The sequence below is a fragment of the Diadema antillarum genome, unplaced genomic scaffold (assembly GCF_040938485.1).
Source record: "Diadema antillarum isolate AM-2024a unplaced genomic scaffold, OU_Dant_1.0 seq00000398_RagTag, whole genome shotgun sequence".
Classification (NCBI taxonomy): domain Eukaryota; kingdom Metazoa; phylum Echinodermata; class Echinoidea; order Diadematoida; family Diadematidae; genus Diadema; species Diadema antillarum.
This window is the reverse complement of record NW_027271389.1, coordinates 61,655-133,743: the sequence shown is the minus strand read 5'-3', so window position 1 is coordinate 133,743 and position 72,089 is coordinate 61,655. Positions and strand designations below refer to the sequence as shown.

Sequence of the window (72,089 nt, the reverse complement as noted above, 5' to 3'; positions counted from 1 at the left end):
TTTTTAAGTTCCTCGATTGATTCAATAGGATGATAGGCACTCACTCGGTTCCAAAGCGACAAAATGCATACGCTTGCCAGACGTAACATTCTATGAATTCATGTTCAAATAAAAAAATAAAACTGCATAGACGCAGGTGACCAGGATCACCCGCCAAATATCACTTGGGGAAGCGCCCGTCTTATTGTTTAGTAGTGTACGCATCGTACGAAACTTTTTTTTTTTCATCATTATAATTACCAAATACTACGTTCTCATGAACATTTCTGTTTTTCTGCCGGGTGGGTATGCTGGCAAACACTATTTATAAGGATTATACATGCATAATTATTATGTCAAAGATGGTATACCTTTTAGTGAATGTGATAACCAGAACGTCTGGTAAAGACGTTTTAGTTTTTGCTGATGCTCTCCATGAATAAGATCGCATGCTGAATTTGTAATATTGCAAATACCAAATGAAAATGAACGAAGTAACCTTACTTGCTTACCGGGCGGGCAGTGGCACTACCACTGAGCTGAAGCCACATCATGACGATGACTATGAACAAAAGCCCAAAGCCTCACTTCTCCTTTACTCTCTCTTGGTCTTATTAAACATCCATCAGCCACCATTTACTTGGGACTAAACGTCATGCACTGTGTCGGTGCCATTAACACTGGCTGCAGTGGCATGCAGCAGCTGTAAACAAATGTCTGACAGCTTTGCTCTCACTTTCATTCTGTCCATCAAGCAAATCAGTTTTACATCTACTACAGTCATGGAAATGGTAGGACTTTTAGAGGCGCATATAGGTCTATGAGGTAGAAAACAATGAAAAGAAGAAAAAATAAAACATAGAAGCTTTGATTTTCTATCTTGCTTAACATCTTCGTGTCATTGGTCTCATTATTGTACCAGAATGTCCTCATTCTATTTATTCACCACGGTTACATTGCTTTTATTTTTTATTTAATCATTGACCTTCCGAAGCTTAATTTGATCATGGAAAATTTTGCGAATGAATGAAAGTACTCACTACAGCAATGCATGAATTACATCTACATGACATTATCCATCTGTACATTTCCATAACTTCGTGCAGAATACTGTGAAATAGATCAAAATTGTTTGAAAACTTCATGGATTCACACTACAAAAACAAGAGTAAACGTAGAGCATGACTGTGACAGGTGTGATACCAGATTTTCATATTTTTGAAGCATAAAGTGTATGTATCCAACGTTGAAGTTTCACAATGATTATGGTTACATCACTGGCTCCAATTTTGCATTGCCCGATATGCTTAGCCAATTCTCCGTGAACTTTCCTTTCAAAGACATTTGGCCTGTTTCCTACCATTTTGCAAAGTTATTCCGCTCGATTTGGTAAAACAGCCTATTTCTATATAGACCGCTGAGCTTACACGGATAGAATGTTTATTTGACAGAAGGACATATCTGCAGATACACCTTCCTGCCACGTCAATCAATTGGCAATATATATGAAATGATTGTTTCGGCAGAAGAGCATATCTGCAAAATTCACCTTTCTGCCAAATTAATCAAACCACGTGAAAACTGAATTTTCTAATTGGACAATAAATCAAATAAAATCGAATCAAATTAAATCAAATCAATTTGCAATGTACGAGTAAGCCTAAGTGTTTAGGCAAGAGGGAGTATATATGTATACAGCATTGATAAATATCATGCGTCATCTTTCTTATTAGACAGAAAGGTCTCTCTACATTGTGCCGGTCTATACTCTGTTTGATGACGAATGTGTTTTTACCACCTGCAGCAGCTTGTACTTGCGTGCATCGCTTAAAATAATACACTGTCCATCAAGCGATTCATGCAACGCACGTACTCAGTGCTGGTAAATTTTTATGCGTTATTTTCCATGTCTGTAGAAACGCCATTCTGCCGAAACACTCACTTGCTTATTGCCAATAAATTATTTGGTAGAAAGGCGTACCCCGTTCTGTAGTAAGGCCTTCCTGCCTAAAACGGTCTATTGCCAATTACTAGTACGAATAGATAATGTGGAGAGAGGTATAGGGAAGTAATTATTCTGTAGATTCTGGAGAAATTCCTATCTGCTTGTTATAATATTAGGGTGTATAACACTCATTTCATCGATAGGTAAATTATCATTCCAATGTGTAAAATAAATTCTCTAAAAAAATCAACGATAAGCCATGAAAGACTAAAAAAAAAAAGAATTTAAATTCATAATAGGCAACTAAAAGAGGACTCAGTGGTACTTTGAGGACATGAAGGAAGTGATTAAAATTGGAAAGTAGAATCGCTGTTGTTGACAAGTTAGCTTTTCTGTCTGTTTGTAAGCTATATTTGAACCAAACTATACTCCGACTACCCTCAAGGATTCAATATTGCTTTGATTTCATTTCAAGATGGGAATTTGATGATTAATGCTGTCGATAAGCTCAGAGAAATAAATGAAAAACTCATGTATAGTGCGAACCGTTAACATAAGCTCAACATAGCATGACATAGCCTTGAACGATTGTAAAGCATAAGTTTTATTGACATGTTATTTTCGACAAAAAAGGCACGATAAACATGTTCCCTCCTCTGAAATAGCAATAGCAGTTGTCTAGATCGTCTTCACACAATCCTTTGAAAAAGGATTAAATAAGGATAATGATCATTAAAATGGCAAAGGTTTTGCAGCTCACACAGCTGAAAGTTCTGTTTATTTCCCCGTCAATCAAAGACGACTTTCCGATCTTCGACACATTATATTCACATTTTCTGACGTAAAGAAGTGAATGATTGTGAACCGAAATAGTCATAGCGTCACTAAGTCATGGTAGACAGTCAACGTCCAGTTCAGTGAAATGATAAATCAGTATTCTTGAATTTTGAAGGGCACATTCATGAAACTTCGGTGCATGGAGATTTTCGCGCCTTACCTGATTCTACGTAGAATGATGGATAAGTCTTGTCCACAAGCAATACAGTGGCTAACATGATTAGCAGATCCATTATCTGGTATACAACATGTGATACGTTGAATCCCTTCATGTTGCTATGGAGATGAGGGTGAAAACTCAACCAAGTATATAAGCCCAGTGATACTGAAATTTGAGATGGTAAGTCTCGGTCAAGGTAGCACTGTTAATACAAAGGCAGTCTAGTTGTATATACAGGTATCCGCGGTTCAGACAGGAGAACACAACGGCTCTTGTCATGTTCGTGACAAGGAAAACTTACCCGTAAGTGTTTTGACGGCTATATAAATGTTTCATGGTAGTTTTACTCTCACTTCCAAGCTGTATATCATACATTGCATCCTAACATCTATTCTCAGACAGATGGTATTGTAGCTTACCAGAATAAAGTAAGGCAGAGCAAAGCAAAACAAAACAAACTGGAGAGATGGATGTATAGCGTGCAATTATTGATTGATTGATTTAGCGTGCAAAAACAGACATAAGAATATGCTAGCATCTTGTGTCTTTGTGTGTTGTACTTCTACCAACATTTCTATCTTCTTCAAACATCACCACACTTTTCTTGACCTTATCAATCTTTGATGATGGGATAATACCTTTTGGCTTATCAAGATCGCATGAAGGCATTTACATGGTTGTTGTAAGAGAAGAAAATTAAATTCACACGTTTAATATTGTATTTGCAAATTTCCATGTCTTGTGTAGTGATCCTGAATTATCACCTACACACATTTCATACAGAGATCTTCGAAAAGGGTCTTCAGACATGTCAAATTTAGAATTAAAAAAATCCCCCCCAAAAAAAAAGGAGAAGAAGAAAGTTTATATCTCCCGCTGAGTTCTTAACTGAAGTGAAGTTGAAGTTTATTATCTATATTTACATGTTTACATGCATAATACATTACAAAAGACACATGCATGAATACACGATAAAAGATATCAGAAAATAGCATGAATTCTAATAAAGTCCGATACCTGTCTAATACAATGGTTCTAAAAAGGTAAGAGGTATAGTACAATATTACCTCTACAAAACGTATAGTTTGCAAGTACATGAAACATAAACATACACATAATATTTACAACTACAGAATGTACATTATTTACATCATAAAACAGTTGAAAACTTTATGTGGTATACATCTCCTACTATATTACAGTATGAATGGATATGTGGGTCTAAAGTAGGGATCTAAATATAATGAGCAAGGAATATTAAATGTATATTACTAGGTTTAACGCATTTATATATCATCATGACGTGACTGCACTCATAACGTTTGTTTAGTGTCACTCATTTCAGACTTTTGAACAAATCAGCCGACGGTGTGTCACGTGTTTAGCTCGTGCGCCCTCTCTTGACAACTTTTGCAGCTTGGTTGCATGGGGTTGAAATCTTTTCGACCAAAGAACAGGGGCCCGTTGCATAAAACTTACCATTGAATTTCAATGGTAACTACCGTCAAAATTAGGCGTCACAGCCAATCAGCATCAAGGATTGTAAAATTTACCGCTAATTTGAAGACTTACCGCTAGAAAGGAGCGGTAAGTCCAGCGGTAAGGGTTTTATGCAACAGGGCCCAGAACAGTTATCAAATCATGGTAACACTAGACTTGAAGGATTGCTGGGGCAAAAACCTTTCAATCTCTTTATCATGCAAACACTTTCCTCGGTTTACATTTGCAATTTGTTAAGATCACTTCGGGTTTTTTTTTTTTTTTTAATCTACCAAAGCTCCTAAACTCAATTCTTTTTAATCAAACTACATGTACCATTTAATGAGGTAATTAAAGTTTCACTTTCCCAAGATTAGTACGGGAACCAATAATCATGACACAAGTTGTGTCGGTGTTAAAGGATTGGACAATTTTCCTTGATCCACCCCATTACTTTGAGTGCAGCGGTTAATTTTTCTTCCAACACTTTTGCATCATTAGCACTAACAGTGAGGGTCGAATCGTCAGCGAACATATTCATGATACTTTCTGGAGTAAAGTAAGGGAGACTTCACATTTTATATTGAAAATAAAAGGGGTCCAAGAATTTACCCTTGTGGCATACCTAATTTGATAGTGAGGGGATGATACTTAACCTTGGCTCCTTTGAATTTTTGAACCTTTTCCCCTCTGGGTTACTTGCTGTTAATCACTTAAATATGATTTGAACCAATGGACAGTCGTCTTATTGCACGGATACACGATAATTTACATAAAAAGTAGTACATGATCTACACTATCAAAGGCCTTCCGATTTATAAGGCCACTCCGGAAATTAATTTTGATTTGCTAATTTCATAATTTCATACTCACGAGTGGTAAGATTGAATTGGGCAGTAGTTGTTAATGAACGAAGGAATATCACCAGCTCTAAATATTGGCATTACCCGAGCCTTTTTCCATTCAAGTGAACAACTCACGGGGACAGAAATTTTTTGATAATATCACAAAGAGATTCTGCATTAACATTTTTTGCCATCTTTAAAAATTTGCAGCTGGTGTGATCTTCTCCGGATGTTTTTTTTTTTTCTGTGCCAAGATGTTCACGCTGTTTCAATACAAAATCTCTTGCTATGACATTTAAGTTAAATTGAGAATGAGTTGGACCAATGTCTTTGTCCTCATCAATTATCCTCTCAGGAGTATTCCTCTGCAGATATTTCGTAATAGTAGCATTAGAAATGGAAAAAAAAAGTTTGTTGAATGCTTCAGCAATATTAGCGTTGTCCGGTACTTTTTCACCATCAGCCTTTATGGTATTGGGAGAAATAGGTGATGACTTAGGCATAAAGTTATCTCAAGTTCCTATACACTTTTATTGTTGTTCCGACATAACATCAGTGTAATGTTGTTTTTCCTCATTCTCATGACATGAGTAACTTTGTTGTTTAGATACCTATAGGTATTCTAAAGCTCATCACTATGATTAATTTTAGCAGCTTTGAGAACTTATCACTTTCCGTCATGAGCTTAACAACCTCATCAGATATCCATGGACACGCTTGTTTTCTTAACAGCTTTTTGCGGAAAGGTATATGTACTTGTTGATTTCATTGTTGATTAGAGTTAACCACATATCCAACACATCATCAACGTCTATATTAGTCCATGGGCCAGGCCAGATATTGGTACCATCTGAGGTGGCAAAACCTTTTTGGTGTCATTTTGTTTGTCGGGCATAGAATATGCTTATCAAGCTATGATAGCATTTCCAAATGAGTAGCTTAGTCATAATAAATGAATTTTTAACCAATTTGGTCTCGTTGTTATATCCCTATACTTCTGAATCGAAACTAACCGCTATACAAAGAAGAGCACTGTCTTCTGTATGTTCCATAGAGCTGTAAGATGCAGCTCTGTGGTATAGGGCTCACACCTGTAAATAAAATGGACTGTCCCAGACCCCTTCACAAATTCGTACCAAAGATACCAAAATAAATGAAGAAAAAAATTAATTAAAAATTAATGATGTAGTTTGGCAAAAACCTGAATAGCTGTAGATATTGAGTATGAATTCCTCTACAAACTGCATTTTGGTTGGAAGATGAAAGCTTTTCTGATGGAATTTGAGGGAACTATATTTCATTGGGTACGTGTACGGAAAATAGGTGATTTTTTGAGTGACAAGAACTCGTAGTCTGGCTTTGCGGACCCCTGGACAGAATTAGAGCAGAACAACCCACCCTGGCAATCTGATGGATGAAAGGTAATATCTCACTTATTCAGGTTAGTGAAGATGAAACACCTTATTTCTCCCAGCTATTTTACAGAATTTTTTGAAATTTGAATTTTAACACACGTCTCTATGGGGAATTATTTACCCGTGTGAGCCCTATAGAGAATGCACGCAATACATGCAAGTCTATGGGAAGTATTCATCCCATACAAGCTCTGCTGGTTTATGTTGATCTTGTATTGTGTCAGATCTCTCTTCCTCCCTCCCCCTTCTCCTCCCTGCTCCCCCCTCCCTCTACCTCTCTCCTCTACTCCCCCCCCCCCAACTCTATCTTGCTACAATTTCTTTTCTTAATATTATGTTCTTGTGGTACTAGATCTTAGTAAATAGCAGTCATCAGTATCACACAACTTTGAATGACTTCTTGTATTGTGTATCTTGTATTGTGTCAGATCTCTTCCTCCCTCCCCCTTCTGCTCCCTACCCCCCTCCCTCTACCTCTCTCCTCTACCCCCCCCTCCCACTCTTCCTTGCTACAATTTCTTTTCTTAATATCATGTTCTTGTGGTACTAGATCTTAGTAAATAGCAGTCATCAGTATCACACAACTGAATGACTGTGTTAATCTTGTATTGTGTATCTTGTATTGTGTCAGATCTCTTCCTCCCTCCCCTTCCCCTCCCTACCCCCTCTCTCTACCTCTCTCCTCTACTCCCCCCCCCCCCTCCTCAACTCTGCCTTGCCGCTATTTCTTTTCTTAATATTATGTTCTTGTCACTAGATCTTAGTACATAGCAGTCAGTCATCAGTATCACACAACTTTGAATGACTGTGTTATTTTAATGTATTTCTTTGTTTTGGCTACCACTGAAACAGCTCAAAATACATAAAGTTAGTCTGTTTGACAAAACAAAGTCTTATCAAGTACTTTGTAGGCTATAAGGTGATGATGACACACCCACAATCAAGGATTACTGCCTGGATCTATGTATTCATCTTATGAAGAACTGATCAAAACTGCAAAATTTATTTTAAAAAAACCCTAAAGGGCATGATTTTCTAAAAGTGTCCCTTTGAGAAGCTTTATAATCCTTGAAAGTGTAATTTCTCATATGATGTAGGGGCAAATATCATAAAAAACACATTTATGATGTTTAAAAGTCAAATAAGAAATATGACCTCCACTATAGGGCTCACACCTGTAAATAAAATGGACTGTCCCAGACCCCTTCACAAATTCGTACCAAAGATACCAAAATAAATGAAGAAAAAAATTAATTAAAAATTAATGATGTAGTTTGGCAAAAACCTGAATAGCTGTAGATATTGAGTATGAATTCCTCTACAAACTGCATTTTGGTTGGAAGATGAAAGCTTTTCTGATGGAATTTGAGGGAACTATATTTCATTGGGTACGTGTACGGAAAATAGGTGATTTTTTGAGTGACAAGAACTCGTAGTCTGGCTTTGCGGACCCCTGGACAGAATTAGAGCAGAACAACCCACCCTGGCAATCTGATGGATGAAAGGTAATATCTCACTTATTCAGGTTAGTGAAGATGAAACACCTTATTTCTCCCAGCTATTTTACAGAATTTTTTGAAATTTGAATTTTAACACACGTCTCTATGGGGAATTATTTACCCGTGTGAGCCCTATAGAGAATGCACGCAATACATGCAAGTCTATGGGAAGTATTCATCCCATACAAGCTCTGCTGGTTTATGTTGATCTTGTATTGTGTCAGATCTCTCTTCCTCCCTCCCCCTTCTCCTCCCTGCTCCCCCCTCCCTCTACCTCTCTCCTCTACTCCCCCCCCCCCCCAACTCTATCTTGCTACAATTTCTTTTCTTAATATTATGTTCTTGTGGTACTAGATCTTAGTAAATAGCAGTCATCAGTATCACACAACTTTGAATGACTTCTTGTATTGTGTATCTTGTATTGTGTCAGATCTCTTCCTCCCTCCCCCTTCTGCTCCCTACCCCCCTCCCTCTACCTCTCTCCTCTACCCCCCCCCCCCCTCCCACTCTTCCTTGCTACAATTTCTTTTCTTAATATCATGTTCTTGTGGTACTAGATCTTAGTAAATAGCAGTCATCAGTATCACACAACTGAATGACTGTGTTAATCTTGTATTGTGTATCTTGTATTGTGTCAGATCTCTTCCTCCCTCCCCTTCCCCTCCCTACCCCCTCTCTCTACCTCTCTCCTCTACTCCCCCCCCCTCCTCAACTCTGCCTTGCCGCTATTTCTTTTCTTAATATTATGTTCTTGTCACTAGATCTTAGTACATAGCAGTCAGTCATCAGTATCACACAACTTTGAATGACTGTGTTATTTTAATGTATTTCTTTGTTTTGGCTACCACTGAAACAGCTCAAAATACATAAAGTTAGTCTGTTTGACAAAACAAAGTCTTATCAAGTACTTTGTAGGCTATAAGGTGATGATGACACACCCACAATCAAGGATTACTGCCTGGATCTATGTATTCATCTTATGAAGAACTGATCAAAACTGCAAGATTTATTTTAAAAAAACCCTAAAGGGCATGATTTTCTAAAAGTGTCCCTTTGAGAAGCTTTATAATCCTTGAAAGTGTAATTTCTCATATGATGTAGGGGCAAATATCATAAAAAACACATTTATGATGTTTAAAAGTCAAATAAGAAATATGACCTCCACTATAGGGCTCACACCTGTAAATAAAATGGACTGTCCCAGACCCCTTCACAAATTCGTACCAAAGATACCAAAATAAATGAAGAAAAAAATTAATTAAAAATTAATGATGTAGTTTGGCAAAAACCTGAATAGCTGTAGATATTGAGTATGAATTCCTCTACAAACTGCATTTTGGTTGGAAGATGAAAGCTTTTCTGATGGAATTTGAGGGAACTATATTTCATTGGGTACGTGTACGGAAAATAGGTGATTTTTTGAGTGACAAGAACTCGTAGTCTGGCTTTGCGGACCCCTGGACAGAATTAGAGCAGAACAACCCACCCTGGCAATCTGATGGATGAAAGGTAATATCTCACTTATTCAGGTTAGTGAAGATGAAACACCTTATTTCTCCCAGCTATTTTACAGAATTTTTTGAAATTTGAATTTTAACACACGTCTCTATGGGGAATTATTTACCCGTGTGAGCCCTATAGAGAATGCACGCAATACATGCAAGTCTATGGGAAGTATTCATCCCATACAAGCTCTGCTGGTTTATGTTGATCTTGTATTGTGTCAGATCTCTCTTCCTCCCTCCCCCTTCTCCTCCCTACTCCCCCCCCCCTCCCTCTACCTCTCTCCTCTACTCCCCCCCCTCCCCAACTCTATCTTGCTACAATTTCTTTTCTTAATATTATGTTCTTGTGGTACTAGATCTTAGTAAATAGCAGTCATCAGTATCACACAACTTTGAATGACTTCTTGTATTGTGTATCTTGTATTGTGTCAGATATCTTCCTCCCTCCCCCTTCTGCTCCCTACCCCCTCCCTCTACCTCTCTCCTCTACCCCCCCCTCCCACTCTTCCTTGCTACAATTTCTTTTCTTAATATCATGTTCTTGTGGTACTAGATCTTAGTAAATAGCAGTCATCAGTATCACACAACTGAATGACTGTGTTAATCTTGTATTGTGTATCTTGTATTGTGTCAGATCTCTTCCTCCCTCCCCTTCCCCTCCCTACCCCCCTCTCTCTACCTCTCTCCTCTACTCCCCCCCCCCTCCTCAACTCTGCCTTGCTGCTATTTCTTTTCTTAATATTATGTTCTTGTCACTAGATCTTAGTACATAGCAGTCAGTCATCAGTATCACACAACTTTGAATGACTGTGTTATTTTAATGTATTTCTTTGTTTTGGCTACCACTGAAACAGCTCAAAATACATAAAGTTAGTCTGTTTGACAAAACAAAGTCTTATCAAGTACTTTGTAGGCTATAAGGTGATGATGACACACCCACAATCAAGGATAACTGCCTGGATCTATGTATTCATCTTATGAAGAACTGATCAAAACTGCAAGATTTATTTTAAAAAAACCCTAAAGGGCATGATTTTCTAAAAGTGTCCCTTTGAGAAGCTTTATAATCCTTGAAAGTGTAATTTCTCATATGATGTAGGGGCAAATATCATAAAAAACACATTTATGATGTTTAAAAGTCAAATAAGAAATATGACCTCCACTATAGGGCTCACACCTGTAAATAAAATGGACTGTCCCAGACCCCTTCACAAATTCGTACCAAAGATACCAAAATAAATGAAGAAAAAATTAATTAAAAATCAATGATGTAGTTTGGCAAAAACCTGAATAGCTGTAGATATTGAGTATGAATTCCTCTACAAACTGCATTTTGGTTGGAAGATGAAAGCTTTTCTGATGGAATTTGAGGGAACTATATTTCATTGGGTACGTGTACGGAAAATAGGTGATTTTTTGAGTGACAAGAACTCGTAGTCTGGCTTTGCGGACCCCTGGACAGAATTAGAGCAGAACAACCCACCCTGGCAATCTGATGGATGAAAGGTAATATCTCACTTATTCAGGTTAGTGAAGATGAAACACCTTATTTCTCCCAGCTATTTTACAGAATTTTTTGAAATTTGAATTTTAACACACGTCTCTATGGGGAATTATTTACCCGTGTGAGCCCTATAATGTTCACGGGTGTTCTGTTGTAAACGCGGTGCGCTTAGTCTTTATTCAAGGCAGCGAAGGGAATATCCAAAGGTTATGATGTCCACAGCGCTTAGTCTTTATTCTAGACGGCGAAGGGAATATCCAAAGCGTATGATACAGTGTATATCCTTTTATCTAAAAACAACAACAAAAAAAAACAATTCCTCGTGAATTTTACCGTATTTTTCAATTATTTATCATTTTCCGGCGAAAATGCTACGATGAAAACGCTACTACCACGCCAATATCGCTTTATTTCCATCCAACAATATAAGATAATGCAAAAACAATGTACGGGTACACCACGATGAACAGAGTGATTTTTGTTTAAAACTGATGTATTTGTTGATAGGGTAGTATAAAAACAGTACAGATAATCCCTTTTATGAGGAACGTTAGATATGATAACGGTACACTGGTCTAGATAAAGACTAAGCGCACCGCGTGACAGCTGTGGATATCATAACCCTTTGGATATTCCCTTCGCTGCCTTGAATAAAGACTAAGCGCACCGCGTTTACAATAGAACACCTTTGGACATACGGAGTGCTCTTCTTTGTATAGCGGTTAGTTTCGATTCAGAAGTATAGGGATATAAAAACGAGACCAAATTGGTTAAAAAATCATTTATTATGACTAAGCTACTCATTTGGAAATGCTATCATAGCTTGATAAGCATATCTATGCCCAACAAACAAAATGACACCAAAAAGGTTGTGCCACGTAAGGTGGTACCAACAACCCATTTTTCGGGTCTTGGCCCATGGACTATATTTATTATGACCCCGGCAAGGACCTCTTATCAAATCACTGTAAAATTCCTCCTCATTAAACATTTGAATGAGTTAAATTCTGCATATTCATGACCTTCTATAGGTCTTTAAGCTGAAGTCCCGAATTGCATACACCAAAATAATCACTTATTCGCGATTCACTTCCCAAAGTTCTATGATACTGAAATCAATTGCATTAGAAGAGTAATTGTGTACTTCTTGTGGCAGTATCAATTAACTTACTCAGCTCGTACATGTCTATATAAGACATAAATTCTTAGGCTTTTGCCTCATGTTAATGTGGCATACAACTACAACTGAAATCACCTCATACAATGTATAATACAACTCATATATTCCGAGAGAGCAGAATCCAAATTCCTGTCTAGTTCGTCGAAGAAATCAACGTGAGAATTTGGAGGTCTGTAAAATTCCCCAATCAAGGATGGAAGGCTTATTTGGATAATGCAATTCAAACCAAAGATATTCTGAAGTACATGTAGATGAATTCAAATCGTCTCTTAATGAGTTATTCTGTAATCGAATCTTTTTGAAAATTAATACAGTCACACTACCACCATGTATTGTTCAATCATTACGTAATAGAACATAATCATCGATATGCAGTTCAGAATTATCACTCATGGAATCACAAAATGCCTCATTCAAACGAATAACGTCAAGTGATGTATTTCTCAGAAGCGATTCGAAGTTTATCAGTTTTCGCAATTAAGCTACGAATATTCAAATGAGCAAATTCTAAACCTCTCTTTTTGAGCGGAGCAACCGAACAATTTATCAAAATATTAATGATATCACCATTTTTTTTCAATTCATGTGGTTATTCATGAAGAGTATTGTGTGCTTTGCCAATGGTTAACTTTATCATTGTGATATGAATTTCGGTACCAACTTTCAAAGCGCTGTTAGAAATTGGTTATGATTTCGACTTCGATACGCTAGAACCCGCACAATGTTCATCAGAGTTAGAGCGAGAGGTTAACAACATGTTGCCGTCACGAATCGTAGATGCTCGTGCAATCCCTGTTAAGCTTTTGTCAGTGGAAGCCATCGGTGGGTGGGGTCGATTTCAGCCTCTTGGTGGAATCATCTTAAAATCCTGTGTGGATCCCGTGGCTTCAGCCAATGTCAGCATACGATCTCTGTTGAGTAGATGCAGTGGGTTGCTCTATGGTTCGCTTGATGAAATTTCGCATATTCGAAGCAAGATCGAACACCTAGCTCTAACTGTCTTATTGATGTAGACCCCATCTTGTTCAAGGTGTCTGTCACCGATGTTGTTGTCAATGAAACTCCTGCGCTGTTCATTGGCAGCTAATTTTAGGCGATCTTTAACCCCATCGACTCGGCACCTCAGATGAACTGATTCCCACCTGCGATATGCACAACAATAGACAAGGCAACTTCACACCCGTTAGTTGAATCACGTCCAGTAAGGATATCATGATTGTCATCTGCGGTCGATTTCTGTACTTTCATCATCTTCCGACATAATTATGTTGTTTGACCCGACATGCAGAATGACGTCTCCTTTCGTCTTTACACCCTCGGTAACCTTCTTAGCGGAGATATCTGCCACCTTCGCCCCTGGGTGTGGATGTCAGATCATATTGTGCCTTCGGCTCAGAAGGCGGCCATTGATGTACTTTATTATAGAGTCCCCTTCGATGTCAACATCTGGTAGATCGGTGAAGAGGCGCTGTCTATTGTCCTCCGTGCACTCTCTAATCTGGTCGCTTGATACTTCCAATGTAGAGGTAGATGCTCGGGAAGCACAGATTCCTGACAAGTGAAAAACGTTTTGATGATGTGACTGATAACTTTATTGCCGCAGTCTAAAAACTGGAAGCGTAGTCAAATTCTTTGCAAATATGCCAATTAGTTTTTATTGGACTGTAAACTTTTAGTTTCTGTTGGTTTGGTTACTTCCTTATGGTCCAATGGGTTTTAATAGAGTGTGACGTTTAAGTGGACATCGTTGGTCCTGTCGGTATCTCATGGCATAGATGTTGATGGGGTCAGTTTCAACATTTTGCCTATAAAGATTTCAATTGGTCCAGTTGGTTTTGATGATATCAAGTCTGATGGTGTCCATTGAATCATTAAGTGCCAATCAGGTATTGCTATTAGTACATCAAACTCCAATAAAAACCACTCCAAATTATCCACAAAATAAATGGTAATGGCGTTCTAATAGTCTCTAATGGATTGCTGACCTGAAAAAAAAAAATACCTGAACTGATTGAAGGTGATATAGACTTTTAAAAGAGGTAGGAATAGCAAGAACACAGGACATTGGGGTAAGGAAAGTACTCTCCCTACCCCCCCCCCCCCGACAAACACATACACACACACACACACACACACACACACACACACACACGTACTACGAGCATTGCGTGACAACGTCAAGTGCATGCACACATGAGCTGCATTACTGACGGGTCCCCAGACTTCCCCACCACTCGTGACGTGAGTCGGGGTGTGAACTACACCTCCTTGGTGCCTGAAGCACGTGAACGCTTTCGGTTCTGGGTGTTGATGAAGGCTCCTAAATCCATGATCTGTTCAAGCAAGTTCAAGAACAGGAGTTCCAACTGGCTATGATTATTCAAGTAACCGTATGTTTGCTAGGGATGCACAAAGACATTCACATGTGCAACGCATCTGTGACTGAACTGGTGATCGGCGTAGAATCGATGCCGCCATCTTTCTGAGCAATCTGAGGATTCATTTTGAAATTAGATACGATGTCTATTTTGCTCGTTTATTCATTAAGTGACATGAAATTTCACCTAATAATGAAACATATAAAGTATAGAGGCCCTGCAAATGTGTGATTTTACCGCATCAGCCAATCCTCATTCTTCTCACCCATGTTAATCAGAATAGATGTGAAATGCTTATTTCTTGTTTTGTTTTGTTTGTTTTGTACAGGGATATTTATCTAAAGAGAAATGTGATGGGATTCGGGTGCGTGGTCTGCTATACCCTATCAAAAGATATCAAACCTTCATCAAATTGTTTAAGCCTTAGTCATGGAAGCAGAAATTATTTGAATATCATGAGGAGAGGCTTTTCCTAGCAACAAGGTTATTGTTATAGGTCCTATTCCTCTGCCTGTCTGGTGTACTGTAAACTGACATACGATGAATACAGTGTGTGTGAATGAGACTGGCATGTTCTTAACCGTCTTGTACAGGAGATATCGCATGGTAGTTTTTTAATTAAAAATAAACCAAACAGTCTTCCCTTATGGACTTTATCATTGCAAATATTGTGATGATAATGGTAATCTATCAGCTCATTGACAATACTCTACAGGCCTCTTTGTTTAGAGACAGACATTATGGCCTACAAAGCACCACGTTTCGAGCAGTATATAAATCAAAAATGCAATAATGCGATTTTCTCCATACATTATTCTTTATGCAATAATTATCAATGACAACAGACAACCGTCTTTTCCGGCGGGACTATAGTATCCTCATATACATGACCATTACATGGACAACGCTATTAATAAAATATGTGAAAATTTCACAAAATTGTATTTGTCATAAAAATTACAGATTTCATCGACTTGTTATGCTGACAAAATATAGTCCTATTACTTCCCCTGTTTTCTGAAAGAGATAAATCATTACACTGCTCTTTCATTGTGCTGGAAAGGTGAAAATATGTTGAATTTTCTTTATATTTCTTAATACCTTTGGTTACAATGACATCATGAATTGTAGTAGTCTCCTTATCCAGCGATGACAGCAGCTTAAAAGTTCCCTATGTATGTACAATTGGCTAGTATCTTCTGTTAGCTTTGTCACGCAGGGTCACCAAAACAAGTCAATAATTACTGTAACATCCATTTACTATTTAAACTGCATGCAACTTAAGGGGATAAATAGTTTCCATAGTTGTACCTGCGAAATGTACAATCATGCCTGCAACAAGAATAAATTATTCGCACTGAAACCTTGAATGGACACGTGGTTTTCTTAACAAAGCTAAAACCGCTATTCAACACTTCAATCTATTTTTAAATCAAGGACTACTTAAGTGAATATTGAAGCATATCATATTTCATACTACTTCATTGACAATGATTAATTGTCTTATAAAAACACATAGACCAGCTTTTGAAAACAAACTTTTTTTTTTTTTTGTCAGGGACTCGGTTCCCAAAGAATGGAAGAACCAGGCTCATTCAATACTTAGTTCTGACTTCTGGTATGAGTTTAAACATTCAGTATCTTTATCCTTGGCGTTTTTTTTCTATTCTAACGACTCTTAAAGGACAAATTTACCACTTGCAGATGAAGCAAAAACCCAGCATTAGCGCTTCAAAATAGTTCTAAAAATGAGTTAGGGATAGAAACAACTAATGTAAAAATTTGAACCAGTATATTCTATGCTAAGTATGTTAAATATTCAAAATGTGAACAATAGTTATCGTAAAGATATTTCCAGACTTACCAGTCTACAGTTATGGTTTTATGAGAAAAATAGTGATATCTCCTTATATTTTAGACTTTATTGAAAAAAAACCCAAACAAATATATGGTAGGATGTTTTGTGATACAAGTACAACTGACCCACACATATGCATCAAAAGTGATATCTTGAACATTTTTTTTTTAATATCACTGCTCCCAAAGGTAAAGAGGACCTTTAACCTCGAGTGTATACGTATCATCTATTTGTTCACGATGTGTTTGGTATGATTTATGTGCATTGTGTTTATTCATATTGTGACTTCTCACATTTCGTACGATACGTTTGAATGAAGATATCTCGCTCTCACTTCCAATCGGAATCATTGTGATTGATTTCGAATGAATATATTTGTGGATGATATTTGCTGCTTGACCTTCACAATTAATACGAATGTTGAACCCATTTGACTGTTCATCTTCAGAGACTGTCACGGCTTCTAATGACATAAAAATACGGGCATCATACATTAATTAAACAGTACATCATCACTTTATTGAGTTATTAGCTACATAGGCGTTGGCGTTCCATGCCAAAGACCCGGGTTCGATTCCCGGCGGAGACCAACATTTCAACTCTTGTACTTTTCCGAAAAGGAGGAACAGTGAGAGGAAGAATGATATCAAAGCTACGCACCGATTTCTCCTTCCTTTCTCATCTTTCTCTCTCTCTCTCTCTCTCTCTCTCTCTCTCTCACACACACACACACACACACATTACACACATATATACCAAACTACAAAACAAAGCATTGAAAGAAATAACGCCATAGAAATAACAACATTGTAGCACATTACATTTCGTGTACAATATCATACTATAACTGTGATTAACATGATGAATGTAATTTGCTATACATCATATTAATACTCCATGCATCTGACAGCATTAGATTCAAATGATGCCAATTGTCTCCATTTATTGCGTATCTACTCTCACTTTCATATCAATGGATGGAATTGATCTAGCATGTCTAGAGAGATCTGAACGAGTGACTAAGTGCTATGCGATGTTTACCAAAGTCTAGATGTTTTCTTCAAGGCAAGCGCTCTTTACAAGCCTTGCAAAACCACTCATGAAGAGCAATGCTAAGACGTATTGAAAGCGCATTGTTCTGCAATCAAAAACAAACTTGATACGTGTACTTACGACGGAGAGGCACACACACTGGTGTGAAGTGGGGAATACCAAGTTCACACGCAAAATCAGCATCAACAGGAAACCATCCACAACACAAGCAGCCACGAGCAAGTGAGTTCCATCTTTGAGTGTCTGAGTTGATTTTATTTGAATTATTTTGTAGGCTGAGGAAAGCAGGCAAAATATATACTGCATGCATAGCAGAGATTGTGTGAACAAATGAATGAGTTGCCGGTCAATGTACACACGTGTTCTTGGATTCAGGACATGTTATAATACAGGAAAGGGTTTAGAGAATCTATAAATAAATTATAATCATATGTTTTTGCTTTGATTTCCTTCATCAAGAACGGGAAGTGTGGGGATATTACTAAAAAGTAGAACTGAAATAAAACGAAGAAACTGAAAAATTGTCACCGTTCACTAATTGATCAAGGCACATTTGGCTGCTGATCTCTGCCATTGCGAGGGACGGACGGCTGGTGGGAGCTGAAAGGGGCGGAGTATGCCCAAGCGACTGTACACGGAGGAGTCTCTTCAGGAAGCCCTGAAGCGGGTGAGACTTGGCGAGCTGTCTCAGCGCCAGGCTTCCGTCCAGTATGGCATTCCAAGGAGTACCATCTTCGACAAACTGAGTGGGCGGAGGCCCGAGGAGTACTGCAGAATGGGACGCGCCCCTTACTTGACACCTGCTGAGGAGGACAGGCTGGCACAGTGGGCTATCCAGATGTCTCGCATTGGATACGGCAGAACAAGGGAGCAGATCATGCAGGTAATACTCTTAGAACCTTTCTGTCGCAAGACGTCTGCCGAATCTAGCCTTCTGGCTCAAATAACAAACCAACAACAACAATGAAATTAAAAAAAAAATCTTGAGGAGCTCAAGATGGGGTGTCGACAATATTTGTCGTTGTCCTACCAGGCGACACACCTGACATTTTCTCGAAGATGTGAAGGATTTTGTTATTGGCAAATGCTATCGTCAATCTTGCTTGAAACGTGAGCATTTTGACCAAAAATTGAGATATCATCACCAAAGCATGCTCTTCATTTTTTTTTATTTCATGCAAACACTATCAAGCAATGTGATGCATTTTTATTTGCAATTATGTGACCACGACATCATGTCATACACAAGAAAAGTATTGTCTACCACGACGATGAACATCTTTCGTACTAAAGACAAATATTTTTTGTTTAAATCATGTATCATCCTTGTTTCTATGAAAGCATTACACTGTAACAGTTCCCCCATTTTTTGTTAGTGTAGATAGCACAGTGCTCGTGTGATGTAGCAATAAATGTTATTATTTGCTTTCTGTAATATGACCGCGTCTTTTCACTTTTCTGTTTCGATGACCAGATAATTACTCCCCCCCCCCCCAATGTGTCATTGTGAAACAGAATTGTATCACCTGCCAACGTACTATGTGCAACTAAACTGTAATTTGCTTTTCATTTCGGATGGCAATACTCCGTAATACGAGGTCAAAGGAATGTTGAATTCTCTTTGCATCCACTGTTGTAGGTAGGGATGTTAACGAGTTTGATTATATGGACAACAAACGTGCTTATTTTATTCTCAGCTCTTTTCCGGAAGGTGTGGTGTCCGTATGTACCTGCGTGTGTCTTTGACATTGAAGCTAGTCAGGAAAGTGTGTTACCTTACAGGGGGATTCACCCAGTAAAGGTCAATAAGGTCAAATAGCAGTAAAGGTCAATATACTGGACATTCTCTTTAATTTGTGTGTGTGAGTGTGAGTGCGTGTGTGTGTGTGGTAAATTCACGTGAGGTCACTGCTGAATAAGAAGACCAACAGTCCATGATGTCACAGTACGGGAAGACGATTCATCTAGCAAATGGAAAGAGAATTCCACAAAACGTCATTTCGTATATAAAAAATTAAAAAACTGACATGCCCTGAACTTGACATCATATCAGGGTTATAATATTTCCCCTGTCGTTTGAGGTAGCACAGTCAAAAGTTCTTCACATTATGCTAGAAAAAAAAATCAAGTATATTAAATTTCCTTATGTATTGTCCCTAAACTGTGACATCTAATCATGCTGTCTGTACCCTTCCTATCCCGCGATGGCGGTATGCGATTTTGAATAAGAGTCCAGGTCATAATTATCATGGGAATAGTTCAGTACAAAAGTATAATTGTGTCAGTGTCGTACAGGTCAGCGTTCCTGTTACCTTGTCCACATGTGGTGCGTCACTTTCCTAAATGAAACGTCTTCTACCTTTACTTTTCCCTTCGACCATAGATGGCTCAGACTATCGTGACAGCCGAAGAAAGAGAGACTCCGTTCACTGACAATAAGCCTGGGAAGAAGTGGTTTGCTCACTTCATGAAGAGGAACCCAACGCTGTCTCTTCGCAATCCCCAAGGGCTCGGCATTGAGAGGGCCGTCCTAACATGTGATAAACTTGATCGCTGGTACAACGGCCTCCACGATTTCCTGAAGGCAGAAAACGCCATGAGCATCCTCGAGTGCCCTCATCGTATTTGGAATGCTGACGAGAGTGGCTTTGCCTTGTCCCCGAAAGGAGAACGCGTCCTTGGGATGAAAGGGGCGAAGTTTGTCTACTCCTTGGCCTCCACCACCAAGACAAATTTGACCACTCTTGTGGCAGCTTCGGCCAGTGGGAACTTCTGTCCGCCATTTGTCATCTACCCGGGGCAGCGGGTGTCCCGCAACTGGAAGCCCCTCGAAGGAGCCCCGGAATCCTGGTTCTACGGGTTCAGCAAGTCCGGATGGATGAACGCCGAGCTGTTTTATTCCTGGCTCTCCAATCATTTCTATCCCTATCTTGTGAGTCAGAACATCCATTTTCCCGTGCTTCTCCTGGTGGACGGGCATACCAGTCACGTTGATCTTCACGTTGGAGAGTTTTGCGCAGAGAGAGAAATAATCCTCTATCGCCTACAATCTCATTCTTCTCACGTGACCCAACCCTTAGACCTGGCTCTCTTTGGGCCGCTGAAGAAGGCCTACAAAAAAGAGGAGACGGCGTGGAAGGACCAGCATGTCGGCCAGTTTGTCAGCAAGTCAGTGTTTGCTGGCATCTTTTCCAAGGCCTGGAATCAAATCAAGCCAGAATACGCCAAGGCAGGCTTCAAGGCAGCTGGACTCTACCCCTTCACCAAGAAGTATGACAGGAACAAACTCGGTCCATCCAACATATTCGCGAGCATGAGAATCTCTGATGATCCCAAGCCATCATCAGTGTCTTCATCCGAATCACAAACGGAGGGCTCGTCATCATCTTCGACATCATCAGTTGCTCAGACGATAGACCTAACGATAGACCAGAAGCCCATAACGGTGTCCATTGCAACGCAGACAGTAGACACCACTGCTGAGAGCATTGTTTTTCCTGATCCACGAAGGTTGCCAGCAGGGGCGAACAACAGAAGGCCGGATGATTTTGTTGGCCCAAGTCTGGAGAAGTACTTGGTTTATCCGGAAGCGGAGAGAGGTACCCAGAGAAAGGGCACAGGAGAGGAGCTTCCTAAAGCCCTTTCAGGTCAAGTTTGGATTGCATACCAGAAGAGAAGAAAGGAAGAGCAGCAGGCCGAGGAGGAGAGGAAGCAAAAGCGACGGGAGGAAAGAGAATCTAACAAGGCCGCCAGAGAACTTCTCAAGGCTGCGAAAGAGTTGAACAAGGGGGCCGGTGCCGGAAAGAAAGCTGCGAAAATTAAAAAGCGAGAGGACTTCATCGAGGAGGATGTGTGTGCAGAATGCGGGGGGCACTTTGATAGCTCAGATGCACAGTGGGTGGGGTGTAGTCACTGCCCTAGATGGTATCATGTAGAATGTACCAACCTCTCTTCCATGACCATGGAAGAAATCGAGGAGGTCGAATTTACCTGCAATGCTTGTCAAAATCAATAAGTGTTGAAGTTCTCACCGTTGCGTCCATCATTATTTTGTCGAGTGTTGAAGTTCTTTCAGTCAATCATAATAGTATAACCAAATCATAATTGTGGCAATATCCATCTAAAATCCATATTTCGCCAGGTGCGCAGGTTTGTGGTTTACAGATTTCTTGCCATTGTAGTGTCATTTACTTCTGCCAATATCAACGGGAAGTATCTTGATAATGTATGTCCAAACATATGAGCTGCCATAACCTCCAGTACACCAGCCAAGTATATGCTTAGTCTGTACTCAAGATGTTTAATTGCAGATCTTGGTTTTTGCCAGCATCAGCTGTTTTGATACCCACACAATTTGCACTAAGTAAGATAGTCAATGAAAGCAGAGATAACTCTACTACCTGAGTAGGTAAACACTACCGGGCATTCAAGTACAAAGTATCAACGTTTACATTAGAGCGCAGTAACAAGGATATCAGAATAACAAAACAATCTCGGCGCGCGAAACTAACTTTGCTACGGCACTATTCCCTTCAAATTAAAAAGAAATATATACTCAGTATAAGTTACCTACTACACATTAATGGGGTGAAAGGTCTTTAGTGTTTGATTACAACTTACCAGCATGTAATGTATACTTCTAGTCATGTAAGAAGAAACTGGTTTTAGGTGAGAATGATCGCAAAATGAAGTCACAACCGAAAATGAAGAATACTGCGTGCGTGAGCACAATGATGATCGGATGATGAAGGCAGAGAGGTAGAAGCATGTATAGAGTGAGTACACGTATAATTATGAAAAGAAAAAGTATGTATTTAATATATACAGAGGCAATGTTTCCGTTGAAGTTGAAATAGGATATGCCATGCTAGCACTTGTAAACCACGACAAAAAGAAATGAATGACTTCCTATGTAGGTGTTAAAATGCTATATACCGTTTGTTAGAAGTACTTATACTGTTTTTGTCTGTGGAAGAGTGTGGTGTCATTTTGTGAAAGTGTATTGATCGGAAATAGCAAAGGAAGAACTTCTTGACAGATGTGAGAGCACCAGTTTTGCAATGAAATAAATTGTACACATGCAATTCTCGAACTAAGGTTAAAAAACAACATAAATCTTGCACCATTAGCAGTAAGAAGATAATGCGTCAGACAATAAAGCCACACTTAATGGCTAAATGCTGAAGTCTCAACTTGGATGCACCGCTAAGATTATAACGGTGATAAAAAAATGAAAATAGTTGCTGAAAGTTTAAAATGCACTCAAAGCTCGCAACACAATTACGTAAAGATAAACAGTATCATGTTCTTGTTATCCAGGTGCACACAAAAGTGTGGAGTTCTGCGTATGTGGTTAGGGGAACTGATAGATTTTCTCCGTTTCCAGTTATTTTGTTTTCCTATTACGGAATAGAATTGAGAAATAATAGTTAAATTTGCATGGCGTACGGAATTGGCAGATATTAGTAATCTTTATGGCTTTAAAATGGTAACGTTTGTTGATAAAGGACAAACATTCTCCTGAAGGTTGCAATCGTCTTATGTGAAGCTCAATTCTTAATGCAAAGTGACAGTAAATGTTTTCGAGGTGAACTTTATCTCAAACGCAAGGATAGCAAATGTATATGTGACAAAAAGAAAACTTGGCAAAAAGTATAAAAGTTGTACATATGAAATTTGTTTTCTCCCCATTTTTTTTTTTTTGGAGAACTATTATTCACCAATAGATGTGCAACTTGAATACATCTCATCGTCCTGTCTACATACATGTGAAGTCACATTGACTTGTCCTACATAATTGTTTAGGTGTCAGGTATGCCAGCCATGTAAACATTTGTAAACGGTATCGTTCAATCGCAATGCGTCCTCCCTTTACAGGGTCTTTGCTTCTTCTGTTTTGTTTGTTTTTTGTTGTTTTTTTTTTCTGAATACGTCCTCTTGAATGCTGCAAATCCATGTTACGCTGTCGTCACATACTCAATCTGAAATAAACTAGATGCATGGAAACAAACCATCACTGTCGAGTTTGTGTGCGTATGTGCATGTGTGTGTGTATGTGAATGAGTGTGCGTGTGTGTGTGTGTGTGTGTGTGTGTGTGTTTGTGCTATGTTGGACCCGTTATTGTCGTAAAAAATTTAATACAAGTTTATAAGATTAAGAAGTGGTAAGATACCGTTTGGTACTCATGGTTTTCGACAGGGGCTGAACGAGAGAGAAATTGATTCATAAATTGAATATTTGTCAGAGAGAGAGATAACAACTTTTGTGATATGCAAGTACGTGCATTGCACTGGTTGAGTTGAGGAATATGAAGCATTTCTACGGTTGGATATGTTTGCAGGGAATTACTAGTAATCATACGTACGAACGTAACACTGTTAGGTAAGACAGAAAAGGAGGGTTTGGCACCACGCTAATGTACAATGAAAGCTATTATAAGGGGCGTGTTTGTGTGAAAGCGTCTGCCTAATATGGACAATTAAAAACGGTTAAACAAGGAAGTGAATACATAAAATATGTGTCTTGTTTGTCACCAGATACTTCGTTTCACTTTGTACAGAACAAAGGATCTTTCCAGACATCTTACGTATAAACTGAAAAGTAGATTTCTGTGATCGCAGTTGACCATGTTTGTGTTATTATCTGTGGCGATGAAACTGAAACTCAATAAATGTGTTGGTCATTATAACTCGATGATCTCTTCACACAAGACGTTTGAGTGATGATGTTGTTGGGTCATTCTATAACAGCAAGAATAACATTCGTCTGGAGTTGTGAATCCACAGAATTCAGTGAGTAAAACCAACCCCTTGGCGACCCAGTTAACCCTTACATACCCAAGGGCAAGATTAGCATAAAGAGTATAGTAGCGGCACTTTCACTGATCTTATGAGAGTGTCGCTTGTGTAGTTCTATACCATATGTCCCCCTAAAAAAGAACAGAACGGGACTATCCGCAACGATACATTAAAATACTGAATCAATCTAAATACAATTTCAGGGTATAAAAATATAATCATTATCCACATCTCAGAGTAAACTTCCTCTGATTTGCCACAGTGGTCAAAGAGAAAAGAGGATCTTTTTAGAGCATGTCAGGAATCCCTTCCCTCCAAGTTCTGTTCATTGTGTTCACACATTGATATGCAGTTCCAATAGCATTCAAGTATTAAACTTGAAAGAAATTGACCCATGACATGCTTTACAACGATCCAAATTTCTCTGTGACCACTTAACCACTTTAGCCAAATTTAATGTTTTTGTTTTAAAGCAAAATATAGGTATGATGTTAAATCTTTAGACCCTGAAATAGAATTCAAGACAGTTTGATAATATTGACAGTTATCAATGCAGAAATCCAATTGTACTTTTTTTTTTTTATGGGGGGGGGGGGGGGGGAGGGGCATGCTGTACAGTAGGTCCTGTGTACAGGACTAGTTAACAAAGACTGTATCTAGATTACATACTAAATGCTGAACCGCACTTGACCTGTCTCAGGATGTTAGGCCTACACTGGTCAATGTATTGTCGTATTCCAAATGTGTCATCAATTTTTACAAGTGCAAAACACATATACATGAACTTACATATATAAACTCAATACACATAAACATTAGCTAAACACTTCATAGATTCATATGCATACATATTTTGTAATATATATATATATATATATATATATATGTATATATATTCATACATATTCATACATACATAATACTGTATATTGCATACTAATGTCAAACTCTATACATCTACCACAGAACACGAGCGGTTACCCTCATTGACGTTGTGTCATACTATTCAACAATGCACCCTACACTACCTATTGCAAGTTGAGAAAGAGAGAGGGACAGAGAAAGAGAGACAGAGAAAGAGCAAGAGAGACAGGGAGATAAAGATTGAAACTTCTTATAGGTCTTTATACTTGTGCCGAAGCGAGGGCAGTTGAGATTAATGTCTCAAGAGTGACGTGGACTGACAGTAAATTTTGCTTTCACTTCTCGTTGTGTGCACATAATTATTATCTCATATATCTAAACGATAATAGCAGCTATAGTATCAGCAGAAAGTTGAAATTGATTTATGACAGATATTGATGTGTATACACGAGGGACACATGCAATATTGTCTCCTTTATTGCTGTGTCATGAGGGTTTATTCAGTATCAAGATCATTAAAACCTAGTTGTGGTGTTTGAATAGCTATGACCTCTATACACTAGCAGTCTGCATATATGTTATAGAAGACCACGTATAGCCTACATCGTGTCGTCGTGTTGATTTATGATTCATAACTCAGCTCTTATACCTCTATATAACTACAAGCATACCCATAGAAAGCTTGTGTGCCATACTGATTTAAAGGGCAATTCTGATCAGAATTTTCGCTGGGCAAAGAAAAAGTAAAATTTGATAAACACAAAAGTCGAGATATGATTGAAATCGGATGAATATTCCGGAAGTACAGTAATGAAATTGGGAAGTTTAATTACTTTTCACAATGCCCTTTAATTCGGAAACGATTGTTATCATTGTCATACAGCTAGGTAAGGCCATGAGTTTGGCTGCCTATCACATAACCATGTATTGTCCAGAAACAGGAGTGTCAAATTTAAAATCCAGTCTATGTCAACACAACATCTCCATCCTATTATACCTAGGATGAAACCATCATCTACAATTTTGTATGTTGTTCAACACTCTTCCGAATTATTACAAGCATTACTTTGATTACAAATCATTGGTCAATTTATGAGCTTGCATAAATCATAGGCTCCTATTGCTAGCGTAAATGTATAATTAGACATTTGTTACATGCAAATGCCAGTAGAATTTTTCTGATAAAAAACTTATTGTGAACAGTGAAATTACTTTTTGTATATCAAAAAATGTTACATCAGAGTTATCATATATATACAAACAGCAAATTACGAAGACACATATCTTTTTGGTATAGAAAATCCCCTTGTTATGTAACATTAACAAGAATCTGTTCTGGAAAGCAGTAGACAACAGGTTCGATTCCCACTGGTTCCTTTTTCCAACATATTTGTTAAAATGTAGAACAGCAATTGCGATCTTACAAATACACATGTACAGATGGTGACCATTTATTGGTTTAAAAAAAAATCTGTCAAAGCACAACAGTGTTTGTTTTTTGTTTTTGTAAAGACAGTCCACTTTACTTAACAACAGCAGCAACAACGAACAAGAAGACCTACAAACACAGGAAAATAGAAGAAAGTAGATTATATATATATTGCCAGCAATACTTGCACAGAGACGTGGCTGATGTTGGGTAGCACCCCTTTAATCAAGCTTTCGGGCTAATTGCCCTTCTTCAAAATCTACAATGACAATTAACAACATATATAAACAAAATCAACCTCGGTGTAAAATCATTCCATTTAGATTAAATGGGAACGAGCCTCAAACAGAACCCCCCCCCCCCCCATACACAAACATATTATATACTATGATTTTTACACAAACCATATAATAAGACCGTACACAGCAGTTACACAGTAAGTTCTGTTCTGTGATTGTATTTAGCAATATTATGTTTTTTCTTTATTTGGCTTTCGATAGAAATGTATTGTAATTTTGTATGTTTTGTATTCATTGTTATGTTTAGTATATTATTGAATGTATAAAATCAATATATTGAAGGTTAGTTACATTAAGTATGATTTTACACAGAGGTTGATTTTGCTTATATGTTGTTATTCTCACTGTAGATTCTGAAGGTAATCAGCTGGAAAGCTTAACTAAAAGGGTATTAGATTGAGGAGGGCTATTCTAAGTGCATACAAACAAAATGAAACATTATTCAGGGGGTATTTTGGGTCAGATAAAGCAAATTTGAATATTAAAGACCTACTCCATTTGCATTTAGTATTGTACTTTGTCCATTTCTGTCATCAAATTGATTGCAATCCATTACCTATGTAACCTACACAATGAATGTTATGCATGTAGGCTTGCATGGACATGCATAAACATATTGTAGGCCTATACAAACATCCAATGTGGTGCGTGCAAGTGTTTCATTCATGTTCAAGTAGGTATGCCATGAAGATGCTGAAAGAGAAACATGTGTACTCAAAATCTAATACAGCCATTTAATTGGACAAAGGCTTAGACCACCAAGCTCTATAGGACGTACATTATATCCTTCCTACAGAACTCAGTGGCTTACGTAGGTCCATTTGCTCTTCAAAACACTCTGCTCCCCGTGTGTATCGCTGATTGGATGGCTGGATGTAAGGGAAAAAATGGAATGGGCTCTTTGACATAAGGTAAGTGAAGTTCAGTTGTTAAAGGGGAAGTCCAGGCAATTTTCATAATTTCATATCATGTACAAAATGTATGATTTCAGGCATATCGCATATTAGCATTATCAAATTAATAAAATATATGAAAAATTAGAATTGTAATTTCCTCTTTTTTAACACTTTGGTTGATTATGCCACAGGTAACGTGTGCCAATTTTCATGGTAATTGCACAATTGATGGTCGAGATCTGGGGGGGGGGGGGGGTTTGATTCATGGATCACCGCTCACACATGCTGAGAATCCTTCTTGCTTTTTCTGTGCACACACAGCATGATGCAAATCGAGGGCCCCGTTTCATTAACTTTTTTATCAATAACAAGTTACAATGGTTGTTATAAGCTACTGGAATCCTTGCATCTGATTGGCTGAGAGCAAATTTGTCATAGAAATGCAGCAGTTATTACTGATAACAAGTTTTATGAAATGGGACCCAGGGTTTTACTGTATGATGTATGTGTCATGACGGCCCTATCATATACTTTGCAAAATGTATCTGAGGGGAAACGTTTAAAGGGACAGTATAGTTTGGGTCTAGATGGGGATTCAGGTTTTGACTTATAGTGAGATTATTAGAAACCACTAATGTGAAATATTAAAGATCATACGATTCTAAGAGGACCTCAAAGTGTATTTGATGACAATCGAATTGAATCGAATTGAATTGAGGTGATTTCTACTGTACTTATCTCATTGAAAATTAAAACCTGAATCTTCATCTAAACCAAAACTACATCAATCATCCCTTTAAACTGCATCTGCACACAAATTACAAGCATTCTAGGTGAGGACACACAGTAATGAGACAGTCATGTTCCGACTGCTATCAAATGGCAAGGTGATACTTTTAATAAATACAAACAACACACAGCTCAACTGTATTATATATATCACGGCAGTACGTTTCTGAACATCCTCACACAAATTTTCTTAATGTATTCTTAATAATTATGTACAAGTAGCTAGTAATGTTAGCTGTCATTTAAAATAAAAGTCCACATACTTCACACTACATTCTCTGTACTGATACACTAATGTGACTCTCTAGGTCACACCACCAAAACTTTCACACAATTACATTTAGATGTAAATACATATGTAAAACATTGTATGATCATACTCCGGACAGGTACATTCTAACATCAACACAAGGTCTATACAAGTTATATCCTACATACAGTTAGGACTGATAATTCATCACATTATTATTGATTTGACTTGATACACTATGACTTTGCCATGAAACTATTATGGAACAATTACCCTGGATGGGCAGTTAAATTCATATTCCATTTGTGGAAGAAATACTTCTCATAATAGAAGCATAATGTGTATTCAAAGAGGTAGTATACTTGTATAAAGACAAATTGATGACAAAGTTTATTTTTTGGTGTATGCCCTAGATATCACTGATATCTGGTCATTAACTGCAGTCATTTTACCACCATTTTCTCAGGGAAATGATTGTCCTCTACAAATGTGTCACTGTATATTACGTGGCTTCATTTCTAAATGAATCCAAATTGTATCAGCTTAATTGCCATAGTGAGCTTCCTGTACGTCAGTTTTCTGAGATTGTAGGGTATGGCATTGACATACAAGTGTATCAATTTTCTGCAAGATGACAATGTTATTGCAATAATATTTCACTGTTGAATAATTACAACACAATTTGGCAAATTCAAATTGTTGAGGATATGATGCATGCACATCACTGAGAAATGATTTTGAATACGACCAGCAAAAACAGGTTACACAAGTTGTAAATTGTGATGATATATGACATGTGACCCCACCCAACAAAATGCAAATAAGAGGGAAGACTTGACAAAAGCAAAATCTGCATACAACAGCCACTCAGGGAAAAACAAAAGATCACTACACTCAATTTAGTGAACAATTTGAGTTTATCACATGATATACGTGATATGCATGCCATTCCCCCATGTCGTATATGTGCAATTGTATGTCAGAAATATATGAGGGCATGACATGCTGTTAAGTGTATAGTTTCTAGTTTCATTTATAATTAACAATTTGATGCCCCTAGGAAAAGAAAAATGAGGGCTTTCGTGTGCAATGGAAAACCTCTGGTGAAGAGAAGAGCAACTAAAGTAAATAGACAGGGCTGAACATAAGACTCTGAGGATGCTACATGCAGTACATTCTCAACCATGGTAGACAAATTTGGAGGCTGCTGGTCGTGGTAGACAGGACTGGTTGCCTCAGCACTGTTTGCAAGGTCTTTGGCACAGAAGTAATTTCTCTTTGAGGGAACTTTGTGGAAGCCACATAAAGCAGGTGTCTGCTATAGACAGGTGGCCACTAAGACAAGTTTAAAGCTAAAAACATAGTTCTCAGAAGAACGCAAAATTCATCTTCCACCATTTTGTAATTTGCTCACAATTAATCGAAAGGCTCTACCAGGGAACTTGTCTGGCTGATGTGATTTGCAAGAAGGATAATCAGTTGTTTTGGGGTATTTTGAGATCAAAAGTGTGATATGATAAAGATAGGTCTACCTGACTTTTATTCCTGAAGTGCTTTCCCTGTTCAGTAGTGGGCAGGACAAACATTACTAGTATGTGATGATTGGAACATGCCCAAGCAGCAGTATTGAATTGCGTGCAACTAAGAAGCTGCAAATGTGATTCACTCTCCAGCCAATGAAACAGCTGCTGCTATGGTCCAATATATTGTGATTGATGAAATCGATGATAGAACATCACACAGCAACCACTTTCGGGATTTGCTCCGAGACTGCAATATTTCTGGCTTACCCTTTTGGTTAACATTTCATTTTTTTTTTGTCATTAACGAACTGAAATTGCTTTTAATATCACAGCATTATTACAACATCTCCTATGCATGTGTTTCCATTTTAGAGCAAAAATAGACAGTTTCTTTTAGTCATATGGGAACTATGTTACACCTTTAAACATATCTCTTTACATGTATCTTATTCACACAGTCCTAAATGCATTGAAATGATGTATGAATTGCCCAGCACACTGCAAAACCCAGCACAAGCAAAACCAACTGAAACCTCTCTCGGTGGTTTAGATTCCCGCGGAAGACGCTTACTACACACAGTTTAAAGGAATGGTACAGTTTTGTTTGAGATGGGGCTTCAGGTTTCCAACTTTTTTGATGATTTTTGTTTTTAGATAATCATAAACCTCTTATGAAAGAAAGAGCATATAATTCTAAGAGGAATCCAAGTTTGTTTGATGAAAATTTGTTTTGAAATGGCTAAGATATCCAATGCCAAGAGATTCTAATAAAAGGTGGGACCACCTTTTATTAGGATCACTTTTTTTACTTTGTTTTTGGATATCTCAGCCATTTCAAAACCGATTTTCATCAAATAAACTTTTAATTCCTCTTAGAATTGTATGCTCTTTAACATTTCATACAGTGGTTTCTAAGTATCTCTCACAAAGTTAAATTGCCACCTCAACCAATACTATACCATCCCTTTAAAAAAAAGAAAAAAGCAATACAGCCTGAAGTTGTGACCATCAAAGTGTAGAGCCAGTTACTTCAATCTGTGCTGTACCATGAGTGAATAAATAATGAAATCAAAACTGCTTGCCAACTTTTATGAGGAACTTATCGGATTACACGAAAATTTGGCGTGCCTTGTAAGTACATATGTACTTCCTGTTCTGTCAGGCTTATGACTTTTAATGTTTGAATTTGAATTTGAACTTGAATGAATGAAGGGTTTAGGAATGAATGTCACTTTGCTATCATGTTGCAGGGCCCCTGAGAATAACAGAGCATTAACCATTGATGAGGCCACCCTGAGTAAAGAATACAAAATAGATAGACAATATTTTAACTGGTATATCAAATCAAAGTCATGTGGGCATGCTGCCTAGTTCCTTTGCTGTGCAAGGTCATATATTCTCATTGGCTGTGATTTAGACACAGCATCTATTCATTACCCTCAGTGTGGATTATCTATGAATGAACTAAACTACTGAGGTATGTTTTATTGTTTAACTAGTTTTAGTATAATTGAATAGAACAATTAATAATCTAGTTTGAACAAATTTGTACTATACTGTGGGGCAAAACTCATAAATTTTCTTTGGCTGAATGAATATATCTAGCACCCTGATGTACACATGTCTATCATTGGGACTGATACAACTTTCTCCATGGACGTTCAATTCCCTTTGCATACCCTTGGTGTCTTTAGGCAGTATACATGTGAACAGGTTATTTCTGTAAAAGTATGGTAGACAAGAGGAGGCTAAATCTAGAACAGGTACCAAGTCCTACCGCCACGCCGTGGACCTTTGAAGACTTCTGGGCACCTGAGGCTTCCCGCTTGCGGTCACCGGCCTGTCACGACTGCTGGACGGCAGTGACCTAGGTCTGTTTGGCCCCTGCACCGTCTTTACTCCTGCTCCTCCTCTTGTACTTTGCTGGGATGCAGGTTTCTGAAAGAGCAGGAATGACAAAAATTCCATTTATTTTGAGGCTTTACGACATTCTACACAAACAGTAGCAATGACCAGAGAACTTGTAGTTGCCTATAAAGGTCCAGTTTGACTTTGAGAGCGGTAATTTAAAAAATTTTCAAGACATCACATTTGATGCATATGTGTAGGTCTGTTGTATCACAAAACATTCTACCATATAAAATTTTTGCACAAGCCTAAAATATAAGGAGATATCAGTATTTTTCTTAATAAACCATAACTGTAGACGGTTTTGTCTGGAAACATTTTTATTATAACTATTGTTCACATTGTGTGCTTAACAATACTAAACATCGGTGATATGGGTTCAAATTTTTACAGTGGTTGTTTCTATCCCTAACTCACATTCTAGAACTATTTTGAAGCACTAATGCTGGATTTTTGTTTTATCTGGAAATGGTAGATTATGCCTTTAAATGGAAAATAGTACTTAGCATGCCACAATGAGAAGGAGAGCCACTGGGTCTTGCAAAATCATTATGCTCAAACAAATTTTCTTTTAACTCTCTGTTGCTGAAAACCATTTAGCCAGACAGCTCTATTCTGGGGCCAATAAAACAAATAAACATTCCTGAGAACTTCTTGTATTCATTATGTAAAGTAAAATACTCTCAAAAACTCCAGCTGAGGGAGGTGTGGCTTCTAACGTACATAAAGAGGAATAAATCTGAACATACATGTGCATTGAGTAAATGCATCAACAACAGAACACAACAGCAAAAGTTTGACAAAAATTGGACAACCTGTAAAGTTTTGGTGCAGCCAGTATTATTTGAGAAGACTACCAAGAGTTCATGACCATCACACATACGGAAAACGATATAAAGAAAAATATGTATCAAAAAAAAAATCCACAAAATTGCATTTTGAATGAAAAGTACAAAATTTTGACATGTTTATAGTGATGTATGTTGCTGCATTCACTCAATCCACATACACTTTGGTTTCATTCTCCTTTAAAAAAAATGCATAGCTGGATTTAAAGAGTGCCTCACCCATTCACTTTGATATATGAGAATCTGCCTGAACCTCACCTTCACCTGACTTTATGAAACTTGAATTATTTTTGTTTTTCATTCTGCAATGATTTTCAATACAGGAATGAACTAATGACAAAGTATTTTTTTAAATGCACTTTTTCTATTATATGAACTTATACACTGTACTGTCAATTATTTTGTGAAAGTTGTCATTTCCATCAAAGACCAGAAAGACTAGAAAACTACATAGAAATTTGCACATATTCATCAGAAAGAAAGGGAGAAATATATTGTGTTGAATTATGAAATATATTGATACCTGTACTTTTCCTCTTGAAGGAGGCCCTCTGCCAGTCCCTGCCAGCTGCCCAATAGCAGGTTTGCCTGCCCCTCCCACTGGTCCACTAGTCCTGCCTGCTTGTCCTGTGGAGTGATAGTGACCAGTGGTGACACCGTCAGCTCCCTTTCCTTTACCGTGAGTTGATGTAGAGTTGGTGGCTGGTCGGTTGACCAGTGATCCACCAGCTGCTACTTTCTCTTTCTGAATGACACCGCTCTCTGGATGGCAAGGATTTGAAAATGAAATGACAGAGAAAGGAAAGGTACAAATCGTTGATGTGGTGTACCACAATGAAGCAAGTGATGAGTCAAGTGGCACAGAGAGAATACAAATAACAGGCTATAAACCTGTTGAGGATGAGTCCCGAGTGTACTCTGGCAAGTGTCTATGGGAAATGCGTGTTGTAGCAAAATCAGCCTGTCCTCAATGGGTTAATCAGCTTGTCAACTGTCCCGGTAATGTGTATCTACTATCAGATCTACGGTGTAAGTGCTCTAGACTTTGTGATCATCGATCGCATTCATTGTGATTAAACTCTTAACAATAATGGCATAGAAGAAAATAAAAATGAACAGACTATTAAATAATCAAACATCAAAAAAACAAAACGCATATCAGTAGCTCAAATGCCTCAGGTCAAATTTCTCAGCAGCCAGTATACAATGTAGGTAAAGCAGATAACAATTTCCTGAACATGACTTTGTGCAAATGCAAGCACTGCAGTCAAAGCATGGGGACCAAATGAATTCACTGGAAATCTATAGTTAAATATTGCTTTCTCTTTCATCCTAAAGTTAATTATTATCAAAAGGAAAGGTCTTTATTACCAACCTGCACAATACACCACCTGATGACAGGAATGTAGTTTTCAGTGTTGCAAAAGGAAGACACAAATTTAAAGTTCTCAGGGAGCTTATTGTAAAAACATTTGTGAAAGTTTGACAAAAATTGGACAATCCATTAAAAAAAGTTATGAATTTTTCAAGTTTCAGTGCTGCCATCACTGCATGCAAAGACTACTACAGCTTGCGATGTCACATGTGTAGAATGATATAAAGAAAATAGAACTTATTTTCACTTTTCTCGAAAGTAAAAGAGCACTTGACTTGCCACTTCCTGAAGGCAGGGGCAAAAATATTACCATAACATATGTAACCGTGCACCACAAAACGAACAAAAAGTCGCACACACTGATGTTATGTGGAGACTGAAAATAGGTGAAATGGGTCAACCTAACCCATCTTGACTTTTTCATATATTCTGAAGGAGTAAGTCTTCTTCTACATTATGTTACAATTTGGGATCATAAAATGGGCAGGAAAGTGTGTTTTTTAGCAGTTTATCTTGAACTCTTTTTGTAGAATAGTGTGATTAGGTGTGTTTTTAGAGTCCTCTTTTCATTTTTAAAACCTTGAACACACTCTTCACTCTAAACTCAAATAACTTTTGAAAGGATGATGTCACTGCTTTGAAAGTTGGCATCAATTATGAACAGAATGTGTTAATACTGCACTCTCAATTTCAGTTTAATCTGATAATCCCTTCATTGTTGTTACTCTGGTGATTTACATCCTGTTTTTTGTCCCATTCGTTGCACAGCCAGCATGGCTTGGTACAGATTTAGCACTCGAATAGACACTGTACTTCAGAGCCTCTTTTCTCAGTTCACACTTTTCCTGAGTGTGTGTTTTCTGTCCAATATTTAGATACATTGTAGGTTAGGAGAGTCCATTTGATTTGAGTTATACATCATTTTAAAGCTTAAAGTCTGCTCTTTCATATTATGCTCTTAACTGAAATGTCATGTCTGGCGACTTTCTGTGCGTTTTGTGATGCAGGGTCACATATTATGTCAGTGACAAGTCAAGGGAATGCATAGTTTTTTTCAAAAATGAAATTTTCTCTATATTTTTCTTATTGTTCTGCACATGTGACATCTATGCAGTGGTAGTCTTCTCATCCAGCAGTACGCACGTAATGTAGCTGCGCATAAACTTTATAAATTCGTAACTTTTGAATGGATTGTCTAATTTACCTAAATGTTTCACTGATACATATGTTCTACTAATATTGCTACATTCACTCAATCCACATGTACATGTCTATGAAGGTGAACCTGTTCTTTAAAGCTCTTTGAATGCTTCTATTGAAACTGTTTGCTCCTTACCTCTTGTGACCTTGGTCACCTGCTGTTCCATGCCTAAAGTCTGGGTGACCTTGAGGACTCCTGTTCTACTGGCATGCTGCCCCTCAGCGGCTGGGGACATCTCCAACAGCTATGGACAGGTGGATACAATATAACATATTGAAGGTTAAACATCGACTGCAGTATGGAAATGAAGTCTTTAATTAGGGTCCAGCTTCATTCTATTGGCAAGGGGGAGTAACATATTGTAGTGTATACGCAGAATATTTCTTGAATTTTGAAAGTCAGGTGCTATTCGCGAAATTGAAGACAGGTGGATATACAATAAAGCATGTCAAAGGTTAAACATTGATTAGAGCATGGGAATGAGGTCTTAGTGTCCAGCTCTATTCTATCAGCAAGGGGAGAAGAGTTGGGTGCTACAAACATCTGATCTTGTTGCTTTCCCTAAAAGGTAAGCCCAGTGTTGTTTTGTTTTGTTTTTAATGTGACACATGGGACTAGCAAAAGCTTACACATCAAAATCGGGGAGATTATGATAAAGATCAATCAGCAAGATGCTTACATGTTTGAGGTATATTTATATGCAGTATTTATTCCAAATTTAGATGGGATATTTCCTTCTTTTGTAAGGATTGCAAATAATAGTTGATTTTTCAGGGAGCCTTTTGCAGAATCCGGAAGACTAGGCTGCTCTGTTGTTAACATCAACACCTTTAAACCTTCATCTCTAGTTAACATTTAATTCAACAGTGACATAACCTTCATGAAGAAACTAAAGTGCATTTCATAATATCGTTCAACTTTATCTTAGCGGCAGTTTTGTTTTGTTTTGTTTTAACAAGCAACATTTTGCTTATTTTGGGTATGATAGTTACTTTGATCTGTGCCAAAGCAAACTTGAACTGCTTGCACTCCAGTTTGTGCAGCTAGGTCAAGCTTACCTTAGTTATGTACTTCTGTAGAGCCACTTCCTTCCAATCTTCTTGTGTGGATGAAGCAGGGCTGAAACAAAGTAATGAGCCATCACGTTTTAAAGGGTGTGTACAGTTCTGGTTGAGGTGAGGATTTAGCTTTTAACGTTTTGCAAGATATTCAGAAACCACTCTATGAGATGTCAAAGAGCATACAATTCTAAGGGGTATCAAAAGTTTATTTGATGAAAATCGGTTTTGAAATGGCTGAGATATCCGAAAACAAGGTGAAACAAAGAGATCCTAATAAAAGGCGTGGCCTGTCACCTTTTATTTTTATCACTTTTTTGGATATCTCAGCCATTTGAAAAGTAATTTTCATCAAATAAACGTTGAATCCTTCTTAAAGTTATAGGCTCTTTCATATTTCAAAGAGGTTTCTCATTATCTCACTTAGGAATGTTCAAAACATGAATCCCCACCTCAACCAGTACTGTACAGTCCCTTTAAACATCCTCAATACCAAAATTACTTACTGACATGTTTATGTGCTATTTCACTATGCTTTGTATCTGTAATGTATGCTATCCTCCAATTCAGTGTAAATGCAGCATACAAATACTATGTAACAGTCTTCTGTATCAATGCATGCATAGATTTACTGTCTGTCTAGTCGGACTTACATAAGCCACAAACACTTCATCTCAGTACTACATAGAATGAAAACACCATTATTTAGACTTTACACCTTGTTAGTCTTTCAAAACAACTAAAATACAAATGATTATAATTCAGTCAGCTTCAGCATATTTTAGCCAAGGGTACTTGAAGTGTAAACACAGATGCCCTCTATTTATCTTGTCCACATAGATTGAAAACATTATGATTTTCTCAAGAAAACAATGTGAACATGATGACATTATGTTCCACCCCCCCCCAAAAAAAAACAAAAACAAAAACAAAAACACAACAAAACAAAACAAGTGATTTTGACAGCTTGTGATGTCATCCATCCTAGCAGTGAGGTAAACATGAAATCCTTCATGGTGGCCTTCTAGATTCTGGTATTGCCACTTGCTAGAGAGCAGAGAGCAGAGAGCATGTAAAATGCATTCACATGACCTCATCATACCAAAGTCCACAGTGAGAATATGAAAATCAAAAAGGTCTTGATACTACAATCTACACACCAACAGATGCAGATTGGAGATTGGAGATTCTGGAGTGAAAGCGAGGAAAAACTGAATACCTGTTTAACTTGTCTAGCGGACCAGAGGAGAGTTCACTGACATTGTGGTCGAAGTTGGAGGGGTGAAATCCCACCCCCGGTCTCTCGGAGGAGGGGTGATACGGAGCCTGGCTGGTGGGTGGGATGTGCAGCATCATGCTTTGGCCGGGGTGGACGTTGAGGTCTGGGGATAGGGTCTTCTCCTTAGTGGGGGAGGAGGTCAGGGTGGATTCATGCTGGCTAATCCAACCCGCTTTACAGAAACAAAGGAGCAAATTTAACATTACGAGTACACTCTATATAACACGAGTGCCTAGGGATTCAGAATTCAGTGCATCAACTTACTAGAGATGAAGTGAAATGCCATGTTTTCTGGTTTGTTCTATGACAGTGCGGCACAAGTGTCGTACTTGGACAATGTGTGTGCTTTATAAAATATACAGATAAAGAACTCACTGCCTTTGTCATCATCATCACCACTATTTATCATTATCCTTATCATACACCTGTAAATTCACATTATCTCTACATGATATAATGTTGGGGCCAAACGATTAGAAATTACACAACATTATTACTCCATAGGCAGGGATCGACACTAATGGTGGCCCGGTGGCCCAGGGTCACCAAAAACACACTTCGGGCCACCCAGATTTCAGAAATGAAGAATTTGGTGGCCTGATTGGGCCACCAAAAAAGGTCAGATGTTTGCCTTTGGGCCACCAAAAATAAAAGTTAGTGTGGAGCCCTGCCATAGGTATTGTAAATTGTGAAACCTTGAACGCAAAAATAAGCCTGAGTGTGATCCTTAATATCAAAAGAATTTTTTTTGTTTTGATTTCAACGGATAAAGTTTTGTGCATATGGTTGCTTTACAATTTCATCTGTGGAGAATGAGAAGGGCATTAGGTTGTCTCGAACACTACGCCCTTATCATTCTCAACCGACGATTTATGGATTCTACTTCCCAAAGGTTTCACTTCTTTGAGTCAATGAAGATACAATGTAACTCAGCAATCACTTTAAGTATTGATTTATAGATGTTGTGTAAGAAATGAGCAGTGATAATGCAAGGAGTACAATGTGAAAACATCTACAGGTACATACAAACAGTGTATTACAGTGTACTGTAAAGCAAGATATTTTAGCAGCATGAAATTTTCAGGAATTGGAGCCGGCGACATTTTTCGCGGCATGAAATTTTCAGCGAATTGCCTCTGGCATTCAATGCATACATTGTAGACAAGAACTTTTGCATGCACTTCAATTTTGCAAATCTTGGCTCTTGCGAACTTTGCAAAATTAAAATGCCCACAAACTTCCTCATTTTACAGTAATACTGTGTGCTTAATGATTGAACCAGACTTATGTAGACTACAACAAATATAGAACTGGATAACATCCTTCCATAAAGGGAATCATACTCTTTCTGTGATGTATAGAGTACTCACATAAGCCATCTTCTTCTGCAAAGCTGCCCCCTTGTTCTTCCTCTACATCAATACCATTTTTCCACACTGCATCTTCACTGTGTCTCTTCAGCTCCACAAATCCACTCTGACTGGTTAAGGCCGTTGAAGCGAATGAGTTGTCGACATTTCTTGTCATCCACTCCCCCAGGTTCACATTCTCACCATCTGAGAAGTCTGGTAAAAAGCTCCTCCCACCCGCAGACAAATTTGCCGGCATCATCAATGTCTGCGTCTGGGGCAGTCTTTCGGCGGGGTCAATTACGGGGGCTTGGGTCCTGGGATCTGCTGACGGCCTGGTGGGGAGCGTGAAGGCAAATGAAGCGTTTGCGTCCTGGTGCGCCACGCCCTGTGACGCTTCGCTCGACAGAACGGGAGTGGCGGGCATCGCCTCCATGGTGTGGAAAGACACCTCCTCATGAGGCGCCGTCTCGGACGTCCCCCTGGACAGGTGGATTTGCCTGAGGGCGAGGCGTGCCTTCTCCTGCGCTTCTTCGATGGCCGCGGAATGGATGTCTGCAAGGTCACATGGACAAAAGAAAAAAAAAGTATGATATTCATACATGTAACTTTATTAAAAAAAGACCAAAAAAAAAAAAAAGGCTAAGCAAATTGGTTGAAATCACTGCTATGGCTGCCGAACTGCAACTTTTCCACACTAAATATTTTGTAAGACTTTGTAAAACACAACGCAGATAACTGTACACAATGAGTTACTGTATTCCACATATATTTCAAAATCAGGATTTGTTAATAGGACATTTTTGTTAGTGTTGAAATTTGCAAAGGAGATTCAGAGTAACAGAATGAAAGAGAAGTATAATCCCTTTTCAAAGAAGTAAACTCAGGAATTTCACAACTTTGAGGTCACATATATTATACATATATAACAATTGCATTTCTGGAGAATATACGTCGGCATGTTCTTTTCAGGAATATCAGTCAACTTACCAAGTTGGCAAAAGACAAAGGCAAAGGGAAATGCATGGGACATCCCGTAAAAAGCACAATTACCTTTGATATGATCTCCCTCTGCAGTACTGGCATGGACTGACTGTCGAAAGTCAGGAACAGTGACGCTGTGATCGTAGTCTCTTTGGCCAGGCTGCTTTGGATGACTGGTGGGTAATATAGCACCGTTTGTCTGAAGAGTGACTGGAGTGTAAGGCTGGAATTTGCTCTGCATTTTTGCCTCATGACCTGATTGCAGCAGCTACAAGTAACAAGGAAATACAATTAAATATGCATTTTCTACATCACACTAACATCAAGCCAAATTGATAAACAGAAATATAGCACCGTAAGAACTTTGACGCAGTTATGAAATAAGCTTCTCTGAGGTCAGCACCCATGTGAAACACATAATTAAGTACAACAAAAAGTAGCTGGTAATATTAACCCGTTGAAGACGAGTCCCGAGTATACTGGGGCAGGTGACTATGGAACATGCGTGTTGTAACAAAATCAGCCCGTCCTCAACGGGTTAGCTGGGGTGGTGGAATGCTATCGAGTGGGGGTGCTATTTCAAAAACTGCAAATATCATGAAGCCTTGACTGAAGCACATGCACACAGTGACATACAAACACATGCAAAGGAAGATATCAGTGTCCCAAGAGAAATGTTTTTCCTCCTTTTTTTCCTTTCTTTCCTTTTTTTCTCAATTTCTAGGAAAGGTTTGAGGGAGTTGCAGCCATGCAGAGAACAACAAGCTACTGTATATAAACCAGTAACAAAAGGGAGAACAGTTGTCATTGCTGGTATAAGGGATTTGTTTGGAAATGCAATGAAGTGCAACTTGCGTTTTAGCATGATGACAAGTCCGTTTTCATTGCCTGCTACAGACAGCTGTGGAGGGAAATCAATGCCACTGCACTTGGCAGTGATGGAACAATTATTAAAACAAATGCGAAAATAGCTCCCACAGGTGAGCCATCCAGGGTTTCATGACAAAAGGGAAGGAAAGTTTAAGGGTGTGGCAGACTGAGCCAGGACGTGGTCGAGGTAGGAGTTATAGAACCTCTTCAGCCATTATTTTTCAAGCCAGTCTGGAACAAGCTTGCAAGCCAAATTGAAGCCAGGTTTCTGTTCCTATCAACAGAGACAGAGTTTTAGTTTTATTGTCACCTATGAGAGAACATGTAACACCCTCACTTATCTCTCTACACTGGCTGCCCATTCATTATCGAATCATGTTTAAGTTACTGCTACAGGTATTTGTTTTTCATTCATTACATGGAACTGCTCCTCACTACAACTGTAGCTTGATTACCCCTTACAATCCTTCTAGGCGCCTTAGGTCTTCAAACTCATCTCTACTTGCTGTACCACAAACTCATAATTCTTGGGGTGATCGATCATTTCTGTATGCTGGCCCATTCCTATGGAATAGACTCCCACAAAACATTCGCAATCTGTCCTCTCTAAGTGAGTTTAAGAGCTCACTAAAAACCTGGTTGTTTAGACAAGCTTTTTTGTAAACATTTCCTTTATTCCTTTTCTCACACCTCTTTTTCACTGGTATTTTCTTTCTGCCTCTCTTTCTTGCGTCATGAGCACCTATTCATGATGGATACCAGCGCATTACAAGTGTTATTATCATAAATGCTCTCCAACCAGCAGTAGGTGCTCTCGTTCATTTTTTCCCCTCTCTTTTACTGTTTCAATGGGATAACCATGATATGACATAAAATACACTTAGCTGTCATGTACTGTATACCATGTGAGATGAAATATCAATGTGCGCTTTATGATTATAGCAGAACAGTGTTTAATAATGTCATAATTCAAATCCAGGCTTAGATACGACTGATATGTTTATGCATATCGTTTGTAGTGATTGTCATGTTACAGTGTTAGAAGAAATTGGGTATAGTCATGCTCCAAAATTTACATAGATCAACCAGTTTCATATATTTTAAAGGTTTTTGTAATTACTGCTTCAATAATTTAGATGGCAACTGGGTCTTGGGACTTTGAAAATAATCAGCGATGCTCATCTATTTAATAGGACCATAGAAGGTCCCCTTAGTTGTAGAATTAAACAACTGTCAATGCTCCTTTTAATGTGTTGAGCCTGGAGTGGGTTTGTGTGCACATGTATGGAAAAAAGATAAGTGTCACCCTTGAATTAAGCAGGCATTTTGTGTGTGTTTTTTTGTTTTGTTTAATAAGGTAGATTGGTCACCATTCTAAATCTCAACAATATATTGCAAAGGGGATATCTAGTGGCAGTGAGTCTACTGCTCGCACCATCATGTGGTAATATTCATGTTATTAGTATGATTGCCAGTGTGGGGTTATAGTTATATCTTTGTTATTCTCCTCAAATGAGTGTAATTAAGAGGTATTGATGAATGTGATTATTGGCTAAACCCTAGTGAGGCCCCATGTTCACCTTTTCAGTGAGTGGTTAACTGGAGAGGTTAAAGGTACTGCTTACAAAACACCCTACCATACAAGAATTTTGCAATAAAGGCTAAAATACAAGGAGATATGACTAGTTTTCTCAATAAACCATAACTGAAAACAGTTTAGTCTAGAAGCATTTTTATTATATAACTATTGTTCACATTTTGTACATTTAACAATACTTACAGTATTAACATTGATTATACCGATTCAAATTTTTACATTAGTTGTTTCCATCCCTACGTCACATTTTAAAACTATTTTGAAACACTAAAGCCGGGTTTTTGCAAATGGTAAATCAAGCCTTTAAGCAGGTGTTTTGTTTGCTTATCTAATTGGGTTGATTGGTCACAATTTTAAATCTCAGTGATATATTGCAAGGGGGATATCTAGTGGCGCTCGGTGTACCGCTCGCACAATATGCGGTAATATTCATGTTATTGGTACAGTATGATTTAAAGCGTGTGGTTATAGTTATCTTTGTTATTCACCTCCATGTGAAATGTTACAAGTGTGATTTGGAGTATTAATGAAGATGATCATTGAGCAAAAACAAGTGAGGCCCCATGTTCACCTTAAACTTAAAGTGAGAGGCTAGCTGCAGAAGCTCTGCAAAACCTACTGTCACAGTTGTAGCGAGAGTGATAGCAACAGAGCGACTGTTGATGAGAGGATGTCACAGCACGGTCATTGCAGGATCTTGAGATATCCAATGTTATATGGGTCTGGGAATCCGAAATAGTGTACAAGAATGCTGCCATGGCAACGGACAATTGAGTGTGGGACTCTGCTGTGGAAACAAGTTGATGTATACCAGCGTGGCTGAGGGTGTCTGTAGTTGTGAACAGCTGATGGTGGCATCTAAATAAACACTTCAGTTTGGTTGGGATACGTATCTGATCAAAATTAAAGGTCCTGTTTACCTTTGGGAACAGTGATTTAAAAAAAAATCAAGATATGACATTCAATGCATATGTGTAGGTCTGTTGTACCACAAAACTTCCTATCATATAAAATTTTCGCAATAAAGCCTAAAATATAAGGAGATATCTATATTTTTCTCAAACAAGTTGATGTATACCAGCGTGGCTGAGGGTGTCTGTAGTTGTGAACAGCTGATGGTGGCATCTAAATAAACACTTCAGTTTGGTTGGGATATGTATCTGATCAAAATTAAAGGTCCTGTTTACCTTTGGGAACAGTGATTTAACAAAAAAATCAAGATATGACATTCAATGCATATGTGTAGGTCTGTTGTACCACAAAACATCCTATCATATAAAATTTTCGCGATAAAGCCTAAAATATAAGGAGATATCTATATTTTTCTCAATAAACCGTAACTGTAGACAGTTTAGTGTGGAAACATTTTTATTATAACTACTGTTCACATTTTGTATATTTAATAATACTTAACATCGATTTTACCTATTCAAATTTTTACAGTGGTTGTTTCTGTCCCTAACTCACATTTTAGAACTATTTTAAAGCACTAATGCTGGGTTTTTATTTCATCTGCAAATGGTAAATCATGTCTTTAATGGCAAGCGTGACTATTTGACTCTGGTGTAACCCATGTGACCATCAGCTACGTACGTCAAACAAAAGGTGCACTCGCATTTATGAACATTTTGAAGACACCTTTGGCTATTATCAGATATGACTAGTGATTATGTTTGTCTGGTAATCAGCTGAGAATACAGCATACCTGTTGAAAAGACTAAAGGGTTATCACTCATTCATAAAGTTATTAGTTTATTGACGGAAAGAGGAACCATTTTGCTTCCTTGAACACCACTGAACACAACTAAACTATAACCTACTTGGACAACAAGTTCTGATTTCACCAGGTCTTTCCAAAATCATCCTTCCATACTTCCCACTTGATTCCTCACCACAGCCCTAACTTCTGAAATACATCACTTTCATTTATCTACATGTACAAAGTATTGTATATTCTTTGGGACCTTTTTAAACAAGCTGTGCTTTACTTTTGATACTAGGTTCCTCACAACATCCAGTGTATTATAACTTGCTTCAATTTTGTAATACTGATAGACACTGTATGTACAGTCAGGTACATGTTCCCATGATGTGTATGTGTAAATGCTAACTATGCGAATGTCTATGAATGCAAACTGAAACTGAAACAGACACTCGGCCCCACCTAGTACTTACCTTTGGGTTAGTGATGGACGGTCTAGGAGAAGAGTCGATAGCACTGATCATCATGACAGCCTCGTTGCACTGAGCCTGTAGGAAAGTCTGCAGCTTACCCACCATCCCAAACCTACATGGAACACATACAACAAACAAATAAACAACCAAACAAACATGCAAACAAGTAAACACACACAGAAACAACAACAAAAGGCAGCGATGGTGCAATGAAATCCGGGGGGCATTTCATGAAGCGTTTTGTCAGATATTTCGTCTGACAAAATGTTAAAAGCTACTGAAATCCTTGCATCTGATTGTTTGAGAGCAAATTTGTCCAACAAGTTGTCGGACAAAAATGCTTCATGAAATGCCCCCCTGAGCCATTCTATGGATCATGCTCAACGAACGTGATTTGCACTTACATGACTGGAAGGACGCCATATGACATCAAGTCTTCTGCAATACATTTTTACAGAATGGGAGAGGTTTCAGCTAAATTCGTCTTGAGATGAGAAAGTTCTAGAATTTCAAAAAGCTCATGTTTTTAAATCTGATAGTTTTATTGGTTATTACAACTTATAATATGCAAATTAGTTGATGTGAGGATACCATTCACACACGGCACTCCAAGTATTTTATGCACAAAAAGAAAATCACGGTCACACTTTTGGTTTGTTGATTCATACTGTAACCACGTCTTCACTCAAAGTCATTGCAAGTTATTCTAAAAACACCATCCATACATGATGCTATGTGTCTAACATTCTTATTTTTCTTTATTTCATGTCAAAACTTAAGAGGAATATAGTGAAAATTTGTGACTAGGCCAATGAGAGACTTCAGTGGACATGCCATCATCACCTCAAATTAACAGCATCATATATCGCACAAGGCAGGCTGTCGTTACGGCGCTTCCATGCACATGGCAGATTGTCGTTAGCGTGTGGGAGTGTGCATGCTGTTAACAACACTCTGCCATACGCTGGGAAGCGAGTTAACGACAATCTGCCATGCGCACAACGATATGCGGTTGCCACTAATGTTGCTGTTTCATGGAAACACATGAATTTTAAAGGTATAATTTATCATTTGCAGATGAGATAAAAACCCAGCATTAGTGCTTCAAAATACTTCTAAAATGTGAGTTAGGGATATTAACAACCAATGTGAAGATTTGAATTTGTATAATCAATGTTAAGTATTCTTGAATATACAAATTGTGAACAATGGTTATAATAAAAATGTTTCCAGGCTAAACCGTCTACAATTATGGTTTATTGAAGAAAAAAAAGTGATATCTCCTTACATATGAAATTCTATTGCAAAATTCTTATATGGTAGGATGTTTTGCGGTACAACTGACCTACACATATGCATCAAATGTGATATCTTGAACACTTTTTTAAATCACTGGTCCCAAAGGTAAACATGACTTTTAAACTTCAGTCATAGTCTTACTTTAAACTTGGGTTTGATGAAACCTCTTTCATGTTTGATTTTACACTACCGGTATCTACATTTGTATCAGCTCCAACTTGGACATGCTGTAGACTTTCACTATCAAAAAGGGGGAGGCGTGCCAAAGTACAACGTACAAGCAATAAATGTCAAGCGCTTAGTACTTTTACTCTAACAAAAATTCCCTTATTAGCTTTTGATGATGATTATGATAATAATTCAGCCACATTTATGGAGATCAAATGATCCCATTATGCATCAAAAACTCTCAGCCCATTGCAGCTTGGTATCTACTAAATGCAAAGTTGTGAATTCATTGAATAGGCTAGTTTACAGCTGTGCTCTAATCAATGGGTAATTTCAAGACCTCATACACAGCTATTCAATTCCCCTCTCCCTATTAAATACATCTTAAACATTTAAAACCTAACTTGTATTCATTCATTAGTTGTTGCACTGTCTCACGACAGCTTACAGGTAAGATTTTGGGTGGCGGGAACGACCTTTCTCACAAAGGTACCGTACAGCAAGAAATATTCATGGCATAAAATTTTTGCAAACTGGATCTCTCAGCCCTTTTTGTGGCATGAAATTTTTGTGAATTGCCACTGGCATCAAATCCATTAGTGCATACAAGAAGTTTTGCACGCATAATAATTTCATGAATCTTGGCTCTTGCATAATTTGCAAGATTAAAATGCACATGAAAATGTCCGGTTTTACAGTAAGCCTACAGTATGAATGTGCCAGATTACAAACCACAGTAACTGAATCTATGACTGCTGGCATAAGACAACAGGATATGCCACGTGATTTGCTGCATTGAAATATAGAAGGAACTCACTAGAACTTACAGCAATGTAGTCACTGCTAGAGGCAATGATGTAACAAAGGCTCCTACCTGATATGGTTAACCAGCATCTATGACAACACTGCTATCCAGTGTCATGTACTTTAGTAGCTGATCGTACAATGTAATTGACTGCCACCAATTCATGGCATACAAATGATAATTCGAATGGCTATTTGGCGTAGTACAGGTAAATGCTATACTCAGTTTTTACTTTCATTGAGAGTGTTCACTGCTTTGCTCTTCTCATTTGAGCCCTATCTTGCTCATTATTTGTTGGTTTTTTTTATTTTGGTTGCAGGATTTTCAAAAGACTCTTCACGGCTAAGCTGATTTTTAAATTGGCAACACTTCTTGAAAAATTTCAATCTGTTTTCTCTCTTAATACATTAGCATATGTTTGTACGCACATATTACTTTCTGATTTGCAAATTTAATGAAATTAACCAGTTCAATCCGACATTTCCTGAACACAGATACACAGTGAAACTAAGAGTTGCCAATTTAATAATGACATGACGATGATTCTGCAGAACTTTCCAAAGGAGTTGATGGATTAATAGTTAGTCATACAGCTTAAATGACAAGTGAAAGTGGATTTTCAAACTTACTTTTGTTGTTGAATCTTTTCCAGCTTTGTGCTCAATTTGAGGATCTCTTGCTGGCATTCTGTTAATCTGGAGGAGAGGGACAAAGCAGTGGTTGGTATCAAAGGCATGTCAGTAATGTCACTGGGATATCCTAAATGTAAACATCCCAAAAAGGCACCTCATTTGTCTGACTGTGTGTGGTAAGCATATTGGCTGGGAATAATTACTCAGTTGCACAAACTAATGCAGAGATGAGTAACAATTAGGCAGCAGCAGTAATACCAAATCATACAGAAAGACTTTATCTCAGTCTGTAGAGTTAAGGTAAAGGATCTCCAGACGTACTGAATGGAATGTAATACCAATGCCAGTAGAAGAACTTCAATATCATAAACATGTTGGCATTAGATACAGGCAAATATCCAATGAGCATACAGTGTGTCAGAATAAATCTGCACTCCACAATGCCCAAGATGGGAGGATGGCGAAGAACTCCTCACCATACAAAAAAAATATTTCCAAGTTTATTTATTCATTTATTTTATTCAGTCTTATTTCAACAGGGTAGCCCCATCAATAGGCAGGTACTGTTCTTCATGGGGGCCCTGCACATACAATCATAACTTTAATTAACAAACCATAACATTTGCACAAAGTGCAGCATATGTGGACAGGTACAGTTCTTCCACTGCACACATACACTGAACACCTGAATACATACAATCACAAAATAACTATACACTGATCATATACATACTAATCAGACAAAATGATATAACTGTGGTGGGCCTACATACCTAAGCCAAAAGCATTAAAGAAAACTTTTAAACAAAATAATAAATGTTACTGAAGAATGTGATTAATACCCCAACCAAATTAATCTTTGCTTTCATGAATTTGAGGTGCATTTGTGCTCTTTTCCATTACAGACTGTAGATGACAATGGATGTCATCACCATGGTTACACTCCTCGTCACCTGGACTGGTACTGCTGCTGCGCCTCGTTCCAGCGCTGCTCCCTCTGAGCGACCTCCCGCCGGTGGACCTCCTTCTGAGTCCTCAGCTCCTCCCTGTGCCTTTCGCTCATCTCCGCGGCCTGCCTCCGGAGATCCTCCTGAAGGGCGCCCTCTGTGTCCTCCGCCTCCCTCTGCAGGGTCTCCATCTTCTCCCGCATCACCCTCTCGTGCTTCTCCTCCATCTCGGCTCCCTGCGTCGTCAGCTTGGCCTCCCAGCGGGCCTCCTGGAGGCTCAGCTCGAGGGTGGCCTTCTCCTGATTTAATGCAGAAAGTCATTTCATCATTGCAGTCATTTCATAATTGCCTTAAACCCAGAAACATTTGCGGCATGAACTTTTGCAAATTGCCACTGGTATTCAATGCATGTGTAGACACAATATTTCGTGTGCATTTTACTTTCACAAATCTTAGCTCCTTATGAAATTCACAAAAGTTCTATGCACATGAAAATTTCTGGTTTTAAGGTAATAGTATTATGATTCATTCCTCAAATGACACACTGATCCAGCTGGCTTGTCTTGTTCCATGATCAGTACATATGGCCTGATACAAGCCGAGAGTGAACAGGGTTTATGCAAACTTCCTGATTCAAGTCATATCACACTGGCCTTCTCATAAGAATGTTGTCATGTTTCATCAGACTTACATTGTGGACACTGAAATTAGAGAGGAACTGGCAAAATCCACAAAAAAGTGTGAGCTCAGAGCAAAGTACATGCCCAAATAATGGTTTAATGCACACTGCTGTGAAAGATCACTACTCACAATGAACAATGTGATAAATATGTGTATTTGCACTGCAGTACTTTCAAAGTTCCCTTGACGTACAATGCACACGTTGAAAACCTGCAACTGTAAAATGTTTTAGTAGAGTAGAATTAGAGATACACAAACTGTGAACAAAGTATATATGTATCATTCTGAGGGAGTCTGATACTAAGTGAGTCAAGGGGTTAAAATGCAATGTGGTGCTTTGACAGCAACCTGCATACTCCACCCTTGTATAAGTCTTGCAATGCCACCATCCTACCTTTTCTCTCACTGCCTTATCCCTCTCCCTCTGCAGCTCTTCCGCCTCCCTCTTCGCCTTCTCCAAGTCTCTTCGGACGTCTTCCAAGGTCCGCCTCTCTTCATCCAGCTTCCGTTCCATCTCGTCGAAGGAAGCCGTCCGCTCCGTCTCCAGGGATGATATTCGCTGCTCCAGAGCTAGCTCCTTCTCTCTCCACTCCTCTCTCTCCTAAAGGTCATTGACAAAGGAAGTGCTTTATGTTGAGGTAACACCAAATACTGGGTAGGTTATATAATAGTAGCCACTACAGTCAGGGTGCTACATAACTTTTTTTTTTTTACCATTGGCATGGTCGGGCAAGCAGATTTTCAAATTGTTGCAGAACACTCGCCCCAAAAGAAAGTAAAAAAAAAATATATAAGAAAATGATGTAGAAAATCACTTGTAAGTCAAGGGCTTGATAAAACATAATCATATGAATAACATAGCACACATTGATTTGCACGCTGACACATTGGAGTAGCGAATTTGGTTCGATCGAGTGTTGATGTTGCATTGGGGCTTCATCATGTAAGTGATGGAAAGTCGCGGAAATGGTCTATAATAAAGTGCTTTGCAGTCATTATCTTTGGGCTTCTGTGCGGATAACTTTGTGGGCTTTTTTTTTGGGGGGGGGGGGGGTAGTGAAAAAAACAGAGGCTTCAAAACTTTTTGCTTGCTCAATTCAGGCAAGAATTTCTTCCCATTGTTCCAGGACACTTGGCCGATTTTGATTTTCACTTGCCACAGGTGATCAGGCAAGTGCTTATGTAGCATCTTGACAGTGCTTACTTGCAATAAGGCTGGCACAATTGCACGGTAAGTGCGCAGAGTGAGGCTTTAGGCTTGCCTCTCATGGCCGACAGCGCTCCTTGCTAGCACACTATTAGCCAAGGAACAGCCATGGAGTGCAAACTCGCTGTACGTACATCTGGTAGAATTGTTTTGTGAGTGAATGTAGCACATGCATGCGGAGCAAATTCTGCCGTTACTACAGGTGCATAGGGCACTTCTACTTCTCCTTGTGATCACAGAAATTTGACATAGTCGGCTCTCTATGAACATATAACATCTTTGTGTACCCTCTTTTTATAGCATTAAAATTAATCAATAGGTGAACAAATTGAATGTATTTCTACATGCATTGATAATCACTTTAAATATCACTGTTTGGATTTACAAAGGTAAGGAAGTACAAATATAGCAATTGTGTTGAAATCTGATTGATAACAGAATTAAACCATTGAACAGACCCAATCAAGATTACAATGGAAAGCATTTCCATTAACTTATCAAATGCAGTCTTGATCTACAAGCTTTGCATGTCATAATTTGCTATGATCACTATGATTACTCTGGATTTAACAAACTGTTACAAACATGTATTTTTTTTGTTTGTGTGTGTGTACTCCAAGTACATGTTGGTTTTTACTTAAGGTTTTGTGTATTCATATTCATACCTTTGCAAGTCTGTCCTGTAGTTGCTTGACTTGCCGTTCTGCTTTCAGGCAGTCCTCCCCCACAGATTCCAGCTGTTTGTTTGTAAGCTGTGCCAACTTCTGTGCTTCCTCCCACCTCTTTTTATGCTCCTTTTGATGTTGTTTCAACTGAAATAGGGTCACCATCAAAGTAAGTTAATATCAGACAAATAACAAATTAATGGGGATCATATTTGCATGGTCATCTTGCCAAAAGAATATGTCATACTGAGTTCATGGCTTCACTGTTCTATCAAATCATTTTGAATACAAAAGGTGGCTTTTGTAATAAAGTTTTACGAATTTTCTCACAATACAACTTGATCTCATGCAAATTATAGGAGGTGGTGACATTATCACATTTCAGTTTCCTGTTGCCTTGCAAACAAATCTTTGTTTAATCTCTATATCTTTAGTGAAATGAAAGAGACAAATATGTGCTTTTCCCAACGAACAGTTGAGGAGCTGGAATTTTAATGATTTTTAATAACAATAAAAGTTTCTGACTCGAATTAACTCAATTAACCTAAATATTTTCCAAGAGCAAAGCAATGGAAAAGTTGTGACACATGTGATACACTGTTCGGCTTCTTTAAGATTTGTTAAAGCCAACTTGACAGAGGAGAGAAACTCACAAAATAAAGGGATATACTTCTTCACCATCATTCGTGTTTGCCTAACAAGCAACAGTACTGTGAAACAGATATTTTCGTGGCATGAAATTTTTGTGAATTGGAGCCAATGGCCTTTTTCGCTGCATGCAATTTGCGGGAGTTGCCTATAACATTAAATGCATAAACTGTACAAAAGAACTTTCGTGTGGATTTTAATTTTGCAAATCTTGCCTCTCACGAAATTAAAATGTGTGATCATGTACAAAAGTATTTGCAAATGCCACAAAACATAAAGTTTATGGCTGTGGAATTTCAGAAGGGAGGGTGAGTACAATCATACTGTTTGTCTTTCTTCAAACAGACACAGCGTGCAAGACAAATGGCTACAAATTCACATATTAGGAAGTTGAAATTTGGTCAATGGATTAAAAAGCAAAGTTTATTTGGGCAACAACACTTTGTATACCCAAACACTATTCCAATTATGAACACCCAAAGACATGCGCATGGGCAAAATATGCCCTTATCACTTTTGTTTTAGCTCATGGAATAAATTCAAACTGCTGATTTGTTTAGAAATACAGAGGGAATTTTGGGGCCATTGGAGAAAAAAAAAAACCATAAAGCAATACCACTTCGCTACTCACCTGCTCTCTTACGGCTGCTTCTGTCACTCTGAGGGACTCACACTGATCTCTCAACTCTGCAAGTTCTCTCTTCTGGTCTGTGATCAGCTGCAGGGAATGTAGCCAAGGATATTGACAATCAACTCCATGAGTTCACACAGCTTACCATTTCACCCCTCTCTTCTTTGATTGAGCTCCCAGTTAATCTTTACTTTTTCATCATTAACAGTAACCATCACATCTGAGCATGGAGGAAGTACTCAGCATGAATAACCATTGTCTATTTCCACTTCTCTGTTTTTAGGTAGCTGTTAGCATCTAAACTTATTCATGAAATTTTACCCTTACTTTGCCTTTTCTTTTAAAGATTTTGACATGATTAGACCTACAATCCTCTGCTGAATATTCTCTAGCCTTCGTGACTAGATACAATTGTATGCTCATGAGCTCTTCAATGCTGTAGACACAGTTAAATATTATGCATACCTTATGGTATGTACTTCTTTTTTTTGTTAGATAATCAGAAACCTCTTATGAAATCGAAAGAGCATACAATTCTAAGAGGAATTCGAAGTTTATTTGATGAAAATGAACTTAATTGAATTGAACTGAAAAACGAGATATCCCCAAACAAAGAGGCCCTACTATTCTAAGTGTTAAAGTATGTAAAATCCTTCATATCCTTTTGATAAAATAAAATATGTAAATATTATTTCTTCCCTTTGAGCACAAGAAGCAGTTCGCTAGACCTGTGAAAAAGGTACAAAAGCCACAAATATGTGTAATTTTGGTCAAATCCAAGTCATACACTTGTATGTTACCATTTCATGAATCTGGATGTATACCATTACAATTACAAGGTAGAAATATTAGTAAAGTTGTGTTTTGCTGAAAAGCAAATATGAGGAAGTTAATTTGAATCAAAATCATAATTCAGTTATCCCTTTTAAAACTAAAATGTCACTGTCTAGCACTACCCCTTCAAACTTGCCCCTATGCTACATGGATGGGAAGTGTAAAACTATTTACATTTCCTAGACTACTGTGCTGTAATCACTCATGTCACATGAGGGCATCTTGCTTGATACCCTTTTTAACAAATAGAATTATGGCTTACTGTTGGAACACTTCATTGAAACAACAAAGCAGATAAAGAGGTCGGGAGTTGGTGTCACAAACTCACAATCTTCTGCTTCTCGATTTCCAGCATCAGAGAGTCATTGGCAGTCTTCAGTTTCTCCAGCGCTGTCACCTTCTCCTGCTCTCGCTGCCTCAGACTGGCCGACACCTTGGCCATGGTCTGGAGTCAGGGTCAAACACAAAATGGTAAGCAAGAGAAACTAATACTAATTTAATATTATTATTTTCATTATTATTGTTATGATTATGATTATTATTATTATTATTATTATTATTATTATTATTATTATTGTTATTATTATTATTACTATTATCATTATTATTATCATTGTTATTATTATTATTATTATTTTTTTTTTTATCATCTTTATTATTATTATTAGCATTAAGATAAATAACCTCTCAGCCAGGGCTGCCAAACTGAACCACATTTATTCTTCTTGATCCACATCTGTGGCAGACTGTCTCTTTTTCTTCACTCTGCCAAAAGCAGGAAGACAAACTGAAGAAAACTAGATGAGATAAATGTGTACATTCATGACATAGGCAAGATTGACTCTGAGCTGTCTCCACACCTTGTCAAGCTGGGCAATCATGCCGTCCTTCTTCTTCTCCGTAGCCTGGGCAACAGCCAGGAGCTGCTGTACCTCAAGAATCCTGGCTTGGAGCATGCTAATCTGATCCTCACAGTGCTGGAAGAGGAGAGAGAGCAAAGCATATGATACCAGTACAGAGACTCCAACCCCAAGCACCTTCTGATCTGGAGATTCTCCTGCCCGAAACCCCTAGCAAACGGGAGACTCCAAGTTGATGTGTGCGAAGCACGAAGTTCCTATGGTTCTAGATGTTCTCAGGTGCTATCTAAGGCTTATTTTTTCAACATACATAGCAATAAGTAAGAAATCCTTTCCACCGGGAGACACAGAGCCAGGGCGGGAGAAATCAAATCTCCAGCGGGAGAACGGGAGATTTTGCAAAAATGGGTTTTCGGCGGGAGATCTCCCGTCGAAAACGGGAGAGTTGGAGTCTCTGCCAGTACACAAATTTAGTTACAGTGAGAATGACTGTGTCAGACAAAACACAACAAACAAACAAACAAACAAAAATCCTTCTTGTAATTATATTTTTTGTAATGCATTTCTTCTCCTGTTGGTACAAACAGTTCAGAAGCTAGAATCAATCTTTTTCCAGAGAGCTAACTTCAAATCACATTCATGCCTCAAACAAGTCATAAGAAGCATCTAATTCTTGGTATCGCCAATACCGTTTCGTGCACAGAGCAAGCATTTCCAATGCATTATGGGATAGCTCAGGGGACAAACTTGCGTCGGTTTTGGCTGCATATGCACTCAGGTCAAGTTTTGCATTTATCCAGGCATATTTTTTGTTGAAGATGTCTTTGCTTTCCATCATGTGACCAGCACATTGAAGCCTTGCAGTTGAGAACCATGACTCTAGTGACCGCAAATCAGTAAAATTTAGAAACTCTCAGCTCTTTTAAAGCTGAATTATAGCCAATAAAAAAAGGAGTAATAACGTGAGAGCAGACAAATAACTCCATTGAATCATATGGGAACTGGGACGCGCGTGAGACAACCAAAAGCGACAATGGCACCGAGGAATCCCACAGTGCATCTGTGACAGGTCTCTTTAGCGTGCGCAGAAGTTTTCTGTGCATTGGCGATAACGAGAATTTTATCATTCTAAACCTTTATAAATCCAACTTGATGTTACAGTCACAAACTATGTTGCTATGGAAGATGTGGTTCAAGAAGAATATTAGTTTATCACATACAAGCCAGACTAAAACAATAATCCTCCCCTTTCTTGGTGTTTACTAAAAGTATTGGTATTATATGTCTGTCAGAACAACCTCCTTTTAAATTACGCCAGAATTCTCCTGCTGACTGCAAACCGAAATTCCAGCAATTATGTATAGTTTGAAACCATCTACATACAGGGACAGACAGACAGACAGACAGACAGACAGACAGACAGACATACATTATACAAACACAGACAACAATATTTGATGATACGTGAAGGGTTAAACATTCAAACACAGCTTCTGGTACAATTTGTGAATTTCACTTTTCAAATCACCTTTCGCCGGCATCTCTCCCGCTCCAAGCCATCTCGCAGCAGCCTCATCTCTGCTAAAAGGCTGTTATCTGCCGGGCCGACCCCTGACCTTTGACTGGAGGTCAGACGTGAAGTCTGATGAGAGGCCAGCCCACTGTCAAGAGGAAGTCTTTCTGGTGATGGAGACAGACCGTGGAATGCCTGTGCCCTGTATAAAAGTAATTGGCAAATGAACCCGTCCGTGAATGCCTGGTCCTAAAAACCTATCACTTCAGTTTCATCTCCTGCCCAAAACAATTATTGAGGAGACCCTTCAAATGTCATTAAGATGCAAAATACATGCAGAAAATGAATCCAAATGATATGAGCCAGTTTGAAAAATAAGGAAAATGATATACGTATTAAATTGACTACATACCACTGCATGTACTGTACTTTTTTTTTTAGGAACTGGATGGTGAACTAGTCCTCGGTTTCACTGTTGGTGGCAGAATGAACGTAACGTAATGACACACACAAATACATTGATAACGTGAATTAGTGAATTATCCCTTTCATGTATTAAAGTAAACATGAAATTCATTTTCATCATATTTGCTGAACCAAGACAAAGGAAGGTGAAAGCAGATATTGCACTTGATTCATCTTATATACTACATGTATGTCTAATAATTTAAGCCTATCAAACTGGATTGGAAATTTGTAAATCACAGTACAAAACCATCATGGATGAGTGGGACTATTTCATCCTACAGATTAATAATACATGAAGACATCTTCAAATATCTTTCATTTATTGCTGGCTGAATGCTGGCTTCATAAAAGTTCCGCACAAATCCAACTTGTACTCTAAATCTGTATTCACGTCAATGTATTGTATGAGTTTTATACACTGTACAAGTCCAATATACTTTTATTCCCAACACTTTAAACACATATTTTCTTTGTGTGTGGGTTTGGGAAAGGGGGAAGAAGGGATATGAACAGGTGGATGAATTTGACTTCAGCTACCAACATTAATCAATCACACCTACCCTATCAACGAGTCTGTCTTGGCACTCTCTGTTGACTGACGAGGCTGAAGCTTTCCATCCTGTGACTGTCGGTGCAGGAGAAGCTCAGATAAACTCTCATCTCTTGTCAGGCTGTCTTGACCTGTGAACAAGTATCAACATGGTATATTGTATAATGACAGCAAACACTGACTTTTCTGTTGATCTTTTTCTTTTTTGTGTGTGTGTCTCCTCATATCATTCACACCATTTGTTCAAATAGCCAAAGATCCTACGAATAACTACACCGTACAAGCAATACACTACATAAACAAGAATTAGAAACATATGATAGAAATTTCCCTCCATCAAGATCCTGCCATACTTTAGTATTCATTTTATCCAAAAAGTAAAAAATAAAAGTGATTCTACTTTATCCCGGTTATAAATGCAAAACCTCCAGAATTTTTAGTTAGGCTAATGTGATAAAGGATACAGAATTCCTCGGAAATATTAGCACAAAAATGACACTGACGCCTTATGCCACCAGTTTGTTTACTGTATGATACATTTTGACCTTTCCATTACATCCAACTGCTAAGTGTTCAAATTGTTGTAATGACAGATATCTTTATTTTTCTAAATCTAATCAAGAAACATTGGTAAAATTGGACAATGACTTGGGTTCTGTTTTATCCTGTACACATTTTATAATGCAAGAAGAAGAAGAAGAAGAAGAAGAAGAAAAAAAAAAAAGACAATACCTGAGGGTGATATCATGCTGCTCAAGGTCTGTTGGAGGTTCTCAATTTCAGCAAACTCTGGAGGCAGAGGTTGAAAATTCTGTGATAGAAAACAGACAAACATCCTGTCATATTACTGGAAATACTTCGCCTTTAACTCAGTATGAGGAAAATATTTTTCTAACTTTCAGGAATATGCTCCAATCTGACAATTGAGGCAAACATTGATTTAATACAGTATATTTCATTTAGGCCAATGAAAGTGTAATACTGTATACTGTAAAACGAGGAATGTTCGCTTGCATTTTGATTTCGAGAATTTTGCGAGCGGCAATATTCTTGAAAAATAAAATGCACGTGAAAGTTCTTGATACACTGTATGCATAGCATGCCAGTGGCAATTCGCGAAAATTTCATGCCACAAAAGAGGCCGTTGGCTCCAATTCGTGAAAATTTCATGCCGCCAATACATGTATATCATGTTTTACAGTAACCATAAAATATCATATCTGTCTAGAATAGAGTACAATGACCTGCATGCATCATTTTTTTTTTTTTTTTTTTTTTGCTTTATAACATTATGGGAAACTGCTAAGTTACTATATATGCTGTATCATTGGAAAGAAATATTCCAAGGTTCCTGCATACATTGCCAACATCCTGAAAACTACAGTATGCAAGGATTGAAATAGTCAAATTCTTGGTCATTATTTCATGTGTAATATTTTACAGGTGTGGAAAGTTGTTTCAGCATGGAAATTATTCCATTTAATATTCCATGATTTTTGTTGCTCATATGAACTCTAATTGCCAGACAATGCACGCAATTAAAGGAAATAGCATAATCACCTGAAAACTCTCGAACTTCGGATCACTTTGCAATCCCAGTGTTGTGTCCTTGGGACTTGAGGATGGAAGATTTCTGGCTGACGCCAAGGCTGAGAGTCCCATGGACTCGTCCATGACATCTCTCCCTTCTTCCCTCATTTCATCTCTCCCAACTCCTTCATCAGCAGCATACTGCAAATGGTAGCCATGGTAATGAGGCGGCACGCTGTCTGTCGAGTGGACGCTTTCTGCTTCGTCTCGCAGCTGCTGCTGAACGTCCATCTTCGGATTCTGGGCACTGTACTGATGCACTTTGTGAGAAGATCTACTCCCCGTGTCGGCCAAGGAGGAAAATGTGCCACCTCTGTTGTCACTTCTAGCAGCACCACTGTAAGCACTCAAAGTATTTACACGCCATGAATGGGAACCAGTAGAGGGTCCTGCCAGTGTCTCTGTAGGCTTACCAGCTTTGTGATTTTTGACATACTGGGCATGCTGTGTGAAGAGCTGCTTGTTCACCACAACCTCTGACGTCCTCACCATGAGATCATCATTCATACGACTGCTCCGGTGTGAACGATCATACTGCTTGCTTTCACTGTATCCCCCTCGCTGCATCACAGACTTCCAGTCTCTATCGACAGTGCTGGGCTCGGAAGAAAAATGTTTTGGCACCTTGCCTCTGACTTCGGGGGCAAGCCGCTCATAGGAGTGAGGGATACAGTCTCCAGCTCTTGGAACTGAGGCAGAAGCAGCAGTAATTGGATTATTGTTATGTCTAATCTGCCCAAGTGGAGAAAAGAGTGCAGAAACATCAACAGTTGCAGCATCAAGTCTCGTGGTGGCCGCAGAATGTTGCAATGTGGCTAGAGATCCCGATGAGTTGGCAGATGTTTGAGGTTTGGGGCTCTGACAGGGCGTTGAATCTGAAATGCTACCCAGAGGTTCAATGCCACTTAACGCGTCATTGTTGGTAGTGATCGTGCCATCAAGCTTGTCTGGCGTGAGTTGAATGCCTGCCACACTCATCATGCCGGCATCATCTATGAAAACATTGAAAATTGTACAAAATTGTGAATATTTTATGGACATATACATGTACTTTGTTTCAATATCAATGCTTGGATATTTTACAAACCATTGTAAATGGATATGACCCTTATTTGTTAAGCTGTACCTTGCTGCACACTGCACTCACTCATCCAAATATTCAACCTCTCACATACATACTAAAATAATGCATACCGTGGTATTATCAGACGACAGCATGAACTACTTATGATACTTATCTGTTTCCATCCAGATACCCATGTCCCATGGCCCTAAATAGTTCTGAAGCCATTTCCACAAATTCTACTCCAAGCCCATGCCCAAGTATCCAACACGCACATGTACGCAACAGTACAAATCAATAGTGCGAAATGAGTGTAGTTAGACCTCACTGTACATATTAGATTTCATGATCATTGACAGTCCACAGTTGGCCCGACCAGGTGCAAAGCACGGCATCCCCTTGACCGACAAATTTGTCTAATTCCGCGAAAAACTTCTCATTTATAATAATGACATTTGCTGGGTCAGTTTTAAAAACTGACCCAGCAAATGTCATTATTATAAATGAGATGTTTTTCACAGAATTGGACATGCTTGTCGGTCAAGGCATCCCCGTGCGCCAGCACGGCTTGTCGTGACACTTGTGGTGTGTACAGCAACAGGGCTGCGTATCAATTATCTGGTTTAGTCTACAGTAGTACAGCTAACCCCGTACACTGTACCCAGTTAATCATGTATGCTTTGCGTTGGGGCTAGTCGCAGTTATTACTACTAGGACCTACTAGTCCACAACGTACAGTAGCATGATAATCATGACAATACTTGTATTGTAATCGTAAATAGCCAAGAGTGCATCATGATCAGCTCAGATGATAGATGATGACATTTTTGTGTGAGGCTGCAAGCTTATTATATTACCGGTAGGGTCCTACTACATGTAGGCCTAGAATCTAATTTATAGACGTCTGCAGAGACTCCAACTCTTCCGCTTTCGACGGGAGATCTCCCGCCGAAAGCCTATTTTTGCAAAATCTCCCGTTCTCCCACTTGAGATTTAATTTCTCCAGCTAGAAATGATTTCTTACGAATATTGTCATTGTATGTTGAAAAAACAAGCCTTAGATAGCACGAGATAACACCTAGAACCCTAGAGCTGGACCCCGGCCACAAGGAACTTCGCGCACATCAAGTTGGAGTCTCCCGTTTGCTAGGGGTTTCAGGTGGGAGAATCTCCAGATCAGAAGGTGCTTGGGGTTGGAGTCTCTGCGTCTGGTATCAGTCAAGTCAAACCTTTCGACACGACACCCGACTCATCTGAGCTTTTTCCTGATCGAGATCCATACTACATTACATAGGGTCTATATTTAGAAAGAATTAACAACTTTCAGTTTCACTGCACTGCACAGTTGCCACAGTGGCAGACTGTGTAACTTGTTTAGATTTCTACTAAGTAATACTATTATAGTACTATTCTAGGGCCCTACTAACTGCGACCAGACCAGCAGCCCCAAACGCGTATAGCTACATGTACGCGTTTGGGGCTGTGCTGGTCGCAGTTAGTCTAGTGTCCTCCAGAAAATTCTATTCTAACAGGCGTTAACCGTTCGTTTACCAGGCATATGGTTTCATTATGGTCTCGAGCGCCCGAGCTCCTCGCCTTGCGCCTTGCCTCGGTCAGTGAGGCGTATGAGGCGACAGCGCAGCGGCAGCCACGCCACCAGCGGCATCGGGGCAGCCACCCACAAGCAGCAGCGGCCTGGTGACGACTCGACGCCGAACGATGCCGCGAGCACACATGCACGGGAAGCTAGTGTAGTGCATAACGTTAGTGGATGTGTAGCACCGTAGTAGCTACGGCTACGCTGCGCACATTATTGTAGCTCACAAGTTTACAACCTCCTCAACACCACTCTGAGAAATGTTCTCACTGTTCTAAATGTCGTACATGGGGAATTTTACGCCGATGACATAGACTCTACATTGTGATTACATGAATAAAGCATTTCGACGGCAAGATTACAACTTACAGTTTCGGGATGTTCCAGGAGACACCGTTCAAACTTTGCTGCAAAATCAAAATAACTGGTTATGCGCACGCGCGTGTCAAAATTTTATTTCGCTGCTGCTGCATTATGCACACATGTTGCCCATATAACACGAGTGTTAAAACGGGTATCAAACGAAGTACGGTACGAGTCAGCCAATTCCCATTCATCGGAAGGGAAAACAAGTGCCATGTACAATTTGTACAGGGGAAACTCGGTATAACGAACACTGCTATAACGAGATATCGGTTATAACGAGGAAATTCTCTCGGTCCCAAATTTCCTTCCACACAAGTCTATGTAAAATGCTACTCTTATAGCGAGATCGGCTATAACGAAATAACTGCTATAACGAGATAAATTTTGTGACTTCCAAACAAAGAAAAACATAGTAAATCAAACCTGCTATAGCGAGGTAAAGCAAAATGCCTTCGGTAAAGCTTACTTCGCCTGTGCTATCATCTTCCGAGATTGTAAAGCTTGATGCGCCAAAAACTGTCTTGTACACACATAGTCATTTTCTTCAGTGCACTCCAGCTAGCACTGCATGTTGTACGTGTGAAGTGTGTGTGTGCACGCACACTGATACATGCAGAAAATGTGGTGGGACGGCCATATGTATACATGACATCATCATGACGTTTAGCAGGTGTGAGGCAATCTGATGCTGTGATTGGCCTTCTACTTAGGGAATTCCCCGTCTTCACACACACGCAGTCATAATGTACATACAGAATGTGTCACATACACACACAGCATTGTGCAGACCATATTCAAGCTTTCCACACAACACACACCCATAACCACATACCAATCCACAGACGATCTTGATACAATCGCAAGCTATATAAATTTACAAATTCAAACATCTACAATTAATAAGAAACACATTCTTGATATTGGATTTCCTTGGCGAAAAACATCTTCTTACCCATAAAGGTGAGTAATTCCCTCACACACAATATCAAGTTATCAGTATTGATTAAAATATGATGGGTAGTCCCACATGTGCAAATTAATGTCTTTATTTTATGCCTTCTTTTATGCCTACTGATATAACGAGATATCGGCTATAACGAGGAAAATGACTCAGTCCCGACCATCTCGTTATATCGAGTTTCCACTGTACTGTGCACTGCACTCACGGTGAACGATTCCCCCCGCCGTACGTCGTACAACACTACACTTGTAAAAAAGGGGGGCTTTGCGGGATTCCAGCCTCTATTTCAGCTTTGGATGGTATGAGTTCGAGTTCTCTTCGGACGACACATCGCAAATCTGCAGAATTATGAACGACTTTGTTAACGTAAATGTCGGGGGAACGATATACACCACGTCCAGGGCTACCCTTTGCCGTTTTCCTGATTCAATGCTTGGTTCAATGTTCAGCGACCGACTGCCGTCCACTCGAGATGAAAAGGGGAATTACCTAATCGATGGGGACGGTCCCTTGTTCAGACATGTCCTCAACTTTCTTCGCAGGTCAGTCTTAGTTCTTCCGGAAGACTTCAAAGAACTGGACATGCTTGCCCAGGAGGCTGACTATTACCAGATTAATGAATTGATTGACGCCGTCACCCAACTCAGAAATGCAGTCGCCATTGAAAGGGAAAAAGAGGAGGCAGAAAAGAATTGCGTTAAAGAGCAAGAATTTCTTGAGGTAGAATTTGAATGTGCAAACGGACGCTGGATTATATTCGGGAGCTCGGATATCTTGCAAAAGATCCCCGTTGTTATGGAGAGCTTCGGAAATCACCAGCGACTCGTCAGAAACCAACTGGACCACATTTTCGGACCAGAGGAGAATGGTCTGATTATTCCCCGTGAGCAGCCACTGAATCGTGTGAAACTCTTCAGGCAAATAACACAGCTTGGTTTTAAGCTTGTATCTTTGTCGTCCAGTGGAGGGGATGAACGTTCTACTGACAGGTGGATTTTTGCCAGGGATGCGAAAACAACGTCTGGCACAGTAGATCCCAAACTGGCCAAAGCAAAATGACAGCAGTTTGCTACATTTCCTATATTGATAACAAAAGTAAGCGATATGTAAGCCTCATAATGATAAATGTAATCTGTGAAAACGTACCGTACTTGATCATATGCCATGCCTAGATCTAATTTAAGGACGAAGGTCTATTAGTATTGTATTATTTGTCATAGGAGAGGGTATTGTATCCATCTCTGAATTTTTCCCTCAGAGTCAGAGGACAAAAAGAAGCAGGAAAAGCACTTGGTCTATGTGATTACTCACAAAGTCATAAAAATTATTCATGGTTTTTGCAAAGTTGTCAATAACATATAGGTTCTCTCTGATTTTTTGAAAATTGCCTTCAAGTTAATCCTGCCCAAAAAAAAGCTTTTACATGGGGCAAAATTGCAGTAAAATTCTGAACAAAGTTTTCATCATTTAATTTGTTAATATGATCATTCTTATTGCTACAGTATTCATGCATCAGAATACACGTACATACCAACAATTTACTGTAGGCCTGCTGTACCTCTTCAGCCCAAGTTGATGACAAATACTTGAGAGAAACCAGCGTAAAAAGGCTCAGATTTCATGATCGTACTGCACATGAACGTTTCAAGCAATTTACAATGAAATCTGAGGTAAAATGTGTGTTAGTTACTTAGCATTTCTACATGGTATGTCATTTTGTGATTTCGGCCTATACATGTGCATCATTCCTATGAGATAGGTGACCTGCAAAGTCCCATGCGTACAGAATTTCATTTTGATGCAGAAATATGATTAAAATTACAATTGTAGGCCCTACTAGTGTTCAATTACACTACACTGTATGTCTTGCTGTAGTTTAAAGGGATCATATAGTTTTGGTTGAGACCTAATTTCAGGTTTCTAACATTTTTTGGTGAGAAAATGAGAAACCTCTTATGAAATGTGAAAGAGCATGGAATTCCATAAGTAATTCAACATTTATTTGATGAAAATTGGTTTAGAAATGGCTGAGATATCCAAAACAGAGTGATTCTGATAAAGTGTGGGGCCCACACTTCATTACGATCGCTTTGTTTTACTTGTTTTTGGATGTTTTAGTCATTCCAAACATGATTTTCATCAAATAAACTTTGAATTCCTCTTAAAATGGTACGCTCTGTACTATTTCATAAGTGTTTTCATGGTATCTTGCAAAAAGTTAAAAGCCCAATTCTCATCTCCACCAATACTGTAACAGTGTACCATCATCCCTTTAACCTGTTGAGGTCGAGCTTGGTACATGTATTTCCAAAAATTTCTATCTGCACAGGGTCTAACAGATACTAGGGTTGAGAATGATTTATGCTCCCATTCTTCGAATTTACTGCCTGATATTGCTGTTCAGACAAAATGAATTAGGAAAGCCACATTATAGCAGTAGTGTGTTCAATTTAACTACATGATGTTTTTCCATCACTATGACCTCAACTCAAAGTGGAGAATGTGATGCAATCTGCCGTGGTGCAAAAGTCTTACTCATAGAACTGCATCTATAGTTTCTCAGTTATGTGTATTCATATCTATGGAGAGAATTCCACTGCTAGTCCTACACTATTCACTGCATGAGTTTTAGAAATGGCTGGCATGGCTCCATAAAACACAAATATGAAAAGCAACTCAGGCCAAACGTCTTTACTGACTGTACACTGCGTAATACAATGTATGTCGTTCACCCAAATATATGCACATACAATTTGTGTGCATGATGTTATTTGTCATTTTTCATATACTTACACAATGTACTGTTTACAATGTACAATTGTAGTATACTTTGTCTATATGTACAAATACAGTTTGTAGCTTGAAAGTGCTATTTTATTAGTAGCTGGAACGCTTCTTTTTTTTAATGAAATCCATTCAAGGTATTAGAAGTGTTGAACATATATTAGAACAGATTGTACCTCAGAAAACAGAATTCCTTTTTAGAAAAAAGAGAAGAATACATTGTAGTTAAATTCGTAATGAATTTCATTGGGCTTGAATTTTGTGAAGAAATCACATTACAGTAATTGTGAAACAGACCAGCAGTGACATTAGTACTACTATATACATGTACAACTGTACAGTAAATGGTAGAATACTGTAAAGCCATACCAATAAGGATGGGCATGCTATGAAATTCATTTACAATTATATTGAAGTGCTTGATAATACAACCGTACATACACTTGTATATCTTATGATTTTTCATTCCAAATTATGTTGCCTCACTGCTGTAATGGTTCACATCTTCTTTCCTATACAACTGTACATTGTGAATGTATTCAATTCATTGGGTAGAAGTATAATGGATGTGTAAGGGAAGGATGAAAGTTTAGCAGCTTCTGTCAAAAAGTAAGCTTTGTAATCTTAACGTTTTCATCAGTTAGGCTATGTGGAACGTATTGTACTACATTTGTACAACTAGTAAAGCTGTCAGTAATTCTGACCAGTGGTATGGGCAGCTTCGAATTGTAGATTTGATATGCCGATATGTTACTATGCTGGACCTATAGGGTGTACTTTGTACCCATGAATTAACAGAATTGTGCAATTTTCCAAATACTGTAAATATCTTTCATTATCAGTAGTGTGTGTGCTTGCAACTTCAAAAAGATGTAACATGTAAATCCAGTTGTGCTGTATTCTTTGTGTAGTAAAATTACTTTTCAGATACAGTGTACATGTACTGAGGAGGGTGATTCATAAAACTGTTCATAAAGTTACGAACAACTTTCATACGAACGACTGGTGATCTGTTGTGCTGAATTATTGAAATTCTGATAAGTACATGTATTTGTATAGCACATCAGAACTGATCACCAGTCGTTCGTATTAAAGTTGTTCGTAACTTTACAAGTTACAGCTTTATGAAATAGGGCCCTGGTATACACTATACCATGTATAGTTTATCCGTCTCAACATTTGTGCTCTCCAGTAGAGTAATGCATGTCCCTTAGTCCTGATCCAGGAACATAAGAGTGACAGGAACCAAAAGTGCGTGAGCGGGCGCTGGTGCAATAGAACTTTGTAGCTGAATTAAACTGTACAATGTATACCATTTTCTACACTGTACATTTATCTGTGTGTGATATTATACTTGTAGTGCTGATCATGCCTTTTAATATGCAATTTCTGTATGTTTAGTTTCTCCCAAATGTGTACAGCTGTACTTTCAAAGTAAACATCGCCTACTTTCAAAATATTCGTCCATGTACACTTAGCTCTTTGTGTGTTATTTGTTGGAATTGCAACTTCTGTGGAAATACACCAAAGTGCAAAAATATTGCAAGCAGTGTTGTACAAGTTGAATTGAACAGAAAGCCTTGTCCATACACACTCATTATACACATGTGAATTAGTACATAAGAGCAGCTGAAGAGTAGCAAAATTCATTGTTTCCCACAATAGAAAATATTTTTTATTTGTCCTTGTCCTTGCCATTGTCTTGGTGTACAAGACTAAATATACATGGGTAATTCCATAGAAAGGGTACCACTGATTAAACATCCCCTTCTACAAGTTACATCATGTCATTGCTTAGAAAGAACAAGCCTAACAGTAATTTTACTCTTGAGTACTGTTATCCACGTTCCTTTTTGGACGCAAACAAGAATTGCTACGAAATACTGGCATTTTCACCAAAAGAAAATGTGCAAAATTATGATGTTGTGGTAAAATTGTGTGACATTTTTACTGTAATATCCAATTTGATAGATTTACAGCTGGGTGGATAAAATGGCTCAAAAATGATAGAAAACAAGCAAATTTTTAATATTATGTACAAAGTCATGCATCTTTATGAGGAATTTGTTTTCTTTCTTTTTCTTTTTGCTCTGTAGTGAATCTCAAGAATTAAATACAATGTACCTGTGTAAGATTTGGTGTCCAGAAAATTGCTTCAACACGAGGAACCTTAACTTATGAGAGTAGAATCCATATTAAGCACAATGTTGAACTCTTTGTTGTTATTTTGGGGGCACTCACATAGTTTTAAAGATTTTAAGAGAAAATTGGGCGAAAAAAGAACAAACATGAAAGGTACAGTGTGTAATCAATTGTAATTTTCACATGGTTTTGGTGTCTCGCGAAATTTTACGTCGCCCAGTGCACATTGACAGCTCATTTGTGTGTGTGTGTGTGTGTGTGTGTGTGTGTGTCCTACACATTACAATAGTAATTGCACCTCATTTGAGTATTTTACAATGTAGCTGTGCCTTCTATCTTTGTAATAGACCAGTATCGAAGCTGACCGTTGTCAGTTTAGATTTGAAACAACAACAACAATAACAAAAATAACAACAATTGATGCAGAAAAATATTTGATGCCTCGCTTACATGAGGAACCTTGGCGAATCCTTTTCCTGGCCTAAAATTGGGGTTATGTGAATCTTTTGATAGTGTAGTGTACATGTAGTTGATTCTTTATTTCAAAATGACCACTTGTATTGAAAAAAAAAGAGAAGAAAACAACACGTAGTGCAAAGTAGATACACCAATAGTGAGATATGCCAAACACAGGTTCCTCATGTAAAGGGGAATCCCGTTATAACGAGATTGTTATAACGGGACGCAAAGTGTTCTGCCATCCACACCCGGGTGCGAAGGTGGCAGATATCTCCGCTAAGAAGGTTACCGAGGGTGTAAAGGCGAAAGGAGACGTCATTCTACATATCGGGTCAAACAACGTTTCGCACCCCTCGCATGGCAATGGAAGTACATCCACCGCAGATGACATCATAGCCTTAGCAGACGGGATTTCAAATGAAGGATGTGAAGTTGCCTTATCTAGTATCGTGCATCGTAGATGGGAATCAGCTCATCAGAGGCGCCTCGTCGATGGGGTTAATGAGCGTCTGCATACCGCTGCCCGTGAACGGAGCTGGGGTTTCATGGACAACAGCAGCATCGGTGATAGGCATCTTGGGCGAGATGGGGTTCACATCAACAAGGCTGGGCAAGCTGTTCTTGCTTCGAATATGCGAAATTTCATCAGGCGACCCAGAGAGCAACCCACTGCATCTTCTCGACAGAGATCGTATGCTGAAGTGGTGGGATCCTCAACACCGAATTTCAGGATGATTCCACCTCGAGGGCGGCTGAAATCGACCCCCACCCACCCGTGGCTTCCACTGACAAAAGCTCAACAGGGGTGGCACGAGCATCTACGTCTCGTGACGGCAACATGCTGTTAACCTCCCGCTCTAACTTTGGTGAACACTGTGCGGGTTCTCGTTTATTGAAGTCAAAATCACAACCAATTTCTAACAGTGCTTTGAAAGTTTGTACCGAAAATTTGAATTGCAATGATAATGTTAACACTGGCGAAGCACAAAATGTTCTTCAGGAGCGACCACATGAACTAATCAAAAGTAAAATTAATCATTTGATGAATGGTTCAATTCCTCCGCTCAGAAAGAGGGGTCTAAAATTTGCCCATTTGAATATTCGTAGTTTAATTTCTAAAATTGATGAACTTAGATTACTTCTGAGACATACATCACTTGATGTTATTGGTTTGAATGAGACATTTTGTGATTCCATGATTGATGATTCTGAATTGCATATCGATGATTATGTCCTATTACGTAGAGACCGTACAAGACATGGTGGCGGTGTGGCTGTATATATTTCCAAAAGATTCAACTATAAAATAAGAGACGATTTGAATTCATCTACTTTAGAATGCCTTTGGTTTGAATTGCATTATCCAAATAAGCCTTCCATCCTTGTAGGGGAATTTTACAGACCTCCGAATTCTCACGTCGATTTCTTTGACGAATTAGACAGGACTTTGGACTCTGCTCTCTCGGAACATATGAGTTGTATTATATTAGGTGATTTCAATTGTAATTATATGCCACACCGATATGATGTGAATGCCGAAAAAGTTATGTTTTATGCAAATATGTACGGACTAAGTCAGTTAATTGATACTGCCACAAGAGTTACAAATACTGCTTCTACTTTAATTGATTTGATATTTGTATCAGACAAAGAACTTTACAGTGAATGGGGAATATTTGAGACTAGCATTAGCGATCATTATTTGGTATATGCTATTCGGGACTTTGAACAGTGCAAAGATCCATCAAAAATCTGAATGTGCGGAATTTCGCTCATTCAAAAATCTTAATGAGGAGGAATTTTATAGTGATTTGAGAAGTGCTCCGTGGCAGGTCATAAAAGATATAGACGACGTTGATGATGCGTGGGATATATGTGGTTGACTCTTTTCAATGATGTTATCAACAAGCACATACCTTTGCGCAAAAAGCGGATAAGAAAACATGCATGTCCATGGATATCTGATGAGATTGTTAAGCTCATGACGGAACGTGATAAAGTTCTCAAAGCTGCTAAATCTAACAATAGTGATGATCTTTGGAATACCTATAAATATCTAAAAAACAAAGTTACTCATCTCATGAGAATAAGAAAAAAACAGTATAACACTGACCAAATTTTACAAAATCGTAACAACAGTAAGAAAATGTGGAAGAGCTTGAGGGAACTTACGCCTAAATCATCACCCATTTCTCCCAATACCATAAAGGTTGATGATGCAGAAGTATCGGACATCGTAAGTATTGCTGAAGCATTCAACAATTTTTTCATATCTAATGCTACTAAAATTACAAAAGACCTGCAGAGGAATACTTCTCAAATGATATTTGATGAGGACAAAGGCTTTGTTCCTTCTCATTCTCAATTTAATTTAAGTATGATAACGAGAGCTTTTGTATTGAGACAGATCGAGCTTCTTGGCATAGATAAAGCAACCGGAGAAGATCACATCGGCTGCAAACTTTTAAAGATGACAAAGAATGTCATTGCAGAATCTCTTTGCGATATTATCAACAAATCCCTGTCTACGGGAGTTGTTCCACGTGAATGGAAAAAGGCTCGGGTAGTACCGATATTTAAAGCAGGAGATATTTCTTCGTTGAATAACTACCGCCCCATCTCAATCTTACCAACAGTGAGTAAAATTATCGAAAGGGCCGTACATCAACAACTGAGCGAATTCATGAATGCGAATGATTTACTACACCCTAATCAATCTGGTTTTAGACCATTTCATTCCACATCAACTGCTCTTGCAAAACTTGTGAATCAGTGGTCTTTGAATATAGATAATAATCAAATTTCTGGAGTTGCCTTCATAGATCTTCGGAAGGCATTTGACACTGTAGATCATGACCTACTTTTACATAAATTAAAGTGTATAGGGTGTAGTAAGACGACTGTAGATTGGTTTAAATCCTATTTAAGTGACAGACAGCAAGTGACGCAATTCAAAGGAGCCAAGTCCCACCCTTCAACTATTAAATTGGGTGTACCTCAAGGGTCAATTCTTGGTCCCCTTTTATTTTCAATATATGTCAACAGTCTACCCGAGTGTACTTCAGAAGGTGTTATAGATATGTACGCTGACGATACGACCCTCACTGTCAGTGCTAATGACGCAACAGTTTTAGAAGAAAAGATAACTGTTGCACTAAATAAAGTAATGGGGTGGATTAAGAAAAATCGGCTCGTCCTTAACACTGACAAAACTTCTGTCATGATTATCGGCTCCCGTGCTAATCTCGGGAAAATTGAAAATTTCAGTATTTCATTAGATGGTAGTCGGATTAAAAGAGTTCAGTTCACTAAATGTTTAGGTGTTTTAATAGATGAAGAACTGAAATGGTCTAAACAAATCGAAAATGTGTGCAAACGTACCCAAAAAAGTGTCTGCATGATAAAGAGAGCGAAGGCCTTTTTGCCCCAACAATCCCTAAAATTACTTTATAATTGTCTAGTGTTACCACAATTTGATTACTGTTCTGTTGTTTGGTCAAACAGATTTCAATACCATACAACTAAGCTAGAAAAAATTCAAAAGAGGGCAGCAAGAATAATTTTGGACAAAACATATGACACACCGTCGGCTGATTTATTCAAAAGTCTTAAATGGATGACACTAGACAAACGTTTTGATTTCAGCCGCGTTATGATGATATATAAATGCATCCATAACTTAGCACCTTCGTACCTTCAGGTGCACTTAGTTAAGCCTAGTGATGTACATGAACATCATACAAGGCTAATAGACAGTGGAAATCTATGTGTGCCAAGATTTCGCTCTGATTGTCACAAGTGCAGCCCAATCGTATCCTCTGTACTTGAATGGAACAGGCTAGATCATTCAATTAGATCAGCTTCTTCCATATATTCATTTAAGAGATTGTTTAAGCAAAGTTGCTATTTGTAAGTAACACACGAAATTCATTCTGGGTTTTATCATTCCTGTATAATAGCGTTTTTAATTGTTATTTCGGCATTCTGGTGAACTCTTGCTGTGGCATGTACTTTTTATGTTACTTTGCAATGTACAGTATGCTGGTATGTATCTACACTGTATTATGTCATCTTCTGTATATACGTTTTG

General features: G+C 38.5%; 3 protein-coding genes across 3 annotated transcripts; 2 read left to right on the top strand and 1 right to left on the bottom strand.

The window, feature by feature from the left end:
- The first annotated feature begins 17,789 nt into the window (after window positions 1-17,789).
- LOC139732054 (uncharacterized) lies at window positions 17,790-21,652 on the top strand. The gene is made up of 3 exons (XM_071642931.1): window positions 17,790-17,859; window positions 18,185-18,520; window positions 20,021-21,652. Exons 2-3 carry the CDS (start codon window positions 18,254-18,256, stop codon window positions 21,650-21,652), a joined length of 1,899 nt encoding a protein of 632 aa, XP_071499032.1. The 5' UTR covers window positions 17,790-17,859; window positions 18,185-18,253.
- A 10,606-nt stretch (window positions 21,653-32,258) lies between these two features.
- Window positions 32,259-61,709, bottom strand: LOC139732053 (uncharacterized). Its single transcript, XM_071642930.1, has 20 exons — window positions 61,657-61,709; window positions 58,598-59,619; window positions 57,770-57,848; window positions 57,048-57,162; window positions 56,035-56,221; window positions 54,507-54,623; window positions 53,975-54,091; window positions 52,813-52,899; window positions 51,534-51,680; window positions 50,056-50,262; window positions 48,987-49,279; window positions 48,031-48,096; window positions 45,130-45,241; window positions 40,557-40,755; window positions 39,525-40,058; window positions 38,095-38,326; window positions 36,876-36,936; window positions 35,953-36,061; window positions 33,765-34,003; window positions 32,259-32,423 (listed from the first exon to the last, which is right to left on the bottom strand). The coding sequence occupies exons 2-20, from the start codon at window positions 59,606-59,608 to the stop codon at window positions 32,259-32,261; spliced, it is 4,077 nt and encodes a 1,358-aa protein (XP_071499031.1). The 5' UTR covers window positions 59,609-59,619; window positions 61,657-61,709.
- A 1,253-nt stretch (window positions 61,710-62,962) lies between these two features.
- Window positions 62,963-63,794, top strand: LOC139732017 (BTB/POZ domain-containing protein KCTD6-like). Its single transcript, XM_071642893.1, has one exon. The coding sequence runs from the start codon at window positions 62,963-62,965 to the stop codon at window positions 63,671-63,673; it is 711 nt and encodes a 236-aa protein (XP_071498994.1). The 3' UTR covers window positions 63,674-63,794.
- The last annotated feature ends 8,295 nt before the right edge of the window (window positions 63,795-72,089 follow it).

What these genes read in the sequence shown, in the direction of transcription:
- LOC139732054 (XM_071642931.1), top strand. Translation starts at nt 18,254, where the DNA reads ATGCCCAAGCGACTGTACACGGAGGAGTCTCTTCAGGAAGCCCTGAAG. An exon ending in CAAGGGAGCAGATCATGCAG is followed by an intron (nt 18,521 to 20,020) that starts GTAATACTCTTA and finishes CTTCGACCATAG; the next exon opens with ATGGCTCAGACTATCGTGAC.
- LOC139732053 (XM_071642930.1), bottom strand. Translation starts at nt 59,608, where the DNA reads ATGATGAGTGTGGCAGGCATTCAACTCACGCCAGACAAGCTTGATGGC. An exon ending in CAGCAGCAGTACCAGTCCAG is followed by an intron (nt 48,097 to 48,986) that starts GTGACGAGGAGT and finishes CCTCTCCTCCAG; the next exon opens with ATTAACAGAATGCCAGCAAG. An exon ending in AGAGGGAGATCATATCAAAG is followed by an intron (nt 40,059 to 40,556) that starts GTAATTGTGCTT and finishes GTGACCTTGCAG; the next exon opens with ACATCCATTCCGCGGCCATC.
- LOC139732017 (XM_071642893.1), top strand. Translation starts at nt 62,963, where the DNA reads ATGAACGACTTTGTTAACGTAAATGTCGGGGGAACGATATACACCACG.